Raw genomic sequence first — 72089 nt, forward strand, 5'->3', positions numbered from 1 at the left:
TCAGGTTAACTGAACCTATAGTGAAGGAGTTATGGTTATTTGAAAATGACTAGTTCAAAGCATGAAAATGGAAAAAATGAGTAAGGACCCATGTTCATGACTTAATATCTCTCTCTCTCTCTCTCTCTCTCTATATATATATATATATATATATATATATATATATATATATATATATATATATATATATATAGAAACATACACACACATTTAGCCAAATACATGTAATTAGAAGTTGTAGTACTCTGTAAGGGATTTTCATTGACATAACGATCATGAGAATTGGAATATAGAAGAGGGAGTTATGATATTTCCAAAACAGAAGAAAAGTTAGTCTCGAAATGAGAAATCAAGAAATTTTGATAAGGCATGGAAAGCGAAGCGGACAGTTATGCGGGCTGCGTGAGAGGAAGAGGACTATTTTCATCATTTCACATGGACAAGACACACTGTCATGTGACCCACATGAACTGGGTTGACCAACGTGTTTAGGCACTTGGATGGGTTAGTGGGTCGGATTTTTCGAGTTAAACTAGGTATTTTATGCATCATTATGGATATATGGTGAAACCTATCATTTGACCCTGTCTAAATGGCCTAAAATGATCTTGAAGCTTCATTTTGAAACAAAAACACATCATTTGAACCAAGAAAAACTATCTCAAGCTATCCTTTGAAGATGTGACAAAATTTTCTGGAAATTCTAGCAAGATTGAAGGATTAAGCCAAGACTTTAAGGAGTTTATCATTAGAATAAGAAGGAAATCAAGGTAATGGTTATATCTTCCAAGTTTATGTGAATATTTGGGAAATTTAAGCACAAACACATGAACCTTAATTTCTTCAAGTTCACGTATATTGAAATTAACACTTATTTTCTTCAAGTTCATGATGTTGAAATTAACACTTGAAGGTACAACATGTGTAGTTTTGGAGTATGGAATCGTGAGTTGAGATTATGTATTAATTAAAATGTTATTGAGAAATGCACCATGTTTTATGAAAGGATTTTCATAGTTTGAATATTGATACAACTCATCAATGCATGATATAAAATGTTCACGTTGTACAAACATGAGTTATGAGATTTGATGTATGATTATGACATATTTATCTTGGCATTAGTGATAATTAGCATACTAAAGGACATAATTAGTTATAACAAGTCATATTATAAATTTACATGCATAAAAATGTCTTAATACTTCATAATAAATGGAATTGTAGAACTGAAAACATGTTATGATCTAACTTGATAAGAGTGAGTAAATTAATCTTGGAAGTTTGAAATATAAATTAACTTCAAATCCATACTCCTTATCAAGAATATGGAATTTGGATGTTAAAAAGGAACATGAAAGAGTTGGAAATTGGTTTAAGAAACAAGTAAAGGCTTGTTATGCATATGGAATATTTGAAAATGAGATAAAATAATATCTTATATATTGGAAAAGAACTAGTAATGTGCTAGTTGGTCAACTGAAAGCCTACACCAAAGAGTGTAAGAAATTGGAAATTTGTTCAATGGCAAGTATAAACTTGTAATACTCTTGTGTAAGGCTATGATAGAGTATATAATATTTTCTTGAATAAATTTTATAGCGATCGAGATGTGTTGGAAGCCATCAAGAGCAAGGATCAAAGAAAACTAGTTAAATCATGTAGCTAAATCTATCTAGTTACTAAGAGGAGTACATAGTGGGTTTTATAAAGGGGTGCATGCCAAAAATGCATTGTTTTATAATACATGATTTTAGTTGATGTTAACTTTGCCTTGGGACATAGTTTTTGGAAGTGTTTGAGTAATTGTCTTGTTTTGGAATATATTATTCATTAAATTGTAATTAAATTTCTATGTATAGCTATTGGTAAAATGTCTAGACAACCATATCATGAGGAGATTGATGGTAGCATTATGGTACCACAATCACAAAGGTTACAACCATGGTGGTTAAAGGAGTATGAAATCCCATTAAAAAGACCATATCAGTAGATAACGGTCTTCCCAATGGTAAGCGTTCGGGGGAACAAAATATTTGGGAATATACTTCCTATACTTGTTATACTCATTGTTAAGATTGATTGTTACTTGTTTCTTTTTACAAGTATATATTGACAAATGAATTTGAAAATGTTTGAAATTGTCATACTTTGAGTTGTTTAAACTCATGCATTGTTTCAAAACATATGTACATACGACTTTCTCGAATACGAATTTCCGCAGAATTCTATATGTATCCATGAGACCGAGTATGTAATTCTATTTACTCACTTTAAATTGAGTATCCATTTCCCTCATTTTCCTACTAGGATTGAAAGTTTAGTATTTTACATATCCATACGATTGAGTCCTTGGGTTTCCGAAATAGTGTAAAATAGGCACTTCAAATCATTGATATTTGACTCGGACTTGTTCTAAAAATGCGAGGTATTTCGAATTGTTTGTTGACACAGACAAAGTTAGGGAAAACCTCTAAAAGTTTTTCAATATTGAAACTTGGACATATAATAGTTTCAAATCAAATCTCTTCAGAAAGAAGATATTTTGTCTCATGGTAGCCTGCTCCAGTCCCCTTACGAACTTTCGTAACCTCGAGTTTGCACAAGATATCGAAGACAAACATCTGGACATTCTTAAGAACAAGGTAAAATACTATTGAAACTTGAGATTGTTGTGTTCTATATCTACAACCCAAAATCATACCATTGTTATTTGCAAATAAACACGAATGTTCAATTCTCAGTTTGCAAGTTCCCTTTAGCACCTGGAGCATTTAAATCTTAATGTCTGCCAAAAAATTTATAACAAGGGAATTGAGGCTATAACTTAAATCACTTCTTCTTTAAAGATATTCTCCATCTACTAGAATGTAAAGTACATAAACTTTCCCCTAATTTCCTTTTTCTCACCATATCCTAGAGTCATAGCTACCCCTCTTGATACTATTGTTTGCTTCACGGTTACAGATGTTGGCATATCACATCTGGTAAAGAACTGCAAGCATATTGTGTAAGGTATATTACAGTTACAAGGGATATAGATTTATTCAAGTTTTTTAATTTATATATTTTTTGATATAAATGCATTGATGAGGGATAACAGGGCATATCAGATAAAAGTTTGCAAATGGTTGGCGACAATTATCAGTGTTTTGAGTTGCTAGATATCATTAGGTATGTTATGGTGGCCAAGGCTTTTAGTTGATTCTTGAAATAAAAAGTTTCGATTTTTACCATCTGAACAACTTTTATCAAAGCAAATATTTTCTTATTTAGATCTGGGAAAAGTTATCAAATATTAAACTTTTTTGAACTCTTGATTATGTAGGTGCATCAAGATAACAGATGGGGGTTTGCAACATATCATGGCCAAGTGCTCTGGAGTCAAGAGTCTTAATCTCGATACTCTTTCAAGGTATTGATATTTTGTCAGTGAAAAAGACGTGATTCTCAACAGTGAAAATATCCATATAAAGCTTGTCTAATATCCCATATATATATATATATATATATATATATATATATATATATATATATATATATATATATATATATATATATATATATATATATATATGTGTGTGTGTGTGTGTGTGTGTGTGTGTGTGTGTGCGTATGTATATATTGTAACATCCACAAATTTTACGCCAAATTTAAACTTTTCAAGCACAAATAAAACCCAATAGTATTGTTTACAAAAAAATGTTTTCAATTCATTATTCAATCAGAGTGTCCCAAAAGCCAGATCATAAGGATGAGGAGCGGTACGGTCACGCCTTCGCCTTGCCATGAACTCCTGAAGTACCTGAAACAATAAACTGAAAACTGTAAGCCCGAGGGCTTAGTGAGCTACCCCCAAAATACCAATACCACACTGATGATACCATATCCGTAATAATCAATGAATCAACATGCATACTGGTCCATCGGCCTGACTGGACCGCCCTACAGGGCCTACAGTCCAACTGAATCTATACCGAGCCTTCGGCATGACTGGACCGCCACGTGGGCCTACAGTCTTCCCGGACCGCTCATAGGGTATGTTGGCCTTCAGCACAAAGCAGGACCGCCTCAACCCAAGCAACAAGCAAATAACCATGTGCGCATAACTAACATTTACTGGCATATACAAACATCGAACATATCTATCTCACTGATTACCAAACATAGCAATCTCTCATAACTAGATCACTGACCTAGCAGGTCACTAACATATCGATCCCTACGGATCATAAGAGCATAACATACTGTCTATCCTGATTCTGATCTAACAGATCATATCCACATGTAGCATACCATAACGATAACAACTAAAGGGCCGGACTTGGTGCCTTAGACCCTATCGATATAGTGAGGATAACTTACCTTGCAGATGTCGACTCGGTAGATAAACTTCAACCCTCGGATCACTGCCACAAACTCCACCACCTATTACCATAGTATAATCATACCCATAAGTTCCCAATCCTTTAAGTTACCCCATAAGCCAACTAATCAAACCCTGGTCAAAGTCAAAGTCATCAGTCAAGGTCAACAGTCCATGTTGACCTTGACTCGCCGAGTACCCCCGGCTACTCGCCGAGTTCCTTGAAGTACTAACCCACTCGCCGAGTCACCTGAGTGACTCGTCGAGTTCATTTGGTTTACGATCGAGACCCTAAGGCCACTCGTCGAGCTTCCTTCTTGCAACTCGACAGTTTCCCGCGCATACATAATTTGGGGCAACCTCATCCGACTCGCCGAGTTGTTCATACACACGTCGAGTCTATGACAATATTCATCAGACTCGCCGAGTTGTTCTTCTAACTCGCCGAGTTGTTTTTTCCAACTCGCCGAGTTCATGCCTATCTTCATGTGACTCGCCGAGCCGACCATGCGACTCGCCGAGTCCCTTCAGTCCTTTTTTCCATACAGACTCATTTGAGCCATACAGCGGCTCTAAACTACAGATCCAAGCTTCTAAGGCATGCTTTTCACGTAAAGTTGCAAACTTTACGTGCATGCATAGCTACAAGGGCTCTTAATGTCAAATCCAAGCTCACAATGGGGGTTTCATACTTAAAGAGACTTCATACATTACCAAATTCGGAGCTTTATGACTCTAGAACTCAAGAAGGGTACAGATCTGAAGTTACAACTTCAGATCTAGCTCATATCCCACATTACGATCTCAACCAACCCATAAAAACCCTAGATCTCAACCAAAAGAGGTCTAGAAAGAAAAAGGAGAAAAGGTGACGACGTGATACCTCCAATTGATGCTATCTGAGGTAGATTTCTGATTTCCCACACTTCCTTGCTCCTAGCCTTTTGTTCACCAAGCTCTTCTTCTCAAAAGATCTCCTCTCCAAAGCTTTACACACACAAGAATGAAACACCACACGAATTAGGGTTTTCTGAGCTCTCAAAGGACTGCAAAGAGGCCAAAGGAGGCTTATGCTTCCTTAAATAAGGTGCAAAACCCCGGGATGTAGGGTTTCCTCTGCCAGCTCCTACTCGTCGAGTCCCTTCATGGACTCGGCGAGTAGGTCACTAAATACGCGAACCAACCCGCTACTACTCGACGAGTAGGGCAACCAACTCGTCGAGTAGGCCTTGAAACCAATTAAGTTCTTATTTAAACAATACCTGAGAATCGGGGCGTTACATATATATATATATATATATATATATATATATATATATATATATTACTTCATACTGTGTTACTTCACTTACTTGATTTAATGATTTATGAAAAGTTCATTTATTTTTTTAAGCTTTACACATGAAGCTTATAAGAAACTTTCACTTTTGCACAATCTTAGATTCTTAGATATGTGTGGTGCTCAGGTATATTATATGATTGCTTTACTTTTACCAATGATTCTTCAAGAAAAAATAATTTAATTTTTCATTTTTTTTACAAACTATATATATTTGATGAAGGCCTTTTCTCTATAGCCAAGTGCAAAAATATTCGTATCCTCAGTTTGACATGGTAATCTATATATATTCTATACTTTCCCATAATATATCATTTGTGTTTTTAATGTTTTTGTATTAAATATTTGTTAAAGGTGCGTACGTGTGACTGATGTGGGTGTCATAGCCATAGCCAAAGGTTGCACCTCTCTTGAACATCTTAGGTAAGTTAACACACTTTGTGGTTACTTATTTGTGTATTTGTTATTATTTATTAATAAATAATAATTGAAAACTGTAAGTCCCAAAACTATTGATCGTATGCAATATCAATCTTAATTGCTTAAAGAATGTGGAATGTTAATCAAGCAATGATTCAAGAACACACAAATTAGCTTCAAATGCACATGATTCTATTATCAATAAACCATCTGGTACATATGAACTCAAAGCAGCCGAAAACTATTGAATGGAACAACTAGACTCCTATACAGCTGAACACAAAATATATATATATGCCAAGTACAACGCCATAAAGGCCCAAGCCTATCATGACCAAAATCACCATGGTGATTTCGGTCCTTACAACCGAGAACATAATATGCCCACTAGCAAAATACTATACTAAGCCCAAGAACAAATAAAAAGTATGAGCCCAGCATAAACCACTAAAATATGACCCAACAATCTCCCCCTTGGTTTATTGCTGACTGACTTCAAGGCTTCTCCACGATATGCACGTCAGAATCACCCAATGCTCCCGCCCACAACTTCTTATCAATGATTGTTGCAATCATACCGGTGAAATCCTTTGCAGCAGCTTGAAACATTTCATTCTCCACCAAAAGTTGATGTTTAGACAAGGTATGAATATCATGCTTGCCAAATTTTAGTAAATCCCTAGGATCAACAAGTCGAATCCGACCCTTTCTCGTCTTGATAACCATAGTTGCTGTCGCCTCATCATAAACCCAAAGTAATAAATCATTCAACGAGCCATCAGGTAAACACTGAGTAATAGGAATCTTTCTCGCTTTGGTCGTAGGCGGCCATATGTCATTTACCAGAGTCTTGTTGGTGTGAGGATCTATGACACCCTTGGCCTTTTTAATGAACGAAGCTGCTGTTGTCATGCCTTCAAAGTTCATCTTAGCTTTGTCTTCAAGGAACCTTTTAAATGCCCGCGCATTGGGATCATTTGATGGATTGTGAAACGGTGAGTGTACCAGCTCTGCAAGATCAATTTTTGTCCAAGACACAAAATCAATCTTCTTCGCATAATACTCAATGTTTCGGCTCTTTTGTTTCACAATCCACATATTCTTGTTAGCTTCAAATCCCCACATGCGAATTCCAGAACGATCACCGTATCGATCAACAAATTTTCTTTTTCCAACTTCTTTGATGAACATCTGAGGTTGATCACTATTTGCATTCTTATCAGAATTCTTCATCAGAAGCATTTTATCTTTCTTCAACATATCCACTTTCTTCTGTTTCTCCCTTCTCTCTTCAGCTGTGACAGGGCCAGAAGAAAAATATTGATCTATGATGGAATCCAGAGCAGGACTAATCACCACCCCTTCAGATGACTCAAGAGCTTTTCCACCATCAGAACTGGAATTCTTGAACTCATCACCAAACTTTCCAATTAGTTTGTCTTTGAGATCAAAGTAGAAGGTTGGCAGTCCACCAAGATTGGCTTGAAGTTCTGAGATCAGTTTATTCTTTTAGGAATTCTCCTTTTCAAGCTCCGAAACTCTCACATCCAACTTCCCAATCAGCAAATCCTTTTCAATGGATTCCTGCTTCAAAATTAGTATCTCTTGTCTGAGCTCAAAGATGGTTTGTTGAGAGTCTTCATCACCTCTTTGTCCTGAGCCGATATGTATACCCTTTCCTCTTGACCGAGGAATAGAGTCTTGAAAAGCAAGAAGCTTGGCTAGCATAATAGATGCAACATCGTGCTCTGGAGATGGTGGAGCAGAAGAACTTCCTGAGGCAAAAGTTTCCTCATTAACAAAGAAGTCTTCAACAAAAGTTGGACTTTGATCATCTTCATCAACCTGGGCTGGCTCAACGGTTGGGCTTTGAACATCTTCATGAACCTGTGCTGATTCAACAATTGGAGTTTGAACATCTTGAATAACTTGGGCTGTCTCAGCATTCGAAGTTGGTGGTTGTACTGATTCAGCAATAAGCTCTCCCGGCCTTGGATCTCTACGTCTTCGCTTCTTTGGCATCTAGGAGGCATTTGGTTCATATTTATCACACTCAGATGGAGATTCAACAGTAACAGGAACTGCTTGGGGAGGCTTCCTTGCAGTTGACTATAATTCCTTAATAAGTGCTTCCATCTGTTCGGGCGTTGGAATGTTCTGTTGCTTGAAAATATTGATTTCAGTTTCTGTCTCAACTGGAGTAATCACAGCTTCATTGACTTGCTCCTTAGGTGGTACAAACAGACGAAAATTCACGTCATCATCATCATCATCGGAATCATCATCATCATCATCAACATCATCATCAAAAACATCAAACGAAAAACTGAGATTTGACCTTGATGGTGCCACATGTTCTTCTGCCACTATAGCAATTGGAGTACTAGTAGCTTGAACACCTTCTATCTCAGCAAATTTTCCAAATTTGACAAACTCCTTTAAGCCTTGATAGGCGACTTTGGCAGATTGTCTTGATTGCTTCATGAGCCCAAAGGTGTTAGGACCCAAAGCTTTCATGTCCAAAGTATCATACCATCTCTCGAACTGGGGATATTTTTCATTCAGAATCATCTAAGAAACCTGGGATACATTAAGAACAGATCCTTCTTCCTCCCTTGGAGGTTCCTTTTCATTTATTTAAAAAAAAACTTTGAAAAGTTGTAATCCCAGTTCATTGTTAAAGCAACAATGGCTGAGGTTGCAGTCTGACTAATCTCATCAAATCCTCCCTTCCTTCTAGAAATTCAACTCACAAAGTAGTGCGCCAGAAACCTCCAGTAAGGTGGCAGCTACTTCTTGATGGTGGGAGGATAGGTTCCTTCATAAAACATCTTCTCAACGACTTCCTTCACTTGATTAACAGGGTACTCAATTGGGAATGCAGGGGCATCACCAAATTCAAGTACTTCTTGGATAACTTCCTCAGAAACAACTAATTGAGTTCCCTTCACCACTGATTCAATAGTACCAGCTTCATCCGCTCCCTGATTACTGATTGAGGCATTTTTCCAGAAATCAGCAATCAGGTCCTTGTAGATGACTGCATTAAAATGCAAAGCGTTAGAAATTCTGCAATTATTCAAACCCACCATCATGGATTTGAATTCTTTACGAACAGCAGGTGGATCCATAAGATATCCAGTAACATTGTGATTTTCAAAAAACTTTAAATGATTCAAATGAGAATAATAAAAATTAAAATTAAAATTAAATGAGAATAATAAAAATTCGTCATTTATCTGCATCAAACGAGTCAAATGAGAATAATAAAAATTAAAATTAAAATTTATTTTCTCAAAAAAAAAAAAATTAAAGTTTGGACCAAAAATGTTGATTTCGGTCCAATTTTTGCGTTTTCGATCAGTCTAAAGCTGTTTTCGGTTGATCAAATTCGAGATTTCGGTCAAAAGAGGTGTTTTCAGTCAAGCAAAGCATTTTCGGTTTGATTTAATTGATTTCGGTTGGACCCAGGTCAAACCGAAAACCCGAAGAAAACCCGACGATTCATAAAGTGAATACTTTCGACAGTTTCGTCGGAAACTACCGCCAACACACCTGAAAACTACATTAACCACCTGCAAACACTTCAAAACACTAGAAAACTGGAAGCATGATATTCAAAAATCATATACCTAGAGACGATTGCAAGAAATTAAAAAGAATTTGATGATTTTAAGCCGAAGATGAGAAGATTTTTGCGATGAATAGAAACTGATTTCGCCTAGGGTTTTGAGAGAGAAAGGGATCAGATTTCGGTTGAATTCAGTGGGGATTTTGAAAATGAGGCCGAAAACGAAAAATAATCTTTTATACCCCAAAATTTGGGTTCTCGGCCTTTTGAGCCACCGAATTCGATGGGCTTCATTTAGATGATTTCAATTCATTTCGGAGATAAACAAAACAATAAAATAAAGGTTGAAATAAAATAAAATAAGTGTAAAACAAAAACAAAATTAAAATAAAAATTTAAAATTTCAATAATTTAAAAATGAAAACAAATAAAATGCCAAATAAAAATAAAAATAAATTGAAAATAAAACAAACACACTTTAATAAATAAATTCAAACATTTTGGGATCAAAAGTTGTTGAGCAATTTAATAACATTTATCAGCACACACCTGCATGAATAGCTCTGGTCAATCACCAATATTGTGGTCTACTTAAACACAAATGATATTGACAAGTTAGACAGATTATAAATGACAAGACATTGTGGTTATATTCCTAAATAATATTCCTAAATAGACCATTTTGCTGACGACGACCAAAGTTATTGTTGTCCACTTAAATTCAGCAGCGAGATCTACAGATAACCTTTAGTTAATTCAATTTTAAGTGCACTAGAATGTGTTCCCCATTTCACGACATACCCTAGTAATCAAGGAATTCCAAAGAACTCTTTACTTTAGGTGAATGCTCAATTATTTGAGAGAGAAGATAGATATAGAGATGCATATGTTGTACCCCAGGTCGGATCTCTTCCAATCACGCAGAGGGAACAACATATGACTAACACAGATAGAGGGATAGAGAGATAGAAAGGTGCATATGCTGTGTCCCAGGTCGAATCTTCCGATCACGCAGAGGGGACATCATATGACTGACAGAGAGGATAAGAAATAAAAACAATTTCACACAGGCCTACTTTATCAGAACCCCCAGTCACCCTATCAGTACCAGAATTAAGGACATTAGTCCGTACATCGAAGAAATGTTGAGCCACAGTTCTAGATGATAAGTAACTTTAATGTATCTTGTAGGCTCCCTTGTTTATCTCACTGCTCAATCTATCAAAGCGTAATATGGTCAGTCCAAATGAAACTATCTAAGTCCAGATGAGTTAACATTGTCTAGTCCTTTCATTGTCAGTTGTGTCTAGTCCTTTAATTTTGAATCCTTCGTGCCTACCAGCACATTGAACACAGAGTCTAAACAATTTAGCTTCAGTGCATTACACGCATCTCATATTGCCCTTTATCACTAAACTTCATATCACTTCCCAAGAATACGTACGAAAGAAATCATATTTTTGTATTTTTGTATTTTATAATTTTTTGTATTTTTGATTTCTCCCCCTAAATTTGTGCATGGAGAAGAAATTAAATAAATAAATACGCAAATTTAAACATAAAAATAGAAATTTAATCTTCGAAACGAATCATTTTTAGAAAACCCACAAGCACATCGAAACGAGCTTTACTGAAGGGTTTGGTAAACAAATCTGCCACGTTGTTATCAGTGTGAATTTGTTCCAAACGAATGAGTTTATGCTCATAACAGGCTCGAATAAAATGAATTTTATTGTAAATGTGCTTGGTTTTGGAATGTTGAACCGAATTTTTAGCAATTTGAATGGCCGCATCATTATCACAAAAAATGGAAGTGTCAAGAAAGTTCAAACCGTAATCCAACAATTGGTGTTGAATCCAGATAACCTGAGAGCAGCAGGCTGAGGCGGCAATGTATTCAGCCTCAACCGTTGAGGTTGACACCGTTTTTTGTTTCTTGCATTGCCATGAAACCAATCGATCCCCTAAAAACTAACATCCACCCGATGTAGATTTCTTGTCAAGATCACACCCTCCATAGTTGCTGTCAGCAAAAGCATATAAATCAAAATCAGGATTTTTAGGATACCAAAGACCCAGTTTAGGGCTACCTTTAAGGTACCTAAAAATCCTCTTAACAACAATTAAATGGGAAAGTTTAGGATTAGCTTGATAACGAGCGCATTGACAGACGAAAAACATGATGTCAGGTCTGTTGGCAGTCAGATACATCAGAGATCCGATCATCGATCGATATTCAGTTTGATCTATAGATTCCCCATCTGGATCTGGAGTCAACAGTGGTCTCTCTGCCATTGGAGTTGAAGCATTTTTTGAATCTTTAAAACCGAACTTTTATAGCATGTCTTCCACATATTTTCCTTGATGCAATAAAGTTCCGGCCGAATCTTGTCGAACCTGTAACCCTAGGAACATTGTCATCTCGCCCAGGGAGCTCATCTCAAATATTTTCTTCATTACATCCTCGAACTCTTTGCATAGCTCTGTGCTAGTCGACCCGAAAATGATGTCGTCTGCGTAGATCTGTACGCCAATCAAATCTTCATCCACTGTCTTGATGAATAATGTCTGATCCATCGTTCCCCTTGTGTATCCGTGCTCAAGCAGATGTTCAGTTAGAGTAGCATACCAAGACCTAGGAGCCTGATGCAAACCATATAGAGCCTTGTTGTAACACCCAGTTCCTGATAAGCATTCTTAAAATGAAGATTTATCGTTTTAGCAAAGGGACTCGACGAGTTGAAGGACCAACTCGTCGAGTAGGATCAGGAGTGGACGCGGGAGTTAAGTGACCTACTCGGCGAGTTGGTATACCAACTCGGCGAGTAGCAGCTGTTTGGGTAAACCCTAAATTGAGGGTTTGCACCCTATTTAAACACCTTATCTCAGCCTCCATCGTCCCTTATACTCCCAGAAGACATCATATCGAAACCCTAGCCGTTTTGTGTGTTCTAAGGCCATTTTGGTGCTTTTTGGTGGGTTGTGAAGTTTGAGAAGAGGAAAGGAGCTTGTGAGACCAAGGGGAAACAAGAAGATCCGGAGTTTGGAGCTCATTTTCAGCTTATTGGAGGTATGAAGCTGAACCTTTGTCTATAGATCTTGATTTTTGGGCCTTTTCATTCATCTTTCTAAGCCTTAGAGAGGTGGTATTCGGGATTTAGTGTTGGAAGTCAGTGTATGCTTTAGATCCAGGTCTATTGGGGGGTTTTATGGCACAAAGGTGCCCATTTTGTTGCCATAAACACCCCATGCACCATGGAGGCCATCTTTTATGGCTTTTTGGGCCAAAGACCCCTTGCATGTGTACCAAGTTTGGAACTTTACGTATGAAATGGACATTAGGGGGCCAGATCTATGGTTTTGAGGTGTTAAGACCCATTGAAATCGACTGCATAGTATTGCTCAAGGATGACTCGTCGAGTTGTTCTTGGGACTCGGCGAGTCGCGGTGTATTGACCACCAAATCCTTTCAGTGGATGGACCAGTTGTTAGGGAGGAAGTCCCGTGGATGTTTAGACACGAAAAGGGACCTGGGAATCATGGGACTCGACGAGGGTATGAACAGACTCGGCGAGTCCAAGGAAATCTCCCAATCTTTGAAGACGAAATCGACGAGTTGTTCATACAACTCGGCGAGTCGTAGACCGGACACATTCTTATGAAGGAGATGAACTCGCCGAGTTCAAGGAGGAACTCGACGAGTCGGATGAAGATGGTTTCGATGTTTTGAATGAAGGAGAACCCATCGAGTTCTTGCTAGACTCGATGAGTGGAGTCGGGGTTGGATCGGGTTAGTGGAGTATGGACTCGACGAGTTGGTAGACCAACTCGGCGAGCCAGGTCAACTGGGTGTTGACTTTGACTAATGTTGCCTTTTTTCTGGTTTTGCTATTGACCCGGGTTAGGATTGTATGTTCTGTTTGATGACTTGAGGGTTGTCGTGTAGGGATTGAGGAGTCGAGGAGAGCCGACCTTCACGCCAAGGACAATTCAGACACTACGCGACATCGAGGTGAGTTACCTTCTAGTAGAAGTGGGTCTAAGGCATCAAGGTCGGCCCACTAGTGATTGTTAGTTGGGATTATTATCTTTGTGATAATTGTCTAGTTTGTTATTGTTGGATATGTGAGTATGCTAGATTGCTTAGTATAGAAGTATGCTAGTTGCTTTGTTATGTGAGATAGTATCAGTAGGAGGGGACTAGTCCCCGATTCGGTCGTTAGGACCAATGGGTAGGTCGGACACCCCAGATATGTCTGACAGCATGATTGTGATATGGTATTATGTGTTAGCAGTAGGGGGTGAAATAGTCCACGTGTTCGGTTGAGATAGACCGGAGGGTAGATCAGCACCCCAGAATGACTTGACATGGGTAGGTCAGCACCCCAGAATGGCTCGACATGGGTAGGTCAGCACCCCAGAATGGCTTGACATGGGTAGGACGGGCGCCCCAGAATTGCCCGGCAGTATGTATGCTATGTGGTTGTATGGTATGTGGTATGATGGGGGAACTCACTAAGATTTGTGCTTACAGTTTTAGTTTTGGTTTCAGGTACCTCTTCGTCTAAGGGGAAGGAGCCGACGGTGTAGCAGCGCATCACACACACACATGGTTTCCGCATGGAGTTTTCTGGGAATGTACTCCGATTTATTTTACTTTTGACGATATGATTTTCAGACACATTGTTAAGTTTCTTTTTACAAATGACATGGCATGGGAATTGTTTTGTTAAACTATGTTGTGAATTATTTAATTAAAAATGAAATTTTTGGGCTTGAAATTTGGGATGTTACACTTGTCCATTTTGTAAACATGATTTGGAAACTTTGGATTGACAAACCATGGTGGTTGATCAACATAAATCTCCCCCTTCACGACTCCGTACAAGAAGGCAGTCTTGACATCCATTTGATAAACTGTAAACCCCATGTAGGAAGCATATGCTAGGAATATTCTAATGGCTTCCAAACACGCCACAGGAGCATACACTTCGGTGTAGTCAAGACCATCTATCTGCCTAAATCCACGAACGACCAAACGAGCTTTGTTGCATACAATAACCCCGTTATCATCTTGCTTATTTCTAAAAACCCAACGCGTATACAAAGACTTCTTTTCCTTTGGTAGCTCTACCAACTGCCATACTCTCAACTTCTCAAACTGATTCAGTTCCTCATGCATTGCATCTACCCAACTTGGTTCATTTAAAGCCATGTCCAAATTCTTTGGTTCACTTTGAGATATGAAGCACGAGTAGAGACACTCGTTGACATCTCCGCTTTGACTTCTTGTCTGAACCCCAATTTCTAGTGGACCAATAATGTTCTGGATAGGATGATCACGTTGAACTCTGGTTGGGATATGATGACTGATATCATTTACTATGACTGGAAGATTTGTGATGTTGTCAAATCTGCCCGCTACCGAATCACCTCCTTCAGACTGTCTGTGATCATGAGAATTACTTGCCACAAATTCATTTGCGAATGGCTCTGGAAAGATAAATTCCATGAAGGTTTGTGTGGCAGATACATTTTCCCTTGAGAGAACCTCAGCTTCTTTGGGAGTAAGAGGAGTGGCTTCGGTGTCAGATATAGACTTTTGGACTGGTGAAGAAGGAGATGTATTTGGTGTAGCTGCATCCACCGTAGGAGATTCATGAATCACCTCAGATGGTTTGAATGAGCCAATGACAACATCTTCCTCATTATCTCCAACAGATGCACTCGAAGCTGCGCATGTACCTGAAATAACCAATTTGGTCCAACTCGAGCATCCGTCGTGTTTTCTTCCAGCCAGCACACATCAAATGACTCCACGATCTGTTTGGTGGATTTGTTGTAGACTCGATAAGCAGTGCATCCAACATATCCCATGAAATAACAGTCATCAGCCTTTGAATTGAACTTAGGAGTTGATTCCAGGTGAAGTAGCGTGCAAGGGCATCCAAAGATCTTGAAGTGAGCGACTGTTGGCTTGTGACCATATAGAATTTCATATGGAGTCTTCATTTGTTGTTTGTTGATCAGAACACGGTTCGTAACATAACATGTCGTGTTAATGGCTTCTGCCCAGAAGAAGACCGGTAAATTAGAGTCATAAAGCATGGTCCTTGTTGCATCAATCAGAGTGCGATTTCGCCGCTCCGCTACACCGTTTTGTTGAGGTGTCCGTGCAGCACTGTATTGATGCAGTATACCCTTTTCGGCACAAAAATGATCCAGGACAACATTCTTGAATTCGGTGCCATTATCACTTCGAATCCCCTTCACCTTCTCGTTGGTCTGATTTTCAATGAGCACAATAAACCTTTTGATAAGTTCAGTGGTTTCAATCTTATTAGACAAGAAGAATACCCATGTAAAGCGTGAGTAATCATCGATTATAACCAAGCAATAAGAGTTTCTATTGATGCTCATCGATTATAACCAAGCAATAAGAGTTTCTATTGCGATGATGTTTGCCTTGAGCACAGGCCACACATTTCTCAAAAGTAATGAAATCCTTTATTGGAAGATCTCAGACAATGTTATTCTTAGCAAGACGATTGAGGTTCTTAGCGTTTTCATGACCAAGACGACAATGACAGAGCATAGCATTGTGTTCTGAGACTTTTGAGAATAGACATGTTACTTCCTCGGGAACATTGTGGTTCATATCGATGATGTATGCATTCCCTTCACGCTCAGATCTCACCAAAATCCAGTCCTCTGGTATGATGATACCAGGCTTCAAAATTAAACATTCCTTGTTTGTGAAATGAGTTGCAAAACCTTTGTCACAGATCTGAGAGACGCTCAACAAACTGTGTTTCAACTCTGGAGCATAATTAACATTTTCAAAGCTCAAAACTCCATTAGTAACCGTACCCTTCTCAGTGATTTTTCCTCCTTCTCCTCCCGCAAAGGAAACATACCCTTCATTAAAGTTCTGAATGTCATGCATTTGAGAGATGTCTCCTGTCATGTGCCTGGAACAACCACTATCAACATACCAAGGTCTGATGATATTCCTCCATAGTTGTTCCTGCACAATGTGCGAGATTAGTTAGATTTCGGAACCCACTCCATAGAGACACTGGGTTGACCATTTCCATCTACACATTTAACTTCTTGCCATACCATATCCTTTGAATCGAATAATGTACTTGACGAATTTAAAGGACGGTGAGGTGATTAGGCCGCAGGACCTTTGGGCACCCATCTATAATCAGATTTAAGAATTTTATTACTAACATAGATGAGGGCTTTGACATTTTTTTGAAGCCTTTTTGTCCTTTGTGTTTGACCTTTTGGGTATCCATCTTTGGTTAGATGATGACCCATGAGATGACTTTGGGGACACCGATCTCAGTTTGACCAATTTCGGTTTCGCCAAAGTATCTCTTGAATTTTGTTTCAAAATATTTTTGTCTTTATTTTCTTTGACAGCTTGATTTCGGTCCTTATTTGTATTCCAATCACCATCACTGGAACATGACCTCGAGGAATTTCTTTTGAGAGATCTCCCTCATGATATGTTCGGCCTACCTTGTGCATAGTAGGTAACATATGCATGATTTGGTCAGTTTCTGGCAATGTGTCCTGGTGTTCCACAGTGGAAACAAGTCTGTTTCTTCACATAAGGGTTGTTACCGCTTATCCCTGGTTGCGTGTCCAGATTGTGTCCACAAGTACACTTATAGTTGGCAGTCTGTTTGACTTGTTTTGGTGGACTATATTTACTAACAGCAGGTCCATTAGTATTAGAATTCACAACCACGTCATCATAAATATTTGAAACAAAAGAAGTATCAGTTTTCAAAGCAACATTTTTGAACAATCAACCGAATTAACGAAAATAGTAGTATTAGTTTTCAAAGCATTATTTTTAAAAGTAGTGTCATTTTTCAAAACAAAAACACTTTCTCCATCCTCTTTCCTGTCTTGCACTAGGGATTCATCTGCATATGAGGTAGAAATGTTAATAGCGTTCACCCTATCATTATTCACTGGCTCAACTACAGTAGGTTTGGCATACTGTAGGTGTGCTTCTATTGTTATTTCTTCCTTAGTTAGAGGAGTAAAGTTGTAGTTATCATTAAATGGAGGAGGAACACTATCATAACCAAGACCTACATTCTTTTTACCTTGCCATCTAAGTTGTTTTTCAATCATTGTCTCAACTTTCTTACTTGACACATCATATTTTCTAAAATTAAAATATGCATTTTCAAACTTATTTTTTAATGTGTCAAGCTCGACAGTTAGACTGGCAATCTTTTCTTTAGTATAATCATAGTGTTCACATTTTATGTTGTATTCTTCTTGAAGTTTTCTAAAGTCCTTGGTTTTGGCCTCTAATTTTTCTTTTAAAGGTTTTTGGGCCTTTCTGAGAGTATAGCCTTCATATTTAAGGTCCTCAATTTCCCTAATTAATAATTCATGTTGATCACGATAATGTTTAATTTTATAACTACATGCTTGAGAACAAGAAGATTCACTAACCTTTTTTGTGGCAGGTGTAGTAGAGACCATGAAGGCGAATTGCAGTTCCATCATCTCTTCTTCATCTTCTTCCACCTTTGAATTCTCACTGATCTGTGCCATGTTTGCTGCTTCATGTCCTGTCAGATTCAGCGCCTGCATTTGATCCTCCCAGTTGAAGCTTTGTGCCACCATTGCCAAGTTAGTTGTTTCATTGTTGGCTACAGCTCCTTTGTTGTTCCCACAAGCACCAGCATCCTATCGGGATTGTTCCTGGTGTCTGGCTTGGTGCATTCACGAGCAAAATGACTTGGCTTATGACAGTTGAAGCACCAGAGCTTGCACTTGTTGAACCCCACCTTCTTCTCCACGTTTATTCCCCAATTGTTCTTCCCCGTGCGCTGAGTAAACTTCTTTTCCCTAAACACAGCCATAGCAATTTGCCACGTGATGTCCATCTCTTCCACGTCCTCAGGATGAATCTGATCCAGTTCTCCAACCATGATTGGAGGGGCCAAATCTCCTGCCAGGAGTGCGTTGTAACAATTCATAAACCCAGCCATTAAAGCCATGTTTTCTTCAGCTTCTTTTGGAATTGATGAAGGCTGAACTGTGGGTGTGGTTTTAGAACTTGAGCCAGAAGAACTTAAGGGTGCCAGATGTTGATGAGGCACAACATGATGAGCAAAATATGTTTGTTGAGCAGAGAAGACATTATTTGATTAGATTCCTAGATTGGCAGTAGAGTAGGAATTCACATGGTTGATTTCATGTTGCTTATCATCCATGTCACACGCCTTGATTATGGCCATCACTTCAGCAATGGTAAGCTTGCTCAGATCCCTAGTCTTCTTGATCACTGCCACATTCATATCCCAACTACGTGGAAGAGAAATCAGTAGCTTCTTGTTAATCTCTGAGCGTGATAAATCGATTCCAACTGTACTCATCTCAGTAGTGAGGGTAATAAACCTTTGCAGTTGAACTTCAAGAGACTCCCCTAGAACATGATTAAACAAGTTGAACCTCTGTCGGAGCAGGTCCTGTCTGCTCTGCCTCATGTCCTCATTTCCCTCATAAACTTCAATCAAGGCTTCCCATAAATCCTTTGCAGACGTGTATTCCCTAAAGCCTTGGGCAATTTCTGGAGATAAGGCCATGGTAATAGTGGCAAGAGCTCTTTCATGTTCTTCAAGCTTTTCAAAGTCCTCATCCGTGTAATTCTCTATCTTCTTATCAACAACGGTTTCAGCTTCATCATTCAAAGTTGTTGTAATCCTGACTGGACCTCTGAGAATGCTCCTCCATATTTTGGTATCCTTCATTTTAATGTACTTCTCAATTCTAAATTTCCATTCTGGAAATCTATCAGCAGACAAAAGTCGAGGAATACAAGTGGCAGTCCCTATAATAGAGTCTAATTCCTGATGCATTGAATTGTTGTACTGAGACTCCATTTTTTAAATTAGCAAAAATCGAGAATACCGGAAACTCAAAGTTTGACCGAAAACTAGAAAAGTCAACAGATGAGTTGACCGAAAACTCCAAGAATTATAGACCGAAAACTCCAAGAATTATAGACCGAAAACAGATGATTTCAGTCAAGAACCAAAACCGAAAAAGGTTAATTTCTTGAACAGATTTCGGTCTAAGCGTTGACCGAAAACTCAAGCTTTGACCAAATAATCACCGAAAACCCTTTAGAATGAGCAACTGAAAACCTTGATTTGTTATTTAACAGGATACCGAAATCCCTTAAATTTCATGATTTAAATGATAACAGTCCAAAACTAATGCCGATAAATCAGAAGAATATGTCCAAAATTCCCGATGAACACGAAGAACACCAAGAACAGTTTCACGAAGAACAGAAAAAGTTTATCAATTTAACCAAAAAATTTGATTAAATCAATACTTCAAAACATGAAGATATCGAACCCAAAGTCCTTGAATCGATTGATACCCTTTATTGCTCTGATAACAATTGTAAGTCCCAAAACTATGGATCTTATGCAATATCAATCTTAATTGCTTAAAGAATGCGGAATGTTAATCAAGCAATGATTCAAGAACACACAAATTAGCTTCAAATGCACATGATTCTATTATCAATAAACCGTCTGGTACATATGAACTCAAAGCAGCCGAAAACTAATGAATAGAACAACTAGAATCATATACGGATGAACACAATATATATATATATATATATATATATATATATATATATATATATATTACGAAAGAATCTCAATTTTACGACAAATCTGGTCTGATGGCTGCTCTCCACTAACCACAAGGATACAGGGACTCTATATTTCATCTTATATGCCAAGTACAACGCCATAAAGGCCCAAGGCCATCATGACCGAAATCACCATGGTGATTTCGGTCCTTACAACCGAGAACATAATATGCCCACTAGCAAAATACTATACTAAGCCCAAGAACAAATAAAAATTATCAGCCTAGCATAAACCACAAAAAATACTACCCAACAAAAACATTTCATGCAACTTAGTTGGAATTGTTGGGGTTACTGATAAAAGTCTAGAGGTCCTTTCATAATTCTGCTCAAACACAATCACAACACTTGATGTGAATGGATGTATTGGCATCAAGGTATCTTAATAGAAATGTACTTTTTGATTTGTCCCATTTAATTATGATTATTAAGAAATGGTAATCTTGGAAAAATGTTGATTAATGGTGATACCCTTGTAGAAACGTAGCCGTGAAGAACTACTTCAACTATTTCCGTATCTACAATGCTTTAAGGTTCACAGTTAGCACACACTTTTTACATTAAACCAGATGATTCTGTGTTGGTTTTAATTTTGTATACTAATATAATAAATCTGAGAAGTTGTTGAAACTAAGTTTGTATTCGAAAGAATAACTAGTAATGATTGTGCTACTTCACCTTTTTTTTCCACTGATTTCCCCTGTGAACCTGGAATATTGGTTATGATATATTACAAAATTAATTATACATTAATATGTCGCATAAAAGAACATCACTATTTCCAGGGTTCCGTTAGTTAGGAGTCGTATTGAATATAAGGGGAAAAGAATCACATAATAAATTTTATTCAAATCTAATTTTAATTCTTCTAAAGTAAAGCCCTAAACCTAGTAACTTTGAACTTTTTCATCTCAAGATTTCATGGGCCACAGTTGTAAGCACAAATACAAGAATAATGGCCGAAAAAGCTAGAAAGTTCACAAACTCCATTGCCGTTGTATTTTTCGTAACATTCTTTACGACAATCTGCAAGGTTACAATCATTTGGATTCAACACTTGAGCGCATCTTTTCTGGCAATTCACCATTGAAACTCCAGCTGAAAATGAGAAAGAATAAGCACATTAAACACAATATATATATATATATATATATATATATATATATATATATATATATATATATATATATATATAATTAAACAATATGTTTGTTATGAAGACATGAGATAACGAAGGAGACAAACCTGCGATAACAACAATGAAAAGAAACATGCAGAAGTAGGTCGACTTAGACATGTTTAAGCACAATTATGGACAACTACTTAATTAGCGTGGAATTTCTGAATGTTTTGCTTTATAGATTAACCTTGTTCGTTTAAATAGAGGAAGTATGTGTTTTTTCTCTCTCTTTTTTTTTTCTTTTTTCTTTTTTTTTTACTTCTTAGAACAAGGAAACGTAAATACAATAAATGAAGCTAATTAATGCAAAAAATAACTTCATAATGTAATAAAGAGTTTTTAAATTTGTCATATATTCGACATTGAGCTCGGTAGCGCCTGGCATCAACACACATTTTATTTTCAATTCTCAAACTCTATAAATACAACCCTTAATCATCATTTTATATCACTTCAAAACCTCCTTCTTTCTTCCCCTTGTCTTCATCTTTATCTTTGTGAATTTTTAAGTCGGTGATAGAAACGACCATGTTATTCAATTCATTGAAATGAAGAAAATACTAGGCAAAAAAATTTAGATACATAAAAAAACCATGAAGCTTCCTACTAACGTCTCATGCACGATTATTTTGGTGAGCATGCGATTTTTCAAGGCCACTTCCCCCCCCCCCCCCCCCCCCCGATGCCCTAGGTTAAAATCTTAGGATGTTTGCACGTACCGCATTAGATCGATTTCACAAATTTTGCAAGTATGTCATGAGATTGTATGGTCCACGATATTTTGTAATCCTACTTATACTGACATCTAACAATTATATGGTTATCATGTAAATGTTCATGGCTTTCCTAGATTGTAAGGAAGCTTAGATAGCCTCCACTAGGGGATGAGAAAACTATATGAATGCATGTCATGGTCAATACACCCGAGGTGATATGCTTAGTCAGTGGTCATACTTGAAGTTATGGCCTCATAGAATTTGTGGACATAACATGCCTTCTTTGGTGTCACGGTTCCATGAATGATATAAATGTTCTAAATATGTCTCCGATATTCGATGACATGCATAACGAGACTGCACCAAACTACTGATCTAATTTACGTATTTTTTGCTAGAATATGTACCTAAAAAATCACAAACAAATACTGATCTAATTTCTCTATTTTGTTTTAGAATATAAACAACTACTTGAGCATAAAAATCAACCATGGTATGAAAATATCACACCAATCAACAAAAAATAACTTGGATAAGGAAGTTTGTGGATGAATATACAGCAAATTAAATAAAAAAATCATTATACATGTTTAATTAAGCACTTGATTATGCAACTAGGTGTTAGACTCATGTATTATATGAGTTTATTTAAAAGAACAATTAAGAGTAAATTACATGAATGGTCCCTATGGTTTGGGGTAATTTGCGCGTTTGGTCCCTAACTTATTTTTTTAACTCGGAAGGTCTTTATTGTTTGTTTTTGTTACGCGCTTGGTCCCTACTATTTGTTTTTGTTACGCTCGTGGTCTCTGTCTTACCTAAAAAGACTATTATTTAAATAGAAAAAATGGTGGGGTAGATAAGGTAAGGTGAAGGGGTGGGGTTGGGGGTGTGTTTATTTAAATAAATTAAAAAATCAAGGGCAATATGGTCTTTTTAGGTAAGACAGGGACCAAACGCGTAACAAAAACAAACAGTAGGGACCTTCCGAGTTAAAAAAATAAGTTAGGGACCAAACGCGCAAATTACCCTAAACCATAGGGACCATTCATGTAATTTACTCAAAAATTAAATATGAAATTCTAAACATTTGAGAAATTTGAATTTATAAGAAAAGTGAAAAAATATTTAATTATTAAAATTAAAGTGTTTTTTCTTTTTTAAATTTAAACAAATAATTTAGATAAATATTCAAAGGAAACTAATGTGGCTTTAATTTTGTAATTTTGAAACTAAAATGAATGTCTATTAATATAATTGAAATCATTTATTATTACATTTAAATATTATATGAAATTTAATAAAATGGAAAAAAGCATAAAATAACATGTGACAAAAAAATCATTATTTATTAGAGTATATATATATATATATATATATATATATATATATATATATATATATATATATATATATATATATGTATAAATTAATAATTTAGATAAATAAACAAAGGAAACTAACGCGAACATTTCTTATTGCGAGAACATTTGAGAACAAATTTGAACCGCTAATTTTCTTTTAAATTAAAATCTTAAAAATTATTAATATAAATCAAAATCAATTAAAAACATTACCCGTCTACCCAACCTCCCGTCCCCCCACCTCACTCCACCCATACCCACTCTACCAATATGGAATTTGATGTCATCTCTCTCACTTGGAGCTTCACCACCACTGAGACCACTGCACCACGGTCGGAGTTACCAGTCCGTCGTCGGAATCACCAGAACGGTGTCAGAATCATCGAACATTGTCTCTCCACTTTCTCCAGATCTGGTTTTAGCAGATCTAGCAATATCAAAAACCAACGCTGATTGCTTCCCCCCGAAGAATCAAATCAAGTCGATCGAGTTTCTCCTTTTGTTGACTTTGATCTAAATCCATCACCATTATCACGTAATCCACCATTTTTACTATTCCAACAACTTCATCAATGGAGACGGAAGTGCAGTTCATGAAATCAACACATCACGGGTGGCATTGTGTGTTTTCCACATACTTTTCAAGAGCTTGAAGAATTATGATTTTTTTACACTCCACACCTTCGTAGTTTCCGAGCAATGTTTGAGTGTAATTGGCGTTAAGGACTATGACGACGATGGAATAGGTTTTGGAGTTTGAAAATAGGAGAAGTTTGCCTCAGTTCTTCAACAAGACGATGTCGTTTCAGGCAGCTTCTAGGTCTAGGTTTTGGTAATTGGCGTTAAGGACTATGACGACGATGGAATAGGTTTTGGAGTTTGAAAATAGGAGAAGTTTGCCTCAGTTCTTCAACAAGACGATGTCGTTTCAGGTAACTTCTAGGTCTAGGTTTTGGTGTTCTTTGGAGTAAACATCACTGGAGGAGAGATGGAGGAGGAGTTATAGGGAAAGAGATATTCCCGATTTTCGATGGGTTAGGTTATACGGCGGAGCATTCTATTAACTCTACGTGTAACGCTCGTTTCCCGGTATGTATTTCAAATCAATTTATTTATTTTTATGCAAGAACTCGACGAGTTGGAGGCCCCAAACTCGTTGAGTAGGAATGGAATTTGGACGCGGGATCTAAAGTCTACTCGTCGAGTCGAGAGCCTTAACTCGACGAGTAGGGCTGCCAGAATGAAACCCTGATTTTCAAGGTTTAGCACCCTATTTAAACACCTTAACTCCAAAGGCTAGCCTCATTTACAACCTCCATCGTCATAAACCCTAGCTAAGAAACCATAATCCACTTTTGGAGAGTTTTTGAGCCATTTTGTGCATTCTTTGTGATTTTGAAGTTTGTGAAGGAAATATAAGCTTGGGGATTCAAGAGGAAGCCAAATATCCAGAGTTTGAGCTGCATTCCTGACTCATTTGAGGTATAAAGTTGAAACCTTCGCTTTCTATTACTTAGATCTTCATTTGGGGTAGTATGTTGTCATTTTTGGGCCATATTGAAGTCATTTTCGGGATTTGAGTATATCATGAAGTTGTGACTTTAGATCTAGGAACTCATGAGCTTATAAGGCTTAAAGTTTCCAGCTTTATCAAGTCTTGTCCCTTCTCCATGACCTAGATCTCTTATATAGCTTAGTTTTGGTGTTTCTAGCTCCATTTAGAATTTTTCACAGTGGAGTTGGATCTTATGAAGCTGCCTACAACATTGTATGTTTTGTTTTCATTTTTAACTTGGTTCCTGACTTTCCTGTTTTGAAATTGATAAAAGTTCATATATGAACATTTCGATCGATAAAAGATTGGATCGGTAAATGGAGATTCACAATAAAAAACTTTTTTGTTATTGGTTGCGTTCTTTCTATTAGATTAAATACATGTAAAGGTTTTACCTATTGTGTTTTACGGTTTTCCAAGTAAAGAACATGATAACATGGTCTAATCACATGTGGTTAAATACATATAATCACATGTGATTAAATACACGAGACCAACTATTAAATCGGAAACACAAAAATTAAATATAGTCCACATAAATCATATATGATTAAATACATATAATCATATGTGATTATGTGTATCTAATCACATATGATTTATGTGGACAAGATTCATTTTGGCTTTCTCAATTCAGTAGTTATTCTCGTTATTTAATCACATATAATTATATTTATCTAATCACATATGATTTATACAGACAAAATGAATATTGTCCATATAAATCATATGTGATTAGATACATATAATCACATGTGATTATATACACAAGAACAACTATTGAATCAAGAATGCGAAAACAAACCGTTTCTACATAAATCATATATGATTATATACGTATAATCACGTGTGATTAAATACACGAGACCAACTATTAAATACATCTAATCAAATGTGATTATATGTATCTAATCACATATGGTTTATATGGACAAAAAATAATATTGTTTATATAAATCATATGTGATTACATAAATATAATCATATGTGATTATATACAAGAGAGCAACCATTGAATCAAAAATATGAAAACAAATCTGCGTCCACATTAATCATATGTTATTAAATACATATAATTATATATGATTAAATACATGAGAAAAATTATTGAATAGAAAACATGAAAATGAATCTTGTTTATATAAATCATATGTGATTAGATAAATATAATCACATGTGATTATGTGTATGTAATTACATGTTATTTATGTGATTATATGAATTTAATCACATATGGTTTAGGTGGTTGTAGGTAGTGGGTGGTGGTGGAGAAGATGGGTGTTGGTGGGTGGTGGTGCGTAGTGGATAATGGTGGTGGTGGAGGAGAGGGAGGGTGTTGGGGGTGCTAGGTAGTGGTGACGGGTGGTGGAGGTGGTGGGTGGTACGAGATGGGTTTCTTGGATGATAGTTGGTTTGTGGTGGTTGTAGGTGGTGGTGGGTGGTAGGTAGGTCAGTGGTGGTGATGGTTACGGTGGGTGGTAGGTGGGTGAGTGGTGGTGGTGTTGATGAGTAGGTGATGACAGATGGTGGTGGCGTGTGGTGATGTTTGGTAGTAGTGGTGGATTGTGGTAGTGGTGGTGGTAGGTATTAGGTAGTGATGGTGGTAGGTGGTGATGATATGGGTGGGTGGTGATGGTGGGTGGCGGTGACGTGTGGTGGTGATGGGTAGTGGAGGCGGGTGGTGGTGTTGGGTGGTAGTGGTGGTGGGTGGCGGGGATGGGTAGTAATGATGGGTGGTGGCGGTGGGTGGTGGTGATGGGTGGTGGTGGTGGTGGTTTTGGTGGGTAATGGGTGGTGGGGGTGGTGGTGGCGAGTGGTAGTGGTGGTGGTGGATAGTGGTGATGGGTGGTGGTAGTGGGTAGTGGTGGTGGTGGTGGTGGCGGGTGGTGGTGGTGGTTTTGGTTTTGATGGGTGATGGGTGGTGGTGGTGGTGACGAGTGGTGGTGATGGGTGGTGGAGGCGGGTGGTGGTGATGGATGGTGGTGGGTGATGGTGGTGTTGGTGGGTGGTGGTTGGTGGTAGTGTCGTGTATTGGTAATAGTGGTGGGTGGTGGTAGAAGTGGGTGGTGATTGGTGGTGGCGGGTGGTGGTGGTTGGTGGTAGAGGTGGATGGTGGTTGGTGGTGGCAGGTGATAGTGATGGTGGTGGGTGGTGGGTGATGGAGGGGTGGTGGTGATAGGTAGTGGAGGCAGGGTGTGGTGATGGGTGATGGTGGGTGGTGGTAATTGGTGGTTGTAGCGAGTAGTTGGTTATGGTGATGGGTGGTTGGTAGTGATGGTGGTTGGTCGTTGGTGGGTTGTAGGTGGCGGTGATCGATGGTTGGTGTTTGGTAGATAGTGGTCGTGGGTGATGTTGGTTTGGTGATGAATGGTGTAGGTTAGTGAGTTTTTTTAATTGTTTTTAACTATTTTTTGATTTATATAAATATTATTTTATAGTTTTTGATTTAATTACAAAAATGCCACCTTACAAATTAAAAATGATTTTTATTCTCAAATATTTTCGCAATGAGAAATGTTCTCGATTGAACGCTCTCTTTCTCTCTCTCTCTCTCTCTCTCTCTCTCTCTCTCTATATATATATATATATATATATATATATATATATATATATATATATATATATATATATATATATATATGGTGAGGTTCAGTAGAGAAAATTTTCTTTTTTCGTCAAATTCACAATGTGAATCTTTGAACATTGGCAATGTGAATTTAAATTCACACGGTGAATCCGAAAAATATATTTAACATTCACAATGTTAAGTTATGAATTTTGAAATTTTTTGTCTTTTTTTTTCTATAAAAAATAAGATTTAGAACTTGAAAAAAAAAATTGGTTCCTTAGATAACCAATAATTATGGTTCTCTATCTAATTTTTCCATATATATATATATATATATATATATATATATATATATATATATATATATATATATATATATATATATATATATATATATATATATATATATATATAGAGAGAGAGAGAGAGAGAGAGAGGTAGGTTCAAATGTTTCTCACATCTATTTTGTGTTAGAATGCATCAATAGGAATTTAGTATTAATTATATGTATATTAAAATGCTATCCATACTTATAACTCATTTTTATAGAAACTAATTAAATTCGTCATTAATGTCAACAATAATATTCTTTCATAATGAATTAATATCTACAAGAATGAGATTGTATTCCAACAGAGTGAGAGTGTATTTCATGTAACTTTATTGTATTTTAAGTGAGTGAGTTCTGAAACAAAATACGAACTCATATATAAAAACCTAGATGCGAATTTATTCTGAAAGAATGTTATTGCTGACATTAATGACGGATTTAATTAGTCTCCATAAAATTAGAATTATAATTATGGATATCATTTAATAACCTAACCATATTATATATATATATATATATATATATATATATATATATATATATATATATATATATATATATATATATATATATATATAATACGGAACTTAACAACCTTCATTCATTCAGATATATAGTACGATGCAAAAGAATATGATGAGCCATAACAATAAATTTTTCACGGAATTGGCAAATTAAGATCCAGGAGAGATTAAACTTGTAACATAAGATAAGTGATGTTTTTTTTATTAGTACAGTACTATTAATAAATTAAGAACACTTTTAAACTTACACGGTATAATTTGTCAAGTTGGTACCTAATAATATTTTTGACGGTAAACCCATTTGGTAGCAAAATATGAAATATTTTGTTAATTGACGTATAATTAAATATAATATTATGTTTGAAGTGAATAATATTTTTCATAAGCTTTTTTATATATGGTTTAGTTTCAACCACAAAATAAACTAAAAAAAAAAAGATGACGAACAAGATCTCCAATGTTCTCTACTTAGTCCATACCTTATACTCATCAATAACTACTATAGTGGTTAATGTCACGTAATCCCCACTAATTATCACTAAACCTATGAGATACCACCACTAACCACTCCACTCAACATCATTTTTTTTAATTCAAAAATACAATAAAATTACATTTTTTGAAAATTAAAAAAAAAACATTGAATTTTTTTTAACTAGTTTCAAACTACATTACTTAATTAACCTTGAATAAAAAAAACATTACATTAACTTAAATAACCTAAATTAAAAAAAAAAAAAACAAAAAAAAAAACAAACATAAGATAAAAAAAAAAACTAATCTTTGTTCATGTTGACTTGGTACAAATGATCTGTGATATGTTCTCGAAAATTGAAACACGTTTCGCTGTTATGAACAACTCGTGATAAAAATTCATTCGTTCCGGGTACGAACTCTTCAAGCGGCATGCCGATGTCGTCCGGATAATACGTGCAAATCGCTCGACCTTGATCTTCAATGATTATATTATGCATTATAATACATGCTAGGACCATTTTTTTTAATTCTTTCCTTATCCTAAAGTCGTATAGCGTATTTCACTACATGTCACGTCTACTTGAAGACTCCAAATGCCCTCTCGATATCCTTCCCCGCTTATTTCTGTCTCTTTGTGAACAACTTTGTCTTTTCACTTCGAGGAACCGAATATGCCTTCATAAGTGTAGAATAATCTGAGTATATCCCATCACAAAGATAGTAATCGTATTTGTACAAATTGCCGTTCACCGTGAACGTCATATCAGGTGTTTTGCTGGTCCAAAGATCGTTAAAAAGTGGAGACTGACCAAGAACGTTAATGTCGTTGTTAGACCCCGCAACTCCAAAAAAAGAATGCCATATCCATAAATCCTTACTTGGTTCACCTATATCTCCTCGAGTGAATTGACCACGCCATGCATTTGGACATTTTCCCAAGCCACATGCGTACAATCTAAACTGCCAAGCATACCCGGAAATTCATGCCTCTTTTCATGAATCGAATATAATCTCTCAATATCACGTGGAGTTGGTTTACGCAAATATTCTTGATGAAAAACCTCATACACACATGCGCAAACCAATCTACACAATCAATTGCGGTCCTCTCAGATACTTTGAAGTATTCGTCAGATGCATAAAATGTTATACTGTATCCCAAATACCTAAGCGCAGCCGCACACTTTTGTATACTACTAAAACTCATTCTTCCTCTAGCGTCAGGTTTTTGTTTGAAAAAATCATAACGAGCTTCTAAAACATTATTAATACGTAAAAATATAGTCTTATTTAGACGGAAACGACGTTTAAATGCGTCATCATTATAAAGACAATTATCGGTGAAGTAATCACGTACCAATAAGTCGTGTGCGGCTTGGCGATCACGATTGACGACCGCCCTTGTACGAGCAACATTCGAACTTTCTTCATCGTGAATATGTTGCACAATATTGAAGAAGGTCGAAATGAATTCCCCGTCATCATCCGAGTCAAAACTTTTTAACAATTCCAAATTCTCCATGTGTTTTTTGGTTTATAGAATGAGAGTAAAATGTGATAAAATGTGAGGGTTTTATTAGATTTATATAGGTATTGAGGTTTTGAAAAAAAAAACTTAAAAAATACCGTTGAATGGTCAAAATAAAGGAAAATGTTTTGATTCGCCGTTTCACTTCGTCGTCTAGAACACGGAACATCACGACCATGATTGACCACGACCGGCCGGGATGGTGTGCACGGTCGTGGTCGTGGTCCACCTCAACCACGGAACCCTCTGTACAATGTAAACCAGATAACTTTAGATGACCTTACTGGTCGATCCTAATAAAAAGTGAATCGTAATATCATATAACAACAAAATGAAAAATAATATCATAAAATAATAAATAATAATTATAATTTTGATAAGTACATGTATTCAAGTTTCCTTTTATCCGTAAAATAACAAAAAAGAATTTAATAAACCCTAGAACTTGAAATTTCATTATTTTTGAAGCTTCTTGAACTACTTAGCAAATTATTGTTTTCTTGTTCGAAGAATTAAAAAAAAATATAAAAAAATAATTACATATATGTTACTAGTATTTAAACGAGTGTATTCAATCTTTAAAGCAAGACATTTTCGAATTCCACATTTAAGTATTTTCACTGATTGTGTGTAAACATTTCAACCTCTACGTATTATTTCCTGCTCATGGTTATCGTCGTGATCATAGGTTTCATAGGTTGCTTTAATATTAAACAATGAATTGGGACCAAATTTTCTCAACAACTTTTAAAATGATGAATTATTTTTTAAAAGCTCATAGGCGGGGAATTACAGTTTCGGAATAACCTTTGGTGATCTTGATGAGTATGTGTGAGCTTAAAAAGAGAGACAGAGAGTGAAGGAACGTCCTAAATTTGAGGATCTAACAAAGCCATAGCCAAAGAAATCTCTCACGAATTTACGACCCCTCAAAAGATCTGACCCTTATCATTCAGACAATCTTTCATTATCCGTGTCAAGGTCAAGTAACTAATACATGCCCGAAAAAACTCCCTTTGTTTTCTCTAATATTCATATGATCGACATCCCTCACATTGATCGCTTCTTCCCTATTTTGATTCCCCTGCAAGGGTTTTGTTCATTTTGTGGGAAGCCTAGTTGAGTTATGTTTGTTGAGTGGATCTGATTACCTCTGCTGTTCTGGGTATGTTGCGAATAGGGATATAAGGATAACCATGGATGCAAGTCATACTAAAATTGTGAAAATATGGTGTAAAAATTGTTTCTTTTGTATCAAGAAATATCCAATTCCGATTTGTATTTTGCTTTTGTTCTTCCTTTCGTATATGTTCATGCCTTTAGTATACACATTTTTAATCTATTCTTCCCCCCTCGTTGGAATTCCGTTTATTGTTCATAGAGTTTTATTGGGTATTGATCGTCAAAAGATTAAAAAGGCTGAACAAGATGATAAAAGGAAAAAGTTTGCAAAGTCTCGCAGGAGTTTCAAATCTAAATATGGTGATCGTACCCACCTTAGTCGAAGAAACACCAACACGAAAACTGATAATTTTTGTTATAGCGATACGGATTTTGAGGACAATGACGACATTTTCTCGAAGAGTTTGAGCGAACTTTTGGCTGAAAAGAGCTCCTTATTTGAGAAAAAGCCGACAAATATAGGAGAGGTGAATGTTGAATCTGTTGTTGGAAGACATGAATGTTCGTCCTCATATGATTACCGAAAATATGGTAATCATGTTAATGATGATGATCATAAGAATGAAGTGAAAGGAGGATGTTGGGATTTCTCTGCCGGCGAAGGTGATGACCCACAAGATAAGACTGTGCGATGGGCAGAAGATGATCAAAAGAATGTAATGGATCTTGGGCTTTTAGAAACTGAAAGAAACAAGAGGTTGGAGGGTCTGATGCAGAGAAGAAGATCGAAAAAAAATCTAGGTTTTCAGGATAAAGATGCAACAACAGAAAATAACAATAATGGTCAAATTTCTGCCATTAAAGTCGTCAAAATAAATCCGTTTCTGGAAGTCAGTTCAGGTGGTAAGAAGTCCCCTGGTTCAGCTCCATCTTTGTTAGCGACACGCAATCCTTTTGACCTTCCTTATGATCCTCATGAAGAAAAACCTGATCTTTCTGGGGATAACTTTCATGAAGAGTTAACAGCTAGTCACCACAAAGAACCGATGTTTTGTAGGCATCAAAGCTTCAGCTTGGGTGCTTTTTCACATCCAGATGCTACTCATGATAATCGCAAAATGTCTTTTTACAAAGATCTTGCAACCAAGCGCTTCACCCTTGCTGCACTTGCAGCTTCAACCATTGGTAGGTAAACATTCCCTTTAGCGACGAATCAATCGCCCTTTTCGCGACGGATTCGGTTGCCATAACATTTGTAAAGATTGTTCAATGCATGGTTTTCTTGTATTGAATTGTGGTTTTGATTTTATAACACCCAATAAAATCTTTGATGTGTTTGTAATTTAACCTTGCCTCATTTCGTAGCAGATGATAATCCAAAAGAAGAAGGTGAAGAAGATGGAACCGAGAAAAGAACAAAAGAAATTGATGCATACCTCAAGGCTTCTATGTCAGAAGGAAATCGTCTACAAAGAAATGCTAATTCATTCGATTGTAGTCCATCAACAATGTTGGACGAGAGAAAAGCTGATATTGTCTTCTTTTATGGGGGTAAGAAGAGAATAGGCCACGCTCCAAGCAATTCCATTGTTTCTGACTTGCAGGTTGAGCTTTCTGACGAAGAAACTTCTCTAAAGGACTTGGATTTAGACAAAGAAAAAGGAAGTTGGTTAAACTTGTCAAACCTATCTAAATCGGATTCGGAAGTAGCTTTGAAACCAGATGGAGAAGAAGATGATACAAATCCTTTATCTGATGAACATTATGTAGCTCCTGAAGACAATCCTGGGATTATATCAAGCAGTGTGGTATCAACCGATCTACCCTCCTCATCAACTCAAGAGATGGACAATAGGCCACAATCATTGAATTCGGATATAGTACAAACCAATCAGTTGCAAGAACCACCAGATGGATTAACAGAAGCAGCCATTAGACAAGCTCATGTTACCTCAAGTTCTCCCAAATCTGTCTTAGAGAGAGGGTTTTCAACCGATCAGACTTCACAATACAACTTTTCCAATGAGGTTCAACAACCAGATAACCACACATGAGAAGCTGAAAATGGGCTACATCGACCAGCAATTCTTTTAGTGACAGAGATCAAGAGAACTCCCAGGCTGGTCAAACATCCTTCTCCAGAAATTCATAGCGATTTCTTGGGTTGATTATCATCTAGGAACCCTGGTGCCTAAGTGTCGTGCGGAGCTTGGTGGATAATCAAGTTCTCTCCCCCATCTGTCTCTTTCTCATTCAGATATGTTCATTATTTAGGCTATTTTGCTAGTTATTTGTAGGATTTAGTCAGGTTTTTGGTTCTACTCTATAACAAGCTTAATGTAATGGGTGTTGCACATCGGTAGGGGTGGTTTATGGCATGAAATCATTAAAGAATCAGGAGATCGTGAGATGCTGGAGAATATGTCAATATGCATGTTTACTTATTATTTTTATTATTTATTTATTTATTTATTTATTGTTTTTTGTTTTTGTTTTTGTTTTTTTTTTTTGTTTTTGCTTTTTGTTTTATTTATTTTTTGGTCCTAAATAGTAACGTTATTTCTTAGAACTGAAAGTGTTACCTTTGTTAAATTATAACATGTACATAACAAGATATGTTGGTCATTTCTCTTTTTCAACATGTTCGTGTTTAACGTTGTTTGTATTTTTTATGTTCTATTGCGACTATTAAAAAATAATTGATGCAAAAGAAACACAATTAATCACACAAGCACACGAACACTACTATACCAAAGTTGGAAAAAAAAACAGCCACTACTTATTGACCGATTAAATCATTGATAAAACCCCAAGGAGAGAAGAGAAAGAAGAAGAAGAAATTGAATGATAATAGACAATCTAAAGATGGGATTAATTAATATAATAGTCTCACAAAAATCATAATTACACTAAAAAAAAACTCTACAAGAATGCTTATAAACTCTACAAGAAAGCTTATAAATTGGGAGTCCTAACTACCATCTAATAACCATAAAATTAATGGTATTCTCGGATCTCATATAAACCAATAAATATGCAACAACGATGAGGAAAAAGGTTGCATAAAAGAAAAGTATTACCTTAGTGCAACATGGCCAAACCCAACGCTTCCAGAAAATGTTACATTGAGAGCAACACATAGCTTATGCAAGAAAAGGGTTTCAGAATATCTTCAAGAAACTCCCCGTTGAGACGAAACAAACAGAGCTTCAGCAAAAGAGCCTTCAAACTTCAGAAGACATAAGTCGAAAATAAATAGTGCCAAAAAAGTCTCTAACTAAACTCTCTCTCACGACATAAACGGAAAATTAGAATGGGATTTTTAACTATTATTATAATAAAGAGTACAGTGAGTCACAATACAATCTTTTTGTGATAATTCTTGGTGAGTAGAGAGAATAAGTATGGTAAACCACATAACGAGTATTTGTGGCAAAATATTTTCAGCAAGTGTGATATAACTATATTATAGCTATATAGTGTAAAGAGTTGAGCATATCTCTTGTATATATATTGAGAATAGAGAGTCGAGAATGTGTATAGTGGTGTAGAGCGATTAGATAAAAATATATCAAATGTCGAGTTTCTTGTGATATCGAGTAATACAAAAAGTGAGGTCACATAATGAGTATCTTGTGAAGATTGTAATGGTAGCTAGAGTAGCTCGAAATCCATTACTGGTAATCGTTAGTTTGAATGATGGCTTAAGTAGCTGCAAAACTATTATTATTATAAATGAGTTTTTGATATCATAGAGTTGTTGCCTATAATTATGTGAACTTTATGTGTTAGTGACATTGAGAAATTAATTTGACTATAAATGTGATTTAGTTATTCCCGTGAATGTGTGAATAAAGTTCAATATCTTTAAAATTAACATTTGTAAGAATATGTTATAGATGTCTGAAATTGTTTGAATAACAAGATTAATTTGTAAATAATACAGATATAATAGTATAATTAAAAGTAACAATGCACTTTGATATATCACGGTACGAATAGAGCTGGAACGCAACATGTTCAACATGTGTGAATGAGTGAAATGACTTATCATTTCTAAAATTCCCAGGTGTTGTGTAATTACGGTATCTACGAGTCATATATGAGATAACTTGTTTAGAATTAGTATAATTGATAAATTTATTGTGCTTAATAGGGTTGAGACTCATATGTTAAATATGCTTAGGTGAATGTGAGATGAGAAATTTTGGTTGTTAGAGTTAAAACTACCAAAAGAAGAAATGAATATATTTGGTCTAGAATTATCGATCGATCATAAATATTAAAGTAGAGTTGTTGATGGGTATATAGAGAATGATGTATTTGATTGAAATCGTTGGGATCATTTTCCCTATCAATTAAAGTTAACCTTCACCAAAGAGTCAAAGTAATACTTTAAGGAAAATATAACAATGTACTTTAGGTTTGCAATGCGGTTGAGGAGAGACCGGGACGCGGTTAAGAAGTAGGTTGCTATATTCAAATTAGTAATTAGAAAACGTGGCACGCTTTTGAGAGATCACGGCGCTGTTTGTGAAAAATATGAGCTAGAGTTATTAACAAACATAAAAGAAATATGTTAGTTGTTTAAACCTATAGAAAATTTAAGAAGTGTTTGAAAAGAATAAGTGGCACATTGTGTAACTAACACAATAAGAGTAGTAAATAAGAAGAGAATAATACTATGGAAGAACAACAATGAAGAGAGAGAGAGAGAGAGAGAGAGAGAGAGAGAGAGAGCAATAGACATAAGAAGAAGACGAGTTTTTTAATTGAGTACATCAAGAAGAAATATTATGAGAACTTGAGAAAAAAATCTTAATCAGAGTTAAATGTCATATTATCAAAGGATTGATATCATTATTAAGAATCAAAGAGTTATTTGATTGTCATGTGACACATTATTCCTTGTATATATAGATAAGTTAAGAGTTGAGAGGATAAATAGTTAAAATGATGAAATGAAAATTTTCAAAATTCTTTTGTAGTTATTAAGAGCATTATAAAAGAGATAGTATGTTGACTTATGTTGAAGAAAAATTTTGAATTAAGTCTTTAATGAGAATCAGTTGTTAAATGTGATTTGAGCATTTGGAGCACTCTCATGGAGCATTTGAGTTCAATGGAGCACTTGGAACTCAAATGGAGCACTTGGGTTCATGGAGCATGTAACAAAGGAACATATCATCTGAGAAAGAAACAGATCAAGTGTCAAAAGAATGGATCTTCTAAAAGGGGGGGCATGGAGCACCTAGAAGAGGTATGAAGCATTTGGGAGTGAAATGGAGCACCTTGGTGCATGGATGTGCCATCCATACTCAAGGAGCGCCAATCTAGGAACAAGGTGCGCCACTTTTAAGCATAGTGTGCCATTTGGAAGGATGGTTGTAACGCCCCATTTCTGGTATGTAATTTAAATATAGTATTTTCCTTTCTTAAGAGGTACTCGACGAGTCAGTAGCCCGACTCGTCGAGTAGAGACGGGATTTGCACGCGTTTTTAGCGGGCGACTCGACGAGTCCATATTCCGGACTCGGCGAGTCCGCTAGTCTGGATGAAGCCCTAATTTTAGGGAGTGTACCCTATTTAAACACCATTATAGCCCCAAACCAGCCTCCTTCACCTCTCAGAGACTTATTCCCGAAACCCTAGCCTCCTTAAAGTGTGTGTGAGTGATTTTGCCCTTATGAAGGATTCTTGGTGTATTGTTGAGCAAGAAGAAGAAGGAGAAGGTAGAAGAACTCAAGGAAGAAGAAGTAGATCCAGATTATACTCCTCTTTGGCCATCGTTTCTGGTAATAAAGCTTTCATCTTGGTTATTGTATTGCTAGATCTAGTTTGTCCCCAAATTGATGGTTTTGAGCTCAAAAACCCCAAATCCCTAGTGATGAAGCTTTGTAATCAAGCCATATCTCGGATCTAGCCTCTCTTGAGTTCCAGGAGCTCAAGAAGACCACCTTTTGGCAGCCATGGCCTTGTTCTAGACAAGTAACCCCCATTTTAGCCAAGTTTGGGTGTTATTGCTTCATTGCATCATAGATACACGTAAAGCTAGCAACTTTACGTGTTCAGATTGTCCCAGAAACCCAGATCTATGAATTGGATGCACTAAAACTAATTAGAATCGACTGAATAGAAACTGCATGCAAAGGACTCGGCGAGTCGTTCTTCTAACTCGGTGAGTCGGGTCGCGAGTCTTGGATTCCCTGTTCAGTAGTAGCGAGTCCGTTCGTGAGTGGAGTAAAGACTCAGTGAGTTAAGACATGGATCTGAGTGTAGAGGGACTCGGCGAGTCTACGCCCTGACTCGGCGAGTCCAAGGAAATCTTCTTGCCTCAAGAACAGACTCGACGAGTTGTTCATACAACTCGGCGAGTCACAGTCTGGACATGTTCTTATGATGAAGGAGAACTTGACGAGTTGTTCATACAACTCGGCGAGTCGGATGAAGTTAGATTCGATGTTAGTTCGAAGGAAGAACTCGTCGAGTTGTTGCCAAACTCGACGAGTTGAAGCGAGAAGAGGATTAGAAATGGTGTTAGGGACTCGGCGAGTTGGCGGCCCAACTCGGAGAGTCCGGTCAACTGAGAGTTGACTTTGACCAGGATGTTGACTTTCACCAGGGGTAAAATAGTCATTTTACCCTGAGATTAGTTATCAGTATTTGATTTAGTGTTTATGGGATTTGTAGCCGGGGAGTTCCGGAGCAGCAGTCAGACAGTTTCAGATTTAGCATCTCAGCAGCCAGCGTTACGAGGTGAGTTTCCTTCCAGTAGGAACGGGTCTACGGCCACAATGTCGGCCCGTTTAGTTAGCAGTAGTTCCGGGCTTCGGTCCGATGCAGTAGTTCAGTGTGCTTGATGTCTTTGTGATTCAAGAATGTTTTTGTGTTATGTGTTCCGGACTTCGGTCTGATGCAGTATGCAGTATATGTGTTTATGCTAGTAGTTATGATTATGCTATGCTATGTTCAGTTAGTTCCGGACTTCGGTCTGATGCAGAGGGCAAGGCCCTGGTTAGTTCCGGACTTCGGTCCGATGCAGTTTCCGGACTTCGGTCTGATGCAGAGGGCAAGGCCCTGGTTAGTTCCGGACTTCGGTCCGATGCAGTTTTCGGACTTCGGTCCGATGCAGAGGGCAAGGCCCTGGTTAGTTCCGTACTTCGGTCCGATGCAGTTTCCGGACTTCGGTCCGATGTAGAGGGCAAGGCCCTGGTTAGTTCCGGACTTCGGTCCGATGCAGTTTCCGGACTTCGGTCCGATGCAGTGGGCAAGGCCCAGTAGTTGCTTTATATGTTATTGTATGGTATGTGGTAGTTTGGGGAGCTCACTAAGCTTCGTGCTTACAGTTTCAGTTTTGGTTTCAGGTACTTCAGCTAGCAAAGGGAAGGGTTCGGGATGATGGCATGGCACACACCATAGTTTATCCTAGGAGATTGACTCTGATATTTTGACATGATCTTGATACTAGTTTTGAATTGATAATTTATTATGACATTTGAGATACACGATTCATGGTCTCTATCTTTTGATATTTGATATTATGGTTAGTAATGTTTTCAAACAAAAAAATTTTGTCTTGTATTTTTGGGATGTTTCAAGTTGGTATGAGAGCCTTGGTTTAAGGGATTCAGGCACACTCTCGGGTGTGACTAGACTCAAACTAAGGAAATGGTAAAAAGATTTTCAAAAGAAAAATGTTTTCAAAAGAATTTTTGAAAAAGAAAACTTAAAAAGAAAAGAGTTTTTGGAAAAGAGAAAAAGGGTGTGGTGCATGCGATCAGCCGAGCTCAAGTAAGTACTCCCAAATTACCCATACAAGTTTATGTTATGATTATCAGTTTCAGTTTCAGTAGAACAGCATGCCAGAATAGGACTAAGGATCTAGGAGGATGCCTTATGTGCCTGCTATATATGTTTCAGCTTTATGAGAATTGCATGCTAGTATTGAGTAGACAGTAGTAGGATAGCCTGTTTAGGTTATGCCTGATAGTATGAGCTTAGCATTGTATGCTAGTGTAGTTTCTTTTTATGAGGATAGAATTGCTTGAGTAGTTTCCTGTGTCTGAATGCTGCTTGCTTTGTGCTTTGTGGGACTCTGAGTGATGGGAGTTAGCCATTAGGTGAATATGTCACGTCACATGTGATCAGGGTTGAATAATCTCAGAGTGCTGGATTTGGCCCTATTGCGCAGCTCTTGTCTGAGTCTAACCGTTATAGGGACGAGTCTTTTACTCGAAGGATTATCTGAGCCTCATCACATGTGATGGTATTCAGGTGATGGCTAAGTGGCATTACAAGGAGGCCTTCAGCAGCTGAGGACTGGTTTGGGTGGAGTCAGAGATTTCCCTAGGGCAAGCCTAGGATGAGAGTAGCAGAGATCAGTAGCAGTAGAAGTGACTTGGTGGAGTCAAGGCAGTTCTTGAGGAAAGTACGGATAGATGTGGAAGGTAGTATGGGCCCGTACTACTGAAAGCAGAGGATCCGTACTTGAACCAATGAAGGCTGAGATAAGACTAGAGAACTTGTAAGTAGTAGCGGTCCCTCAAGATATACAGTGTTTCTGACGTTTATCATGATGTGATTTCAGAATGGTGGTTTTACGCCCTAGGCCAGCAGTCGGCAGTTCAGGAGCCGGCGAGGGATCAGGATCAGGCTCGGGGGCCGAGAATCTAGATGAGCAGACCAGGGAGTTCCTCTCTTCAGAGGTTACTCGCACCATACTTGAGCAGACCCCTGTGGTCTTCGGTTCGGTCAAGGAGGGTATTTTAGAGCTGATGGACGACAGGTTGAGCACATTCCGTGCTGAGGTGGCGGCCATGATGGGGTCGCGCACACTCACCTTCAGGGAGTTCCAGGCTTGTGGAGCTCCAGACTACCATGGGGCACGGGATCCCATTGCGAGTACCAGGTGGTTGGCGGATGTCGCCAATGCTTTCCACACCAGCAGATGTCCAGAGGGGGACAAGGTCAGACTAGCATCCTGTCTTCTGAAGGACAGGGCACGAGATTGGTGGGAGGAGATCGGGCATGTTATCGGAGATGACGCAGCTCTTGATGCGATGACCTGGGCCGATTTTACTACCAGGTTCAGAGCCGAGTTTGCACCAGTTATTGAGGTGCAGCAGTTAGCTAGGGAGTTTCAGGATCTCACCCAGACTACAGAGACAGTGGCGGAGATTACCGCCAAGTTTAGGGAGAGGGCTCTTCTCGTTCCTTAGTACGCGGCTGATGAGGAAATGAAGAATGGCCGTTATCATGAGATGTTGCAGAGTGATATCCGCCAGTTTGTGAGCCGGTCCAGCTGTAAAACGCTGGATGATATGATTGCGAGGGCTCGTGAGAGGTAGATAGATCTAGATATGGAGAGGAAGAGGAAGCCAAAGGTGGCTTCTGGTACAGGGAGTTCGGGCAAAAGGCCTAAGGTATCGGATCATAGGTCCAGGGGACAGTAGAGCCACAGTCGGTGTGGCAAGTGTGGGAGATTGCACGATGGGACGTGCAAGGCAGGGAGTCCCGGTTGCTACAAGTGTGGCCGGACCGGGCATTTGAGCAGAGATTATACAGCTACTACCACCACCACCACAACATCTGATCTGATTTGCTTCCATTGCAATCAGAGGGGACATAAAAAGTCCCAGTGTCCGAGTTTGGCAGCAGCAGGGAAGGTGGCGGTACCTGCCCCTGCTACATTGAGGATTACAGACGGCCGTCAGGGCCGGGATGAGGCGCCAGTGGCGAAGAGTAGAGCTTTCCATATGACAGCAGAGGAGGCGCGAGCGAATCCTGATGTGGTGACGGGTATGTATTTTCCTCTTGTCTCTTTATTGATATTGATTGTTTCTCATGGTTATATGTTTTCGTATAGGGTCGTTCTTAGTGAACGGCATTTCAGCTACATTATTGTTTGACTCGGGGGCTACCCGATCATTTGTTTCACTTGCGCTTAGCAAGAGGTTTAGCAGAGCTCCGGGGGAGCTGGATTGTCCACTTGAGGTTGAGATAGCGGATGACAGGACCGTCAGGGCCGCGAGAGTGCATAGGGGGTGTTTGCTGCAGTTATTTGATGAGCAGTTTTCAGTGGACTTGGTTCCTATTCCCCTGAGAGGGAATAAGGTTATAGTGGGTATGGATTGGCTGAGCCCCAATGGGGCAGTGATTGATTGTGAGCTACAATTAGTGAGGGTCCGCACTCCCAGTGGGGGAGAGTTAGTGATTCAGGGCGAGAGACCACAGCGCGGACCCGTTCTTTATTCAGCAGCGAGAGCGAGGCGCTACGTTTAGGAGGGTTGTGCGGGGTACATCGCCTATGTTATAGATGCCCGGGAAAAGGGTAAGGCGACAGTTGACGATGTACCAGTAGTGCGAGACTATCCGGACGTATTCCCAGAGGCTTTACCTGGGATACCTCCGGAAAGACAGGTCGAGTTTCGGATTGACCTGGTTCCGGGTGCGGCTCCGATAGCCAAGGCACCATATCGGTTGGCTCCTCCAGAGATGCAGGAGTTGTCTACGCAGCTGCAGGAGCTGCTAGACAAGCGTTTCATCAGGCCGAGTAGTTCACTATGGGGAGCCCCGATCCTGTTCGTGAGGAAGAAGGATGGGTCGCACCGTATGTACATAGATTACCGGGAGCTGAACAAGGTAACGGTGAAGAACCGTTACCCACTCCCGAGGATAGACGATTTGTTTGACCAGCTTCAGGAAGCATCTTGGTTCTCCAAGATTGATCTACGGTCAGGATATCACCAGATGCGGTTCAGGGATGAGGATGTGTAGAAGACCGCTTTTAGGACCCGCTATGGTCATTATGAGTTTGTGGTGATGCCGTTCGGGCTCACCAACTCTCCAGCCGCGTTCATGGGTCTCATGAACCGCGTATGCAGACCGATGTTGGATCGGTCAGTGATAGTGTTCATTGATGACATCTTGGTTTATTCCAAGACTCAGGAGGAGCATGAGGAGCACCTGAGAGAGGTGCTAGAGACGCTGAGGAGGGAGAGACTGTTCGTGAAGTTCTCCAAGTGCGAGTTCTGGTTGCACGAAGTGCAGTTCCTTGGACACCTCGTCAACCAGAAGGGTATACTAGTAGATCCGGCCAAGATAGAGGCCGTGATGCAGTGGGAGGTCCCGAGATCTCCATCTGAGATTCAGAGCTTCCTAGGACTGGTAGGGTACTACAGGAGATTCATCCAGGATTTCTCCAAGATAGCAGTTCCGCTCACCCGACTGACCAAGAAGTCGGTGGTGTTTCGTTGGGGGCCTGAGCAGAAGACGGCATTTGAGACCCTCAGACAGAGATTGTGCGAGGCGCCGATTCTTACCCTGCCAGAGGGAGTAGAGGATTTTGTATTCTACTGTGAAGCTTCGATCACAGGTATGGGAGCGGTTTTGATGCAGTGAGGCCATGTGATAGCCTACGCCTCTAGACAGTTGAAGCTTCACGAGGCTAACTATCCTACACACGACTTGGAGTTGGGGGCAGTAGTGTTTGCCCTCAAGATTTGGCGACATTACCTCTAGGGGGTCCGTTGTACCATTTACACGGATCACAAGAGTTTGAGGTACCTCATGGATCAGCCGAATCTGAACATGAGGCAGCGCCGATGGTTAGACGTGGTAAAGGATTATGACTGTGAGATCCTTTATCATCTGGGCAAAGCCAACGTAGTGGCCGATGCCCTGAGCCGCAAGGCGGTAGCAGCCCCGATCAGGGATATATGTCTGAGAATGACAGTGATTACTCCATTGTTGGAGCAGATTAGAGAGGCACAGGTTGAGGGCCTGAAGGAGGAGAGGCAAAAGTGTGAGAGGATTGTTGGCCGAGTAGCTTCCTTTGACTATGACAGTCGAGGATTGTTGACCCTTCATGGGAGAGTTTGGGTACCGTACCGGGGAGGAGTACGGCAGGTGTTGATGGATGAGGCCCACAAGTCTCGGTTCTCCATCCACCCAGGGGCGACGAAGATGTATAGAGATCTTCGACCCGATTATTGGTGGCCCTGCATGAAGCGGGACGTAGCTTGGTATGTGGAGAGATGCCTGACCTGCAGGAAGGTCAAGGCGGAACACTAGAGACCCCACGGAAAGATGCAGCCGTTATACATTCCCGTGTGGAAATGGGAGGATATCACTATGGATTTCATCACTAAGCTTCCCAGGACCGCACGTGGAGTTGATTCGATTTGGGTCATAGTGGATCGGCTGACCAAGAGTGCGCATTTCATACCGACTCAGGAGAGTATATCGGCCGAGAAGCTAGCCGATATTTATGTGCGCGAGGTAGTGGCACGGCATGGAGTGCCTGTGTCAGCAGTATCAGATCGAGACGTCCGGTTCACTTCCAGGTTTTGGAAGCGGTTCCATGACGAGATGGGGACTCGTCTTCACTTCAGCACCGCTTTCCACCCTCAGACGGACGGGCAGAGCGAGAGAACGATTCAGACTCTCGAGGAAATGCTTCGGGCATGTGTTCTAGATTTTGGTGGCAGTTGGGATACGTATCTTCCATTAGCGGAATTTTCATATAACAACAGTTACCACGCTATTGACCGCCCTCCTTTCGAGATGCTTTACGGGAGGAAGTGTAGGACCCCGATTTGTTGGGGGCGAGGTCGGTCAGAGGGTCATCGGGAGCACTGAGGTGGTGCTCAAGACCACAGAGTTGATCCAGCAGGTCCGTAGCAGACTGCAGACTGCACAGAGTCGGCAGAAGAGTTACACCGACAGGAGGCGTTCGGACTTGGAGTTTCAGGTGGGAGATGTGGTCCTCCTGAAAGTGTCACCTTGGAAGGGTGTCATCAGGTTCCGGAAGAGGGGCAAGCTGGGCCCCAGGTTCATTGGTCCCTTTAGGGTTTTGGTCCGGGTGAGTCGGGTTGCCTACCGTTTGGATCTTCCAGTAGAGCTTAGCCAGATCCACAACACTTTCCACGTCTCTCAGTTGAGGAAGTGTTTGGTGGATGAGTCAGCAGTGGTACCATTGGAGGATATTCAGGTTGATAGCAGCCTGAATTTTATCGAGAGACCAGTTGCGATCTTAGATCGGAAGACGAAGACCTTGACGAACAAGGTGGTTCAGTTAGAGAAGGTGCAGTGGCAGCACCGGAAGGGTTCAAAGTGGACGTGGGAGACTGAGGAGGAGATGAGGGAGCACTATCCGGAGTTATTTCCAGGATCAGTAGCAGCAGACTTCGAGGACGAATTCTGAGATAAGTGGGGGAGAATTGTAACGCCCCATTTCTGGTATGTAATTTAAATATAGTATTTTCCTTTCTTAAGAGGTACTCGACGAGTCAGTAGCCCGACTCGTCGAGTAGAGACGGGATTTGCACGCATTTTTAGCGGGCGACTCGACGAGTCCATATTCCGGACTCGGCGAGTCCACCAGTCTGGATGAAGCCCTAATTTTAGGGAGTGTACCCTATTTAAACACCATTATAGCCCCAAACCAGCCTCCTTCACCTCTCAGAGACTTATTCCCGAAACCCTAGCCTCCTTAAAGTGTGTGTGAGTGATTTTGCCATTATGAAAGAATCTTGGTGCATTGTTGAGCAAGAAGAAGAAGGAGAAGGTAGAAGAACTCAAGGAACAAGAAGTAGATCCAGATTATACTCCTATTTGGCCATCCTTTCTGGTAATAAAGCTTTCATCTTGGTTATTGTATTGCTAGATCTAGTTTGTCCCCAAATTGATGGTTTTGAGCTCAAAAACCTCAAATCCCTAGTGATGAAGCTTTGTATTCAAGCCATATCTCGGATCTAGCCTCTCTTGAGTTCCAGGAGCTCAAGAAGACCACCTTTTGGCAGCCATGGCCTTGTTCTAGACAAGTAACCCCCATGTTAGCCAAGTTTGGGTGTTATTGCTTCATTTCATCATAGATACACGTAAAGCTAGCAACTTTACGTGTTCAGATTGTCCCAGAAACCCATATCTATGAATTGGATGCACTAAAACTAATTAGAATCGACTGAATAGAAACTGCATGCAAAGGACTCGGCGAGTCGTTCTTCTAACTCGGTGAGTCGGGTCGCGAGTCTTGGATTCCCTGTTCAGTAGTAGCGAGTCCGTTAGTGAGTGGAGTAAAGACTCAGTGAGTTAAGACATGGATCTGAGTGTAGAGGGACTCGGCGAGTCTACGCCCTGACTCGGCGAGTCCAAGGAAATCTTCTTGCCTCAAGAACAGACTCGACGAGTTGTTTATACAACTCGGCGAGTCACAGTCTGGACATGTTCTTATGATGAAGGAGAACTCGACGAGTTGTTCATACAACTCGGCGAGTCGGATGAAGTTAGATTCGATGTTAGTTCGAAGGAAGAACTCGTCGAGTTGTTGCCAAACTCGACGAGTTGAAGCGAGAAGAGGATTAGAAATGGTGTTAGGGACTCGGCGAGTTGGCGGCCCAACTCGGCGAGTCCGGTCAACTGAGAGTTGACTTTGACCAGGATGTTGACTTTCACCAGGGGTAAAATAGTCATTTTACCCTGAGATTAGTTATTAGTATTTGATTTAGTGTTTATGGGATTTGTAGCCGGGGAGTTTCGGAACGGGTCTACGGCCACAATGCCGGCCCATTTAGTTAGCAGTAGTTCCAGGCTTCGGTCCGATGCAGTAGTTCAGTGTGCTTGATGTCTTTGTGATTCAAGCATGTTTTTGTGTTATGTGTTCTGGACTTCGGTCTGATGCAGTATGCGGTATATGTGTTTATGCTAGTAGTTATGATTATGCTATGCTATGTTCAGTTAGTTCCGGACTTCGGTCTGATGCAGAGGGCAAGGCCCTGGTTAGTTCCGGACTTCGGTCCGATGCAGTTTCTGGACTTCGGTCCGATGCAAAGGGCAAGGCCCTGGTTAGTTCCGGACGTCGGTCCGATGCAGTTTCCGGACTTCGGTCCGATGCAGAGGGCAAGGCCCTGGTTAGTTCCGGACTTCGGTCCGATGCAGTTTCCGGACTTCGGTCCGATGCAGAGGGCAAGGCCCTGGTTAGTTCCAGACTTCGGTCCGATGCAGTTTCCGGACTTCAGTCCGATGCAGTGGGCAAGGCCCAGTAGTTGCTTTATATGTTATTGTATGGTATGTGATAGTTTGGGAGAGCTCACTAAGCTTCGTGCTTACAGTTTCAGTTTTGGTTTCAGGTACTTCAGCTAGCAAATGGAAGGGCTCGGGATGATGGCATGGCACACACCATAGTTTAGCCTGGGAGATTAACTCTGATATTTTGACATGATCTTGATACTAGTTTTGAATTGATAATTTATTATGACATTTGAGATACACGATTCATGGTCTCTATCTTTTGATATTTGATATTATGGTTAGTAATGTTTTCAAACAAAAAAAAAATTTGGCTTGTATTTTTGGGATGTTTCAATGGTGCACCATTGGTGAACAAGGAATGCCACTTGTGAAGCAGATGTGCCACTTTGCAAGATGATGTGCCACTTTGGAAGGAGGATACACCACTTAGGAGGAAGGCACACTATTCATGGAGATGATGTGCCATCCCTTGGATAAGGTGTGCCATCTTGGTGCACGGTGTGCCATCTTGGTGCAAGGTGCATCACTTGTGTCCTTGATAAGCCATGGTATCCCTTGATTAGCCATGAATGCTACGAATTCGTCTATGAGGCTAAAGATTGTTTGAGAATGCTTAGAAGTTAAATATGCTCAAGGAATACACCATGATGCGCAACTAGTGTTCATGGCGCGCCACATATGCATCATGATGCTCCACTATGGCTCATGGTACTCCATCATGTGCGTTGTTGATGCTCATGTGTTGTATGAAATGGATGAATGTTCCAGAAGTTGCTTCATGGCGTATTGTGATTGGTTGACATCTTTCATGGGCTTATAGGCCAATGGACTTGGCCCGTTAGGGTTTTAGGTCTGATCCCTTCAATGTAAATAGGGATGCCTGCTAGTCATTTGAAGTATATTGTAATCTAGAGTGATAGGCGAATCTCTGGTGAATTTGTACTTGTAACCTCTATTTGAGAGCTCATAAATAAATAATACTCCCCTCCCTTCTCGTGGACGTAGGTCACCTTGACCGAACCACGTAAATACTTTGGCTTTTGTGTTATTGGTTTGCCTTGTTTTCTTATTTACCTCCTAACATCAAATAATGGATTAAGATGAGTGAGTAATCATAACTTGAAGTTATGGCTAATAGTAAGAGAAATATTATTAGTTGAGAACAACCAAATACTATACTTGATTGTGAATGGTAGTAAGAGGAATACTATTAGTAAATAGAGTTAAGGGTTATGACTGGTAATAAATAAAATACTATATGTAAGGATGAGTAAAGTCGGAGAGAGAACATACATTGAGAATGTCTGATGACATATAAAATGCAAAATCCTCAGTTACACGAGTAGATTTTAACGGTTGTTGCAGTTATATGTTCGTTGATTTAACCGAATTGTAGTAATATTTACTTTTGAGATTTGTCTTTGAGATATTAGCAATTGCTCTAGCAATCAATATACTTTTCAATTGTAGAATGGTCTTTAATGACCAAACTTTAGAGATTTACAAATGTGTTTGAGATACATGCAAGATTGTAGTAAGAATATAGTAACCGACATGATAACTCGAGGCAATACTTAATTGGATTATTATTATGATAGAGATAAATAACTAAGTTATTAGAGAAAGTTTAAAAGAAAATAAATTTTAAAATACCTATGAGTATTATATGGTATAAGAAAAGAGTAAGAGTGTATGAGACACTTAAAGATTATGTTTTGACTTGATAAAAGTCTTGTAATAAATGAGATTGTGACTTGAGAATCCAAAAAGAGACTTAGGTTGAGATATCCTTATTTACTTAGCGAAATTCTAGAGGACAAAATCATTTTAAGGAGGGAAGAACTTCTGTGTTAGTCCCACAAACAAGGGAAACTATAAAAAAATAGAGGAGGGGTAGTATGTAATTTGGTTCATACAACTGACATCATCCCTCCTATTCAATAATAATATATTTTTGGGTTTATTCATCCATCGTAGTCTTATTTTGTACATCATTTGTTGACCAATAATTCCTATCGTACCGAGGGTCGGATTCATTAGAGATTTTTCTTAAGAAAAGTAGTATTGGTTACGATAACAATACATCATACCCGAATTATATGTTTGTAACAATAACACATACATGCTGAATCGACCACTTAACAAGCTTCAACATCTCACAACAAGCAATAATAATCCAAAAGGGCTTTTCATTTCACTTTACATTTTCTTGAGTCCCAAGTAGCTACTATTCTGAGAACATAACTGCAAGTACTCATTCACTCTATCAAACTCGCGAACATTTATATTTTCTTTTTGTAAACTTACTAGTTTTCGTCAATGGTTTTTTAGTTTATAAAATTTCCCGATACATTAAAAGATGAGTTAAAAATTAGGATTATATTAATATAACAATCTATATCTTAATTGTTATGATATAAGCCCCTTGTTCTAAAATCCTGATGATTTATGGTGAAATAAGTGGGTTTTTTTCGCATTCGACGGTGTGAGTTGATTGAAATTCGTTGAATAAACAACATTTCTCATTAAATTTCATCTTTATGAGTTATATGAGTGCTCTGATTTGCCTTGTTTGCACAGTGACGACATCAACCACCTCCACTCTCATCCTTTCTTATGGATTTACAAGAAATCATGTAAGTTATCACACCTTCTCTTATGTATTTATCATTTCTAATTATACTAATTAATTTTGTATACTACTCACTATTGAAATTCATTATGATGATTGTGTTACACTAAATGTCAAAATTACAAATTTTTTTCTTCTTGGGACTACTTGTTAAGGTTCATAAGTTTTCGATTTACTGCTTTGATACTTCGAGAAGTGAGAACTAAGGAATAAGAAATATGATGTGATTACTTGCCTGTTAAGGTTTTTAAGAGATTTGGTGATTTTTTGAAGTTTATCACTTGTGCCACTGGCCTGGAAGAAGAAACCGTGCTGCATCCTCATTTTTCTTGTCGCATTGATTTGAAAACATATTTTTGTTCAATTCAACCAAAATGTGTTAATTGAATATCTCATCATAGAGATTATGAGTTTTTTAAGCACATAATTGAGATTAAATCTTCGAATAACATTGGGTTTTCAGGTGATGCGAGGGTTTAAGCCTAAGGAGGTCTTTAAAAGGGTCTACGTTTTGACTTTTGAGTATAGGCGAGAGTTTATACATTCTGATTTCAGCCTTGTTACAGGAAAATAAGCAAAAAAATGACATGAAACGTACTTCTTTAAGCAAATATCTGATTTTAGAAGAAAAAATGTAATGTCCCAAAAATAAGACCAAAAATTTCATTTTTAAATTAATAAACGGTAATCCCAAAACATCCTTATAAAAGTCAAAGTGGAACAAGGTGTATCAATACATCATAAAATATCAGAGTAAATCACAAAATGCGGAATAAGGTGGTGTGTGCTCTGCAATCATCTCGGGCCCTTCCCCTTTGAACTAGAAGTATCCGAAACATAAATTGAAAACCATAAGCATAAAGCTTAGTGAGTTCCCTAAAATACCACATACCATAGATATCAAACATATAGTGGGCCCCGCCCATCATCGCCTCCCGCCCACCCCCCGGCATCGGGCCCCGCCTGGTATACATATAAGTATATAAACATAATAAAAAATACACATGCAATAATCACAAAGGTAAATAGCATACAGAATGGTCATCGGACCCCGCCTGGCATTGGGCCTTGCCCGATAACATATAAACACATAACACATGCAAGAGTCACGCAGACAACTAGCATACTAAACATACAATACATGGGTCGGCATTGATTCCTTCGACTCGCTAAAAACAGTGAGGAAACTCACCTCAAAATGTTGGATCCCTCAGATAAATCTTTGCCTTCTGGTCTGACAAATCCCCGCTCTATCAATACCAATAACATTCGATTAATAATTGGATCCCAATCCATAACCATTAGTCTAATCAATTGGGCCCATCATCAGGGCAAAAGACCATTTTACCCTTAACCTAACTTGGCCTAAGACCAAGGCCCAATTCAACTACTTATGAAGGCCCAAATTCTACTTGGCAACCCAAGGCCCAAATATGGCCCAAACCCAGCATGGGCCTAACATCCAAAGAATCCAAAATACTAGCCAGAAGCCCAAGTAAGAAGTCTAATCGCCCAACAACACCCAAATGAGTAAAACCCAACCTTTGGCCCAAACCGAGAATGCAAGCCAAAAGCCCATCTATTGAATACGCGGGGCGTACTCAGCTTGTACGCTTAGCTTGCACCCTCTGGGGCTAGTACACCCAATGTACTCCCAGTCTTACCACCCCACTTCATTAAGCACTTAATCCATTGAGACTTCAAGCCAAACTCTCAGATCTGATTCTATAAGACCACTTATCATGTAAAGTTGGCAACTTTACACACATGCATGGCTTAATAGGGCTCAAGAGCTCAAAAAGAGCTTAACAAATGTCTTAACACATGCATGGTTCAAGATACACCATAAAGCTTGCATTTTTATGAACTTAGGGACTAAAAGGAGCTAAGATCTAGCACCATAGCCTCTGGAGTAGATCAAAAGCTCTCCTTTAATACAAAGGACTCAAAAGATGCACAAATGTTCCAAGAACTAGATCTAGCATAGAATAGCACAAAGGTGTAAACTTTTACCTCAAAAAGCATGCAAATGATGAGCTAACGGCGAATCTTCAAGCTCAAGAAACCTCTTTAAGTGATCCTCTTCTTATTCTCCTTCACAAACCACTAACAAACACTCTTTAAGGCTTAAAACTCGCAAAATCACACTAGGGTTTTGGTTTCAGGACAAAGGAATGTGGAGGCTGGCTACACATGACCAAATGAGGCTATCATAAGGTTTAAATAGGGTGAAAAACCTAAAAAATAAGGTTTCACTTAGGCTCACGTACGCCATGCGTACTCTACGTACGCCCAACATATGTGGATAGGATCCACGATCAATACCTCGGGCTAGTACGCCAAGCGTACCACCTAGTACACCCCGCGTACTAGCTAAAGGACCAAAATGCAAAGTTTTAGATAAAAAGGGTTAAATGAGAAACTTACCAAACTTGACTGTTACAAAAAAAATTGAGTGTTGGAGGAGTACTGTCGGCAGTGCTAGCGGAGGAAGGCGATAGAGTGGCAGGAAGAAGGTGTGATTGGCAGCGCTGCTTGGTGCGGTGGAGATGTTTAGTCGACAGACATCAAAGAGGGTGGAGGAAAAAGGTGTGGTAGGCACTAGCAAAGGAAGGATATGGAGTGGCTGAAGGTGGGTTCTCATTTCAGTGGCCCCCTATGCCTTATTCTCAAGTTCTACTTAAAGACGGTTATGGATGGATACGGAGGGAATGTGAAGGATGTCGAAGGAAAATCGTGTTCCTGAGTTTAATTGATGGAAGGAGGATTTTGGAGCCATATTTTCCTCCCAAATTGCGTGCATTCTGGAATAAGTAAAGGGAAGGAAAATCTTTTAGTTTTATTTTCTTTTCCCTCCTAACTCGAGAACACATAAATTTAAAATTTCCTTTTCATTTCCTTTAATCTTGGGAACACAGAATTAGAAATTTTTTCCTTCCTTTTCCTTTCTTTCTGTCAATATTTTCCTTCTATTTTCTTTATTGAATTTTAAAAAAAAATTCAGAAACATGACATTAGGTGGATTGCTTTTATACACTTTAAGAAAACCTACTCCGAGCCAAAATCTAAAACCATCATGCTTATTACTAGTTTGCTACCGATGGCCTTTTTCAGTCCAGCCCACTTATGTTTATAAAATTGATAAAAGTGAAATTTTATTATATTTTAATTATAGTCTATTAGGGTCAGCCTTAAGCACATGCGAAGTGTGTGGATAGAGATGAGTTTTTTAACTAAAACTGAATCATAATCGGAATCGGTTGGAACAAATTAGTGGTATTCGGATCGGTTTGGGTCGGTTCCGGTACCGAAAACCTTCTTAGATAACACATTTCCTAGTAAAAAAACTCAACTTGTGTAGGTCAGAACCGGAACCAGTTGGAACCGATTAGTAGTATTCAATTCGGTTTTCGGTTCCCTATTTTGGCATATGCTCATGTTGAAGATAGAGTCAATAGTAGAAGATTTTAGCTTGAAATTTAAGAAAACAACTTGTGTGGGAAGCTTAAACAATTGTATTCATATGTTTATTGTTAATAACCTTGCTAAATTTTAAACTCGATAAATATTTATTTCTTTTGGAACCAAAATATTTAAGCAAACTTTACCTCTGACTTTGAACTTATTAATGAGTTTTAAGTGAATTGGGACTGTATTTTTCCACAACTATTTTTAGTGAAATTTTTGTGAATGTATAAATGTTTTCTTAAACATGTTTTCAGATAAACCACAAGCAGGGCTTTACACACATTAATCTCGTTAACCTCTCAATTAATCGACCAACTAATTTTCCAATTAATTATTTCAGTAAGTGTAATATGTGTGTGTTGCTCTCAAGTTTCTTTCTTTATTTATCGACTATATTTGATGTTGTCCATAACATTGTGTGTTTATGTAGAATGCACATCCAATGATTTTCAATTAGACAATGTTATGAGAGGAAATTTTGATTGATAGATAATAAAGTAAATAATCATAAGGGTGTTAAGGTTTCACAAAAAAAATTATTGAATTTTCCAAGATGATCCCCAAGTATACTTCTAACATCTTTATACGAGGAGTTTTGTTTTCCATAACATAGTGTAACGTCCCAAAAATCCATAGTAAAATTTTCATTTTTAAAACAGTAAACCATACAAATGTGTTGTTCCAAAACCATTCCAAATGATTATGTCAATTAAACATCAGAGTAAAATCATAAATAACCGATGAGGAAAACTCTGAGGGATGTTGTGCAGTCACGCCGAGCATTTCCCTTTGGAATCAGAAGTACCTGAAACCATAAAAACAGTTTGTAAGCACAAAGTTTAGTGAGTTCCCCAAAATACCACATACCATATATAAAATAGAGAATGCTCTGTGCCAACCATAGTCTTAAAATTACTATCATGCCATGAGTCGTATCATGGTCTTTCCTTGCCATGACGGGGGCCAAAACCCGGATCTTACAAACAAGTGCCAAGAGTCGCCTCCTGGTTTTCCATGCAAGTATCACAAAGACAACTAGCAATCTACATATAACTGTCAAGGTGCAGACCCTGGTCTTGCATACAATTTGTCGGGAGTCGTATACAGGTCTTTTATACAGTTTCCAGGGCCACCACCTGGTCTTCTTACATGTATAATCTAGTGGGCCGACATTAGTACCTTCGACCCACTAGTACAGTGAGGAGACTCACCTAAATCACAAAGTCGACTAAAACACAACTCAATGTTGTGTCGAGCACAACTAACAACTCTCACCGCCAAAAGATGGGTGCTAAACACGTCCTTAAAATCCACACTAGATAAACCCTAAGTCTACCTTCTAAAAATAAATATTTGACTAAAAGTCAACCCATGCCAAAAGTCAACGGTCTACGTTGACTTTAGTCAACCGCCATACCGAGGCCATCCATTGTCGCACTGTGGTCCTCATACAGTCGAACATAAGGGCATTTCCCAGTCGTCACGTCGTGGCGACCTATGGCCACGCCATGGGTGCTGGGTCACCAATAGCTTAATGGATTAAGCCGCTTTCTTTGATTCCAAGAGCTCCAAAGCTCATATCTGGTCCACTCTGTGGTCTAGATGGATAAAGATTCTAACTTTATCCATTAAAACACCCAAAGAGGTCAATATCTCAAACCCTAGGTCTAAATAAAGCTAAGTACAACAATGTCATAACCATTAAGCCCTCAATCCGAAAAATTCCTTAACCCAACCACTCTAGAAGAGTTTCTAATACCAGATCTAGCATAAAGATGGAAGCTTGATAGACATGCATGTGCAATACATGTCTAAAATCCATTTTAGGTCAAAATGAGATAAAAAAAAATACCAAAAACTCATGCAATTCCAAGAATTTCAACCAAATTCTAGATCTATAATATATGTTGTTCATAGGACTCAGGAGAGTCATAAAAGTTGCCAACTTTATGTGTTCATTCCATTAAAACATGCTTAGACATGAAGAATATGGGACAATTTAACACCAAGTTTTGGGTATGTTCCTTTTTAGTAGATTATTATTTCAATGACGGATTAATGGTGGCCACGGTATGGTGATGGAGTCCCACGGCATGGCCAAGGCCAAGGTTTCGTGGGCACTAAGCTAGCGTCACGGATTGGCATCTATTCGCCTCGGTGTGGCAGCTATTTAATGGCAAACCCTAATCCAGGATTTGAGCCCCTATTTAACAGAATATGATGGCTAGGGTTACCCACCCTCAGCCTCAATCACTCTCCCTCAACTTCCAAGAGAAAACCCTAGCCTCAATTGCTAATCTTTGATCTTTTGTGTGTTTTGGGGATGTTTTAAAGAAGAAGATGGCATCCTTGAGATTTGTTTCAGCAAGCAATTCTTCCCATCTACCTTGAGCATGTTTCTGGACTTTTGTAAATCCCCAAGGTCCAATCTTTATGTTATTTATCTCTAGATCTAGCCCTTTTGACCCTAAATCTTTTTAGTGTGAAGAATTGGAAGGTTGGATCTCATAAAGTTGGCAACTTATGGATCAATGTGATCATTATAGTGTCATATGTTCCAAATCTGAGGTTTTATCTAGTTTTTGGTTACATGCTCAAGTTTAAGCTCTTATTGCCATTTTTTTTACCTAAAATGGAAAGGAAATGCATTGGACATGCATATCCACAGAGTTGTGATTTTTAGGGCTTATTAGGAGTAGGAAACCCTTCTAGAAGTTTTAGGTGAGAAACTCTAGAGGTTTGAGTGCTTAATGAGTGTCTTGATGCATGTAGTCATCCTTAAGGAATTAGGATTTGGAATCTTGACTTGTTGAAGTGTCTCAATGGATAAAATGGGAAACTTTATCCATCAAGATTATGGGAAGGACCAAATATGAGCCTTGGAGCTCTTGAAGCCGTAGTAAAATGGCTTAATAGATTAAGTTGTCTAGATCAGTCCCAACGGCATAGCCTTAAGTTGCCACGGTGTGGCAACTGAGTAGGAAGCCATCTGCTTTGTCGTTTAGCGGCCACAGCGTGGCGATCATCTGGAAGTTGACTTTTTTACTTTTGACTGTTGACCATTGACTTTGACCAAGTTTGACTTTAGGTCATTTAGGGTATTTTGAGTAGTATATTGAGGCTTGGTCCCTATGTGTTATACATGTGACTCGTAGAGCCAGTTTTGGAGAAGCATTCAGTTAAACTATCTTTCGAACATTGAGGTGAGTGTTCCTCACTGTACTTGTGGGTCAAAGGAACCAATGCCAACCCACTAGGTTATGTATCCTAGTATATAGGATGATGTTATGTTAGATATATGTTAGACTGATAGATCAGTATGATTATCCGTACTTGCTGGTTATTGATTGTTATTGTATCTATCGACATGTAATTGTTTTGTTGGGTTGAGGCGGTCCTGATTTGTACTGAAAGCCAAGATACCCGGGGCGGTCCAGATAGGTTGCAATCCCTGCGAGGCGATCCAGTTAGGCCAAAGGCCCGGAGAGCGGTCCAAATAGGTTGTAAGCTCTGCGAGGCGATCCAGTCAGGCTGAAGGCTCATGTTTGCATGATGTTATCTGTTTAGTGGTGTGGGGTACTTTGAGGGAACTCACTAAGCTTTCGCTTACAGTTTGATTTTATGGTTTCAGGTACTTCAGAGGACAAGAGAAAGGTGAAGGCTTGATTTTTATGTGGATTATGATTTTGGGATACTCTAATTCATGATTATGTTTTTGGAAATTATGTTTTGTGTAACTTATGAATTTTGGAATGGTATTAAAAATAAAAATTGTGCCTTGATTTTTGAGATGTTACAGACAATATCTTAGATCTAACACCACTTCAAGCCATAAAGTTTGAGCCTTTGACACTTACAAAGGTCCAGAAGCAATGTGAGATGTTGATGATGACGTTTTCTTGCAAGACCGACCACTAAAGCACCTTCTTCTCCTTCTTCTTTTCTTCTCCAAGCCAACAAATGGTCCAAAGAATCACAAATCACCAAGGGAATTAGGGCTAGGGTTTCTATGTGGTAAAAAAGGTGTTAGAGGCTGGTAATGAACTTTAGAAATGACTTAAAGGGGTTTAATAACGAAGAGAACCCTAAAAGAATCATGAGCTTGGGCCAGAACAGCTGTCATGTCGTGACAACCCTTGGCCACGCCGTGGCGGTCCAATAAAATACACAATCCCTTTATTTGATGCCACGTTGTGGTCATCCTTACGCCTTGTCATGGCATAGAGTTTTTCCAAAACTCCATCTTTATCCCCAATAATTATAAATCTAAACCAGTCTGCGACACGGGTGTTACACATAATATGTTTATGTTGAATGCATGTATTGTGAAGTAACTAAAGCTCAAAATTGTTTGGAGATTACTAAAATTAAGATGATAACTAATCACATTGTTTTTTTTTAATTATTGGAAATCATGTTATCTTACCATAAAAATAATAATTTAGAAGGGGATATAGTTATTTCTATAGGCCTTAGTATATAAATACAACAAGATTATAACCCGTAACAAAATGCGGTTGTAAAATTAATTAACTTTTTATAATAAAAAATCATAAATTATTAACTAATTATTTTCAATAAACTTTTAATTAAAAGATTTAGATTTTTTTAGTTATGGAAATTTATACCGGTGGCAAAAAAAAAAATATACATCTCTATTAGACTGAAACCTAAAAAACAATAAATATAGATCTATATTAGACTGATATGTATCCAAGAAAAAATTATTTTATTAATATAGGAAAATATTTTTAACTATAAACCAAAATGTAACATCCCCCTATGGCACGTATCACAATATTGTCCGCTTTGGGCTCCCGACATGAAAAATTCCCAGGGGGTCACCCATTCCTGGATTGCTCTCGCCCGGGCACGTTTAACTGCAGAGTTCTTATGGGATCTGCTGCCCTCACAACTTTAAAATGTGTTGTGACAAGGAATGTATCCACACCCCTTATAAGGAATGTTTAGTTCTCCTTCCCAGTCGATGTGGGATTAGGTGCAACCCACCTTCACCCCCCCCCCCATTATAGGGTTCGACGTCCCCGTCGAACACATCGACATGTGCCCTGGCTTTGATACCATTTGTAACATCCCCCTATGGCACGTATCACAATATTGTCCGCTTTGGGCTCCCGGTACGAAAACTTACCAGGGGGTCACCCATCCCTAGATTGCTCTCGCCCAGGCACGCTTAACTGCAGAGTTCTTATGAGATCTGCTGCCCTCACGACTTTAAAATGCGTTGTGACAAGGAAGGTATCCACACCCCTTATAAGGAATGCTTAGTTCTCCTTCCCAGTCGATGTGGGATCAGGTGCAACCCACCTTACTTGTAACATCCCAAAAATACGGTCTAAATTTTTCATTTTTAATATACTAATTATAAAATCATTTGTCTGAAAACAACCATAATACAAAATCAAAGTATCAATAGTCAAAATATGTCATGATAAAACAATATCAGAGTGAAAATCCCAACGATTTCATGTGCGGAAATCCTGGTGTGATGCGTTGCAGTCATGCCGGCTCCTTTCCCTTCGAAGAGGAAGTACCTGAAACCAAAACTGAAAAATGTAAGCACAAAACTTAGTGAGTTCCCCCATCATACCACATACTATATAATAAACATACTGTCAAGCGTATCTGGATGCCCGGCCTACCCTGCTGAGCATATATGGGTGCTCAACCTACCCTTGTTAGGCATATCGGGGTGCCCGACCTACCCCTGTCAAGCATATATGGGTGCTCGACCTACCCTGTCAGGCATATCTGGGTGCCCGACCTGCCCTCCGGTTTATTTCAACCGGTTACGGGGACTATTTCACCCCTACCACTACCACATAATAACATAGCATAACATACTGTCAGGCATATCTGGGTGCCCGACCTACCCTCTGCTTTATCTCAACCGGCTACGGGGTCTAACCTACCCCTCTGTCACTATCACATAATATCATAGCATACTAGCACATAAATCATAACAAATAGGGGCATACCAGACTATTATCACAAAGACAATCATCTCAACTACAATCAACTACTAGTGGGCCGACATTGGTGTCTTCGACCCACTTCTACTGGAAAATAACTCACCTCAAATGCTGTGAAGTAGTTGAACTGTCATCGGCTTTAAAATCAACCTCACTCAAACTCCTACACATATAAGATATCCTTTAATTACCCTTTCATACTTATACCCCCTTAAGGGTCAACTTTGGTCAAAGTCAAAGTCAAAGTCAACATTCTGGTCAAAGTCAACATTCTGGGTTGACTCAACTCGCCGAGTTGGTCCCACAACTCGCCGAGTTCCATAACTCAGAAAACCCTGAAATCGCGATCCAACTCGTCGAGTTCTTTCACAACTCTTCGAGTTCCTCCTATCAACAGAATCGGGACACTTCGACCCAACTCGTCGAGTTCCTATATGAACTCGTCGAGTTCTTCAGTCTGTTAGGCTTTCTTAATGCATTAAGCTCTTATCCTTCAGATATAAGCTTCATAATTCATATACATACTGAAAATTTCCTTTTAAGGGTAAAGTTTCCAACTTTACCCGTTAATACCCTTCCTTAATGGATTTAGCTCAAACCCTAACTCTTTAAGACCTAGATCTTGATCCAAAAGCCATTAATACTTCAAGCTAAAGCATACAAACTGAGATCTAGACCCTAGACACTACATGGACACGTAAAGTCCCTGACTTTCTCTCCATGCATGGCCTTTTGGAGCTTAAAAGGCCAAAATGACATCCTAAGGCTTGCATGGGGCTCCAATGGCCATAAAGTTTGCACCTTTATGCCATTAAAGCCCTCCAAGGTCCTAGATCTGGAAGTATACTCACTTGGGACGTCCATTTCCCAAAAGCTAGCATTCTTGGACAACAATATGGAGAAAATGCCCTAAAACTATATCTAAGCATACTATAGACAAGATAGGAGCTTTATACCTCTGATGAACCAGAAATGAAGCTAGACTTCTGGATCTATTCTTCTCCAACGCTTCCTTGCTCCTTCTTCAAGTATCTTCTTCTTCAAAACCACAAAGAATGCACCAAGAATGGCTCAAAACTCTCAAAAGTGAATTAGGGTTTCGTGCTAGGGTTTGGGACAATGGAGGCTGTAAATGAGGCCAACCTAAGGTGTTTAAATAGGGTAAAAAAACCCTGAAAATTAGGGTTTCATTCTGCCAGTCCTACTCGTCCAGTTGAGACTCTCAACTCGTCGAGTAGATTTTACCACCCGCGTCCAAATCCATTCCTACTCGACGAGTTTGGGGCCTCCAACTCGTCGAGTTTCTATACAAAAGTAAATAAAATTTTAAATTAAATAAATACTAGGAAACAGGCGTTACACAAAAGCCCAAATTCCAATTAATATATATGCTAATATCAAAGACTATAATTTAGTCCAATATTTGAATTTTATGTCTTTATAAAAATCACAATTATTAAGTAGTTAAATGAAATTGACATTTAAGACGCATCAAACACAAATATTGTCTTCCTTAGTTCCCCTTTTGAAACGTGCCTCCTTAGCTATTGATATTTTCTAACACATGCCTTTTATATATATATATATATATATATATATATATATATATATATATATATATATTATTTACGATGAATATTATCATTTTTCAATGTGAAATATATTAATTATAATAAATATTTAATATTAGAAAATATGAAATACATTAGTTATGAAAAAAATTTCCCTAGTATTTCATATTTTTCAATGGAAATAATCACCACAATTAGTATTTCTTATGTATGTCTTTATGCTTTAGGACACATGTTAAAAGATATCTGAGTGGTTATTTCTTAAATGGATGGAAATGAGAAGAAAATAAAAGAAATTGGTATTCCCGAGTTTCATTAAAAGAGGGAAGTGGAAGGAAGTGGAGGGAAATGGGAGGATCACTTTCCCTCCTAACTTTCCTTCCGATTTGGGTAAATGATTCATTTTCCTTCCACTTCTCTCCAATTCGGGAACACAAAAGAAAATTTTGTTTTCTTTTCTCTTTTTTTCTCTTCTTTTCTCTCATGACTTTCTTTTGTTAAACTCAGGAACGAGGTGTTAAGATCAATCGCTCATTGAATCACAAACTACTTTTTGGAAAAATACGATAAACGGCCAAAAAACAATTATGAAGCCAAATTTGGAAATGAATCGTCCTCACGATTTGTAGATTGGCATACAAAAGAAACAATACTCATAAATGTTAAACCTATAAATCCATCTCTTTTTCCATCAAAATCGACTATTACTTTCAATTTAGTAGTGTCTTTTCACTCGAAAAACAATAACTTAGGCCCGGTCCTGACGATGGGCAACCCGAGTGGTCGCCCAGGGCCCATGACGCTAAGGGGCCAAAATTCCTAGGATATATTATGGATATATGTATAAATTTAATTTATCTATATATCTAGGTGGAGCCCAAGAAAGCCTCACTCCAAATTAGCCCAAACAACAAATAGAGTTAATTGGACCAATAGGCAACTGGAAGTAAGAACGGGTGATCTAATGCGCCTTTCACGAATCGACATCCACATAGGCGACATGGGAGAATCGGATTGACTTCCTCGGTTTGTGAATCGACGTCCTTTTTTACTGGTTAACCTCATTAATCAAACATCACATGAATGCAAGATTTCTCTCATCTGCTTCGCATTTTGATTTCGATCTTGCCTTCGCTCTTCAGCATCCCGGAAATCTGCTTCTCACTCTCCATCTCGCTTTCATCACTCCGATTCATCCGAAGAGAGTGTTAAATATTCATGAATTCCGACTTTATTAATCTCATTGATTAGCTTCTGATAGGCGAGGGTTGTGACGCCTCCCACTTGGAGGTTAGAGTTTGCGCCGATTATGGGTAATTTGTTTGTTGTGGTTCTAATTTCCGCCTCTAACCTTTGATCTAACTTATAAGACTCTGATTTTTTTTCCTGATTTTTTTGTTTAGATTTGGTTATATTAGGTCTCAATCTTGAATTTTTGTTTAATCAAAAGCTTTTGTATAATCGAAATTCTAAGTTTGATCAAAGCTTTTGTTTCTTAATCTTGAATTTTTGTTTCAAATTTTCTGATTTTTCTTTGTCATTTGATTCTTGCAGAATGGTTGGTTATCAGAATGGTAATGTTAATCAGAATTGTTGGTTATCAGATTTCTAATTTCTTACTTGATATGATATTGTTAATCAGAATGGTTGGTTATTAGATTTATGATTTGGTTTGTATATCATATTTATGATTTTGTTTGTATATTATATTTATGATTTTGTGTGTATTTGAGATTTCTGGACTGGATTTTTTCAGCCTGAGTTCGGGCCGATAAAACTGAAACTTTGTACTTTGTTAAAGTTGTTGATAGTTACGTAAATATTTTTATTAATGTCATTGTTGTGTTGCATCTGCGGAAGCAAGTTTTTCAAAGCCGAAGGTAATGAAGAATTATCAAAGCTCACTGATGTTGCAAAAAAGTTGAATGCTTTGACAATATTATATATAGAGAAAGATATGGTAGATAAAATCGATATTATTATTAATGACTTTGCATCTAAACTCGAATTGAAGAAGTATTTTCTTTAAATGTGTTGTTTTTGTAATGTTATTGTCATATCTGTGTTTTTAATATTATTAGTGGATTTTGTAATGGTATGTTTATTTTTAAATTCATCTTTATTTTAATTATGACTTTGGGGGCGTTTTTTTTTCATTTTGCCCTGGGCCCACGACATGTTTGGATCGGCCTGCAATAACTATATATGTTAAATCTATAAATGTTGATTTTCTTAAAATCCTTTGAATAATTTTTTTAGTAAATTAGTGGACTTTATATTGTAGTTTAAGTTATTTATTTGGGGGGAAATTACTAATCTAACCAAATTCATTAATGACTTATCACTTTTTAGCCAAAAATTAGGACTTATTACAAAATTGTCATCGAAACCGTAGGTGGTTAAAATGGCCTACTGTTTTGCCAATTTACTTACTGTTCTGATTTTCGTATATAATGATTTTTTTTCATTTTTCATTACGAAACCGTAGACGAAAAAATGGTCTACTGTTTCCTCTGAGAAGTCTACTGTTTCCCAAAGAGTTGTTAAAAATGATCTACTGTTTCATCTAAAAACCTACGGTTTTGGGGTTTTTTTTTGGTATTTTGACTACTAATTCATGTATTTTGACTACTATATCATACCTAGTATATATTAAAAGAAAAATCTCTTTTAGAGTAAAAGTTAGTGTTTTTTTTTTTCATCTTTAAAAAAAAAAAAAAAAAAAAAAAAAAAAAAAAAAACCAAAACCGTTTTGGACGAAACAGTAGACCATTTTTAATCTACTCTTTGGAAAACAGTAGACTTCTCAGAGGAAACAGTAGACCATTTTTTCGTCTATGGTTTCGTAATGTAAAATGAAAAAAAAAATCTTTATATACTAAAATCAAAACAGTAGGTAAATGGGCGAAACAGTATGCAATTTTAACCACCTACGGTTTCGATGACTATTTTGTAATAAGTCTTAAATTTTGGCTAAAAAATGATAAGTCATTAATGAATTTGGTTAGATTAGTAATCCCCCTTTATTTGGCGTATACAATAATCATATGATTGTTATTTTTTTTATTATTATAAATGCATTTTGATTATTTATTTTAATATAAGCAAAAATAAGCCAAATTTTTCATTTTTTTTGTCATAGTTCCAAAACATGTTTGGATGAGAATGGCCGTATACATAATTCTTGTGTATCCACAAATTTGTTGATTTTTTTGTCATAAACACGTTTAATTTAGTCAAGATTTTATTCAAGATAGGTTGAGTTTCATTTAGTTATATTCCGGTATACGAGGTGCAGAAGGCACAATTGGGTAGTTAAAGAGGACCCGGAAACAAGAGATCGGAGGCAACGCCCTTGGTGGAGTTTCAGGGGGCATCGTCCCTGGCGGGGAACCGTTTTCCCTACTGATCATCATTTTCTACATATAAATGAAGACTTGAACATTGCATAACAAAGATATACAAGTGTTATTAAAAGAAGACTTAGACAATGCTTTTATAACATGATCCTTGAATTATGCAAGGGTTATTATTGATATCCGAAACCCACTATCTAACAAAATTTGCGATCGTAATCACTTTAGACCGAGATATTTATAACGATAAAAAAAATAGTTATTCCTTTATTTAGTAATTAAAGATCCATACAAACATAACTTGGATCTGATTGCAATTAAACCAAGTAGCTAGATACCTTCAGGTTTGTTCATAGGATAATTTCATTGTTTAGACCCATCAACAATTGTAAATGCAAACACAAGAATAATGGCCAGAGAAGCCGGAGCAAAATCCATTGCCATTACGTCTCTCAAAACATTGTTGACGACATTCAGCAAGATTACAATAATTTGGATTGAACACCTCCATGCATCTTTCTTGGCCATTGACTATTGAAACTCCATCTACAAAATAAATAAAAAAATAAAATACCATATGTAAAATATATTCCAATAAAAATAGATATCACTCATACATGCATGTATCTTACATCAATAATAAGAGATAACAGAAGCTCATGTATGATATTTTTTCACGAAACATTGGCATAACATGTTTGAAAAGTATGAACATATTGTGTATCAAATTCAAATCTTATAATGAACACGAACCACATTGTTCAAATTAAAGTAATTATGACTTGAAAACATAATAACAAGAAGAAACATGTGGGCTAACCTATGATCACGATGATAACCATGAACAGGAACCAATAATACGTAGATGTTGACATGTTGACACAATCACTGAAAATACTTAAATGTGGAATTCGAAAATGTCTTGCTTTAAAGATTGATTACACTCGTTTAAATACTAGTAACATATATGTAACTATTTTTTATTTTTTTAATTCTTCGATCAAGAAAACATTATTTTGCTAGTTAAATCAAGAAGCTTCAAAAATAATGAAATTTCAAGTTCTATTGTTTATTACATTCTTTTTTGTCATTTTACGGATAAAAGGAAACTTGAATACATGTACTTATCAAAATTAATACAATTATTATTTATTATTTTATGGTATTATTTTTCATTTTGTTGTTATATAAGATTATGATTCACTTTTTATTATTAGCATCGATCAGTAAGCAGAGAACATCTGGGATCCTGTTCACCATTTTTTTTTTTACTTTATTTTGTTGTTGAAACTAAACCATATATAAAAAAGCTTATGAAAAATATTATTCACTTCAAACATAATATTATATTTAATTATATGTCAATTAACAAAATGTTACATATTATGCTACTAAATATAGGGTTTACCGTCAAAAATATTACTAGGTACCAACTTGACAAATTATACCGTGTAAGTTTAAAAGTGTTCTTTATTTATTAATAGTGTACTAATTAAAAAAACATCACTTATCTTACGTTACAAGTTTAATCTCTCCTTAATCTTAATTTGCCAATTCCGTGAAAATTTTATTGTTATGGCTCATCATATTCTTTTGCATCAACTATATATCTGAATGAACGAAGTTTGTTATGTATTAAAATCACAGTTATTTTACCAAATATATATGCATAATAATTACTATGATTGCATAATCAAGTGCTTAATTAAACATATATACTGATTTTTTTAATTTAATTATATTCCTCCACAAACGTCGTTATAGAAGTTATTTTTTGTAGATTGGTGTGAGGTTTTCATACCATGGTTGATTTATATGTTCAAGTAGCCGTTCATATTAATACAAAGTAGATAAATTAAATCAATAATTGTTTGTGATTTTTTTAGTTAGATATTTCAACAAAAAAAATAGGTAAATTAATTAGATTAGTAGTCTGGTACAGTTTCATTATACATGTCATCGAATATCGGAGACATGTTAAGAACATTTATATCATTCAAGGAATTATGACAAGAAGACATGTTATGTCCACAAATCCTATAAGACCATAACTTCAAGTATGACTATTGGATAGCCATGATCACCTCGGGTGTATTGACCATGACATGCATTTGGATAATTTTCCCATCCCCCAATGGATGCAATCTAAGTTTCCTAACAATCCAGGAAAGCCATGCACATTCGCATGATAATCATATAATTGTTGGATATCACTATAAGTAAGTTATGAAAATATCGTGGAGCATATAATTTCATGACATTTTTACAAAATTTGTGAAAGCGTTCTAATGCGGTACTTGTGGACATACTAAGATTCTAATCTAAGGCATCAGGGGGAAGTGGCATATGCTAGCATACGAAGTGTGATTGTGTATTTTTGTAAATGACTAAAACCTAGTGTACCTCTTGTATCTGCACGTTGTTAAAAATATGGACAAACTTCTATAACATCATTGACTATATGCTAAAACAAATGTTTATACATATGGAGCCGCCATCGAAAAAATAGCCTTGAAAAATTGCATGCTCACCAAAATAATCGTGCATGAAGCATTGGTTGGCAGCTTCACGATTTTTTTTATTTATCTTTTTTTCGCCTCGTATTTTTTGTATCACGCTGGTGTAGTTCTTCTATCGTCATTTCAATGAATTGAATAACCTTCATGGTCGTTTCTATCACCGACTCAAAAAAATTTCAAAGATAAAGATGGAGACAAGGCAAAAGAAAGAAGAAGGTTTTAAAGTGGTATAAAATGGTGTTTAAGGGTTGTACTTATAGAATTTGAAAATTGAAAAATAAATAAAATAAAATAAAAATTGGTCGTTAGTTGGTAGTTGGGAGATGAGGTGAGCACGATAGAGAAATGTCGAGTATGTGACGCGGTGTGAGACAATGCCACAGAGGCACTACCGAGCTCAACGTCGAATATATGACAAATTTAAAAACTCTTTATTACCTTTGGAAGTTTTTTTTTTTTTTTTGTATTAATTAGCTTCATTTATTGTATTTCCGTTTCTTTGTTCTAAGAAGTAAAAAAGAAAGAGAAAAAAAAAACGCATAACCCCTCTATTTAAACGAACTTGGTTAATCCATAGAGCAAAACATTCAGAAATTGCACCTACTTTTGTCCATATTCTTAACCATGTCTAAGTCCACCTACTTTTGCATGTTGCTTTTCATTGTAGTTATTGCAGGTTTGTCTCCTTCGTTATCTCGTGTCTTCATAACAAACATATTGTTTAATACTTAACTTTTATAGTTTGAATATATATTGTGGTGTAATGCGCTTATTCTTTCTCATTTTCAGCCGGAGTTTCAATGGTGAATAGTCAGAAAAGATGCGCTCAGGTGTTGAATCCAAATGACTGTATCCTTGCAGATTGTCGTAAAGAATGTTTCGAAAAATACAATGGCAATGGATTTTGTGAACTTTCTAGCTTTTTCGGCCATTATTCTTGTGTTTGTGCTTACAACTGTGGCCCATGAAATCTTAGAGATGAAAAAGTTCAAAGTCACTAGGTTTAATTAAGGCTTTACTTTAGAAGATTTAAAATTAGATTTGAATAAAATATTTTTCTTTTCCTCTTATATCTAATACGATTATACGACTCCTTTTAAGATTATTGTGAATTTGCTTCTCAAGAAGTTGAGATATTATTTTCATCATTCAATTACGAATAATATGATGCATTGATCTAAGATGTTCAGATTCACTATATATCAGTATACAAAAATAAATCCAACACAAAATATACAAAATACAAGGGAATCAAAGCTCAATTGTAAATATAAAGTAGAATTAAACACTTACTACAGTCATATACTAACTGTGAACCTTGAAGCACCTTAGATATGGAAATAACTGAAGAAGCTCTTCACGGCTACGCTTCTAGAAGATTATCAACATTTTTCCAACATTACCCTTTCTATATAAAATGGGACAAATCAAAAAGTACATTGCTATTAATAAGATTTAAGATACCTTGATGCCAATACATCCATTCACATCAAGTGTTGTGATTGTGTTTGAGCAGAATTCTGAGAGGACTTCTAGACTCTTATCAGTAACTCCCACAATTCCAAATAAGCTGCATGCAATATTTTCAATTATTATTACTATTAATAAAAATACCAAAATAAATAACCACAAAGTGTGTTGATTTACCTAAGATATTCAAGAGAGGTGCAACCTTTGGCTATGGCTATGACACCCACATCAGTCACACGTACACACCTTTAACAAATATTTAATACAAAAACATTATAAAAATAAATATTATAAATATTGTGTGATTATGGGAAATATAGAATATAGATTACCATGTCAAATTGAGGATACGAATATTTTTGCATTTGGCTATAGAGAAAAGGCCTTCATCAGATATATTCTGTTTGTAAAAAAAATGAAAAAAATAAATTATTTTTTCGTGGAGAATCATAGGTAAAAAGTAAAAGAATCATATAATATACCTGAGCACCACAAAGATCTAAGAATCTAAGATTGCTCAAAAGTGAAAGTTTCTTATAAGCTTCATCTGTGAAGCTAAAAAAAATAAATGAAGTCTTGATAAATCATTAAATCAAGTAAGTGAAGTAACACAGTATGAAGTAATATATATATATATATATATATATATATATATATATATATATATATATATATAAGTAAATATGGGAGTGAGAACTGAGGAGGGCATTCACGTCTTTTTCACTGATGAAAGATAGATACCTTGAAAGAGCATAGAGATTTAGACTCTTGAGTCCAGAGCATTTGGCCATAATATGTTGCAAACCCCCATCTGTTATCTTGATGCATCTACATAATCAAGAGTTCATAAAAGTTTAATATTTGCTTTCATAAAAGTTGTTAAGATGATAAAGATTGAAACTTTTTATTTCAAGAATCAAGTAAAAGCCTTCACCAACATAACATACCTAGTGATATCTAGCAACTCCAGATGCTGATAGCTGTCACCAACCATTTGCAAACTTTTATCTGATATACCCTGTTATCCCACATCAATTGCATTTCTATCAAAAATATATAAGATTAAAAAACTGGAATAAATCTATATCAGTTGTAACTGTAATATACCTTACAACCACTTAAGTTCAACTCAAGAATATGCTTGCAGTTCTTTACCAGATGTGATATGCCAACATCTGTAACCCTGAAGCAAATAATAGTATCAAGAAAGGTAGATATGAGATATGGTGAGAAAAAAGAAAATTAGGGGAAAATTTATGTACCTAACATTCCAGTAGATGGAGAATATCTTTAAAGAAGGAGTGACTGAAGTTATAGCCTCAATTCCCTTGTCAGAGATTTTTTGGCAGACATTAAGATTTAAATGCTCCAGGTGCTGAAGGGAACCTGCAAACTGAGAATTGAACATTCGTGTTCATTTGCAAATAACAATGGTATGAATTTGGGTTGTAGATATAGAAAACAACAACCTCAACAGTATTCTACCTTGTTCTTAAGAATGTCCAGATGTTTATCTTCGATATCTTGTGCAAACTCGAGGTTTATCTGCTTGACATGATGATATCTCGTCTGCAATACATAGAAAGTCACATAATGGGAGAGAACAGAAGCACACGCTTCTACAGATTGAGTAAAACTCCAATTCTTGGAAAACCTAAACCTTGTTCATGATCATAACTTCATAGTGATAGCCACTTTACCCTAACACTAACAAAGAAGATAAACGAATTCGAAGAAGAGGAATTGGAATTGGAATTGGAACAAACCAGCGCAAGGGCAGCTAGAAGTCGATCTCCAGCATTCTTCATCTCATGAAAATCAAGAACCTGCCCAATTTAAAAGATCACATACAAACCCCAACATAAATATAACCTAATTTGAAATCTATAATTAGGGTTATTACTCAAATCATGATTTTGGAAGTAAGGAACCGATAGACAAATTACAACTACCAGCCATAGGGAAGCGGAGGACACGAGAGTACGGTAAAGAGACGAGGAGACGAGAAGAAGAGAGATGAGGTCTCGCTGAGGAAGCCTGAGTCTGGTGCTTATAATCTTCATCACCTTCGGCATTGTTTCTCTGCTCCATACTTGCTGTTGCACCACTTCTGCGTCACCCTCCCCCATTTTTTTCTAGCTGCTTTCTTCTCTCCCTAGCCAGGTAAATAAAGAAAACTACAGCAAATACAATTGGTTCCAATATAATTATACAATTTCAAATCTTTACAAATAGGAAAATATCCCACGAACTTTTGTGATTTGTCTTAAAGGTCCCAGAATTTATTTTTTTATTTTTATTTTTAGTATAAAGTCATGTTAAAAATATCATGAGAAAATTACACGAATCGTCCATCGTTCAGGTATCAAAAGACACGTTCAGTCCCTATTTTCAAAAATTAACTCGGGTCGTCCCTTGTTTGGTTAAAAGTTGCACGTCAAATCCCTCGTTAGTTTAAATTTGCACGCTTCATCTCTTTCGAGAAATGAAATGACTATAATGCCCTTTTCAATTTATTTTTTCATTTATTTTTTATATTTTCGATTACTTTTAATTATTAAAAATTATTTTAATTACTTTTCAATTTGTTTTTTATATTCATGATTTCATATACTGCTCTCTTTCTCGTTTTTTTTTGTTGAAGAATATTTAACCACCACCATTATCGGGAACTGACTGCACCACCATTGGAAATTGAAACACCACCGGACTTGTTGAAAGCCACCACCGGAAACCTTATTGACCGCCGAACCAAAACCTCTTTCCATTTTTCTGTTCACGTCCGACGAGTACCACATCTGCCAGAGATGTGGGCCACATCAGAAATAGCATCACCACCGTCGGTTTCTCTTCCTCTGGTCTCCTGATCTTCAATTGAAACCCTAGCACCGTCATCACCACTTGAAGACCATAGGTTCGTTTAAACCGTAGCGCCATTGAACCCAACATATCTATTCTTTACCCATTGAAAACGATACATCTGTTCTTCATCCGTCGAAACCTTAGATCTGAGGTGGTAGTTGTATAGATCTGGTGAAGAGAGGTACAAAATCAGGTAAAGAGAAGGACAAAATACAGGTTCTACTTTGTGGTGGTCTAAATCTTCAACGAAGACGTTAACAAATCAGAGGATGGTGTTGGTCGTCGGAGATTAGGCTTTTAACAGATGCAGTGATTATGTTGGTCGTCTATAAGAGAGAAGGGGAGAGCGAAAGAGAGAAACGATAGCTTCCTGTGGTTGTGGTAGTCGACAGAGGAAAGTGGTAGTTTGCGGCGTTGGACGGTGGTTTCCGATGGAGAGATGGTGACCGGTGGAGAGGTGGTAACCGATGGTTTGTGATGGAGAAGATGGGAGAAAGAGGGGTGAGAGTATTTATAATGGGGTGGGAGAGTATGGTGTTGTTTGTTTTGGAAGTGGTTAGATGTCTTTTGTCTTTTTCCTTGTTTGCGGATTAAGACGTACACTTGAGAAACGTCTACCCGCCAGAAGGGAAAAGTGCTCAAAAAGTACTTTTGTAGAAAAACAAACTAGGCCTATGTGTATCTTTCCTAAAAAAATTATTAATATAAACAAATAAATTAAAATACTTTTAATAATTAAACTAATCAGAAGCATTAAAAATAATTGAAAAAGAATTTGAAAAGGGCAGTATAGTCATTTTATATTGTTAGGGACTAAGCGTGCAATTTTCTAAGTTTTAAGGGACGGTCTGAGTTAATTTTAAAAAATAAGGACTGAACGTGCCTTTTGGCATCTGGACGATGGACGATTCATGTAATTTACTCAAATATCATTATATATAAATAGATAAAACTGCAAAAATGGTCCATGTGATGTATATTTTTTTAGGGTTTTGGTCCGAACCTCGATTTTTTTGGATTAGTAAGCTTTTTTCGCTAGTTTGCTTTTGGTTTTGATCCCTCGAAAAACCGAAAAGAGTAAAATACTCCTTGATGTATTTCTTTTTCTTTTTTTTTAAAAAAAAAATTGTTAAATTTTTTATAATTAAAAAATAAAATAGGGCTCTCTCTCTCTCTCTCTCTCTCATACACAAGAACACATACACACACAACACATACTCCCTTCCTAAGGAATCTAATGAATCTTTATAAACAATTGATTAATGTCTTTTTTCAAAAAGTGGTTCATAATCATATGATGTTTTCCAGAAACCCTTTTGAATAGTTTGCTTCACCCATCCATGTCTTACCTCCTTCCAAGTCGTTTCTTGAATTGAAAAAGACGATCTTTACATCCCCGTCCTATGTTTCTCCTC

The 72089-nt window shown here is 37.6% G+C and overlaps 3 protein-coding genes and 1 pseudogene across 4 annotated transcripts; 2 read left to right on the forward strand and 2 right to left on the reverse strand.

The window, feature by feature from the left end:
* Nucleotides 1–2552: 2552 nt before the first annotated feature.
* Nucleotides 2553–20952, forward strand: LOC145139179 (F-box protein At3g58530-like; annotated as a pseudogene).
* Nucleotides 20953–29357: 8405 nt separating this feature from the next.
* On the reverse strand, nucleotides 29358–30645 carry LOC145139180 (uncharacterized). The gene is made up of 3 exons (XM_079073097.1): nucleotides 30196–30645; nucleotides 29799–30083; nucleotides 29358–29366 (listed from the first exon to the last, which is right to left on the reverse strand). Exons 1-3 carry the CDS (start codon nucleotides 30643–30645, stop codon nucleotides 29358–29360), a joined length of 744 nt encoding a protein of 247 aa, XP_078929223.1.
* Nucleotides 30646–31662: 1017 nt separating this feature from the next.
* On the forward strand, nucleotides 31663–34227 carry LOC145140833 (uncharacterized). The gene is made up of 2 exons (XM_079074207.1): nucleotides 31663–32958; nucleotides 33142–34227. The coding sequence occupies exons 1-2, from the start codon at nucleotides 31848–31850 to the stop codon at nucleotides 33825–33827; spliced, it is 1797 nt and encodes a 598-aa protein (XP_078930333.1). The 5' UTR covers nucleotides 31663–31847; the 3' UTR covers nucleotides 33828–34227.
* A 33268-nt stretch (nucleotides 34228–67495) lies between these two features.
* LOC145138019 (RNI-like superfamily protein) lies at nucleotides 67496–70010 on the reverse strand. 2 transcript variants are annotated; one of them, XM_079072161.1, is made up of 12 exons: nucleotides 69765–70010; nucleotides 69579–69638; nucleotides 69298–69381; nucleotides 69075–69205; nucleotides 68920–68995; nucleotides 68760–68830; nucleotides 68554–68640; nucleotides 68295–68367; nucleotides 68145–68212; nucleotides 67990–68058; nucleotides 67807–67912; nucleotides 67496–67713 (listed from the first exon to the last, which is right to left on the reverse strand). In XM_079072161.1, the coding sequence occupies exons 1-12, from the start codon at nucleotides 69939–69941 to the stop codon at nucleotides 67648–67650; spliced, it is 1068 nt and encodes a 355-aa protein (XP_078928287.1). In that variant the 5' UTR covers nucleotides 69942–70010; the 3' UTR covers nucleotides 67496–67647. The 2 variants fall into 2 exon arrangements, with proteins under 2 accessions (XP_078928287.1, XP_078928288.1); XM_079072162.1 differs by having other exon boundaries at nucleotides 69716–69826.
* Between the last annotated feature and the right edge of the window lie 2079 nt (nucleotides 70011–72089).

Source organism: Lactuca virosa, chromosome 9 (assembly GCF_052849685.1).
Source record: "Lactuca virosa cultivar CGN04683 chromosome 9, Lactuca_virosa_CGN04683_v6, whole genome shotgun sequence".
In the NCBI taxonomy this organism is placed as follows: Eukaryota; Viridiplantae; Streptophyta; class Magnoliopsida; order Asterales; family Asteraceae; genus Lactuca; species Lactuca virosa.

Excerpts from the sequence above, each read along its gene's own strand:
- LOC145138019 (XM_079072161.1), bottom strand. The coding sequence starts at position 69,941 with ATGGGGGAGGGTGACGCAGAAGTGGTGCAACAGCAAGTATGGAGCAGA. Across the intron at positions 69,639-69,764 it reads CCTCCGCTTCCCTATGGCTG|GTTCTTGATTTTCATGAGAT; the intron begins GTAGTTGTAATT and ends TAAATTGGGCAG. Across the intron at positions 68,641-68,759 it reads GAGTTGCTAGATATCACTAG|ATGCATCAAGATAACAGATG; the intron begins GTATGTTATGTT and ends TTGATTATGTAG.
- LOC145139180 (XM_079073097.1), bottom strand. The coding sequence starts at position 30,645 with ATGGAGAATTTGGAATTGTTAAAAAGTTTTGACTCGGATGATGACGGG. Across the intron at positions 30,084-30,195 it reads GTGTAGATTGGTTTGCGCAT|TTTAGATTGTACGCATGTGG; the intron begins GTGTGTATGAGG and ends TATGCTTGGCAG.
- LOC145140833 (XM_079074207.1), top strand. The coding sequence starts at position 31,848 with ATGGATGCAAGTCATACTAAAATTGTGAAAATATGGTGTAAAAATTGT. Across the intron at positions 32,959-33,141 it reads ACTTGCAGCTTCAACCATTG|ATGATAATCCAAAAGAAGAA; the intron begins GTAGGTAAACAT and ends ATTTCGTAGCAG.